This window comes from Onychomys torridus, chromosome 4, assembly GCF_903995425.1.
Source record: "Onychomys torridus chromosome 4, mOncTor1.1, whole genome shotgun sequence".
In the NCBI taxonomy this organism is placed as follows: Eukaryota; Metazoa; Chordata; class Mammalia; order Rodentia; family Cricetidae; genus Onychomys; species Onychomys torridus.
In genome coordinates, this window is record NC_050446.1 from 91,545,666 (window position 1) to 91,617,754 (window position 72,089).

Below are 72,089 nucleotides of genomic sequence, written 5' to 3' on the forward strand. Positions count from 1 at the left end.
AGCTACCTCACCTCACCAGTTCCTCAGCTGATCCTGTTTCCTCAGACTGGAAGCCTCTGAGTCCTCATCCTGAATGAATCTCAGCTGAACTGCTTCTCGAAAGCCTGAACGCTTAACCAGCTCTAGTTCCTGGTTTTCACGCCTTATATACCTTTCTGCTTTCTGTCATCACTTCCTGGGATTAAAGGCTCTCCTCTGGGATTAAAGGTGTGAGTCACCATGCCTGGCTGTTTCCAGTGTGACTTTGAACTCACAGAGATCCATGCCTCCAGAAGGCTAGGATTAAAGGTGTGGACCTTGGGCTCCATTTTCTAGCCTCTGTATCTAGTGGCTGTTCTGTTCTCTGACCCCAGATAAGTTTATTAGGGTGTACAATATTTTGGGGAACACAATACCACCACAGAAAAGCTAAGAGAGAAGTCTACAGTGTAATTTTTAAAAACATTTTTGAGAATTTCATATTTATTTCCACCTGACTTTTCCTCCCTCCAATTCCATGTCTTCCTACTGCTTCTAAAATTCGTGACTTCTTTAGTTTCTCTCTCTCTCTCTCTCTCTCTCTCTCTCTCTCTCTCTATCTCACACACACACAGAAAGACAGAGAGACACATAGAGAGAGAGAGAGACAGAGGGAGAGACAGACAGACAGATACACATACAGATATGTATAAATACCACCAGTTGAATCCATTTAGTGTTGCTCATATGTATATGTGTTTAGGGCTTACCACTTGGGACTAGATCCCTATCATAGGCATCATCCCTGAAGAAGACTGATTCTCCCTTTGAGCAGCCATTAGTTGTCTGAAGTTCTTCACCTAGGGGTGTGGCCTTGTGAGATTTCTGCCATCCATGTCGGGGCATGTCAGCTTGTGCTGTCATTGGGCAGCTCTTGTTTTAGGTGACCATATTGTTAAGAGAGTTCATGGGTGCAGGTCATATATAGAAAACACTATCCCACAGTGGACACATATATAGAAGACACTGTCTCCCAGTAGACATCCTGGTTCCCTAACTTACATCTTTCCACACCCTCTTCCACAATCTTCCCTGAGTCTGAAGTGTAGGGATTGTATTGTAGATGTTAGTTATTCTCTACATTTTGATCCACTGTGGATTTCTGTGATGGTCTCCGTTTGTTACAAAAAAAAGCTTCTTTGATGAGGGATGGGAGCTATACTTCTCTATGGGTATAAGAGCAAGTATTTATTTTTGCCTATGTAGCAGGATTCTTCCTCAAGGGAACCCAGTATCTTCTTCATTTCAGGGATTCTGAGTCTACAAACTGACCCAAATCTGATAATGTTATTACTTGGAGCTATGTTGATGCAAACTGGTGAAATGACTCATTGAGTGTTTACTGCACTTCCTCTTGAGTTATGATCTTTAATGGTCCTGGGGCTTCAATCTAGAGGAAGTTCAAATTTCTGGCAAGGCAAAATCCCTCAGAGAAGATGATCATGGTTCTTCAGACAACAAATTAACTTCCTAGACAGAAAAGAAGAACTGGTCTTATTGACAGAGGAGGCTTAGCAACTGAAGTTGCCCACTTTCATGGGGTTTACCCCCATGACTCCATCTGACTGCTCAGGGTCTCAACTCGTTGCCAATCAATATCCCAACTTTAACATGGGAACCACAATTGAGATAGATCATTGTTGTGTATTGCATTTTGGCCATTTGTGGAACAGATTTTAGATGTGGCCTTTGAAAATGATCCTGTGCTTACAGGAGATTGATATGTTATGGCCACCATGTATTTTAAGTCCATAATGAAGATCTAGAGCTAGAAAATTAATCCTTTGAGCTCACTACTTTCATTTTCTAACTCCCCAATCATAAAGAGTGAAGAAAACAAAACTTCCAATATTGACTTTGTATTAGTCAGAGTTCAATAAAAAATGTAAATCACCCCAAGTGACTCTGAATCATTTAATCATCAGTGACACATTTTAGGAATTTGATCTTATACAATTGTGGGAGTTCTTGAACAGTTTATGCACAGTTGTTGCAGTTATGTACTTAGGTATTTAAACATACACATGCATATACATACAAAATCTAGTTCCTGACAAAGGAGGGGCCTAAGATAACTTGTAACTCTCTGTATACAAATTCTGAGAAAAGCCAAATAAAATATTCAAACTTCTGTGAAATAGAGAGCTGAGCTTGCAAGAAAAAAGGGAAATGCTTCAATCCCAGAAATGAAAAGGGAACTGAAAGGCAGCCTGGCAGGCCTATGAAGCAGCGGGCCTCACAGGGGTTATTTGTATCTGTGGTGAAGGGTGTGGGCTCAGAGGACCACAGTGTATGAAACAAGGATATAGAACTTTCATGATGTGGGGAGTGAATCTGAGATTTATGAAGAAGCCAAATGATTATGAGGCTGAGGCTAGACTACCAGTCAACACAAGAGAAATAGAAGAAAAGGAGTCAGGGCGGGGGGGGGGGGCAGGATGGAAATGGGGCAACTGAGCAGTGGCAAGAGACACAAGGACATCTGTTTCTTCCTCATGAACTCAGGGGAAAAAAAGGAAGGAAAAGAAACTTAATATAAGAAGATGGCATCACACTCCTCAAGCTTTTACAGTCACGATATCCAAATGTCACTGTCGATGTGGTTCAGTAGTCTAGAATGTACAATGAGTATGTGAAACATAGTGATCAGTGAATAAACAGTGATGTCAACAGTGAAAACACCAATAGAATTTTGGAGGTATGATTTCATGGTAGACTTAACATAGAAGAAAATGATTATATGTAGTATAGGGATTTGTTGAATTTAAAAGGTTTTAATTTTCCTTCATTATTTATAAGGAAGCAAGAAAGGCTACTTGAAAAAAAATTTGTTGATTAATTATATATGTAGAATTTTCAGGGTTATTTCAATGAAAACATAGAAATAACTCTGAAACCAGAAGGCACCAGAGAAAGTAGAGTGTGTGATAAATCCAATAGATATTATGCAGAAAAGAAAATGGGAATAAAAAACAGGGCAGGGCTGGTGAGATGGCTCAGTTGGCCAAGTGATTGCCATCAATCCTTGACAACCAGAGTTCAGTCCCTTGAACCCACATAGTAGAAGGAAAGAATTGATTCCTGAAGGGGGGAATCCAAGATCCACATGCATGCTGTGCCTTCCTGCTCTAAATGACAATGAATAAAAATTAAAAGTAATCATTTAAAAATTAGGGAAAATAGGAAGCACAAAATGAAGTTATAGAAGCAGACACAAACAAATATAACAACAATCACTATACATGTAAATTGTCTAAATTCATGAGTCTAAATCTGGAGACTCGGATTGCATTAAGAAAAACCAACTTCATAGTGTCATTAATGTGATGATTTCAAGATATAAATAATAATGTGATACCAACCACACTCCAGGGCAAGTTTCACCAAGGAGTATTTGGCCAACCCAAACTGAAGTAGATTGATGTTTTGAAGATGGAGAGAAAGAACGAGAACACGAAGTTGAGCCAGTAGCAAGGTAGGGAGGATACTCTGGGAGGAGTTGGGAGAGGGGATAAATGTGGTTAAAATGCACTGCATGAGTTTTTCAAAGACTTAAAGAAAATATTATTTAAACAAAAGAATAACACAATGAATTTGAAAATAAAATGATGGTAAAAGAAGCATCATCAGCACAAAAAAGCTGGGCATCCACAAATGTATAGAATAAAAACAGATTTCAAATGAAGAAGCGTTGCTATGGATGAAGATGATTATTACATAAACATTTGAAGAAAAAGTTATATTCCCAAGTCAGCAAACTGTTAGAACATAACCTCATTTTTAATAAGCCCCAAACTGCAGAACTCCAAGGAAAACAAATCATCAGCTATAATGGGAAGTTTATATCTCGTCCTCTGCTCAAACACTGAGCAGTGAGGACCACAGAAGCAAATAATGGCATGGGCATTTTGGCTACTATAACCAATATGGTGGATATGAAGGATATTTGGAAAGACACACTGCTGTCAATTAAATATATATTTGTCTTAAGGGTAAAAACTCTAAGCACATAGTACATTTATTTTTAGAGATTCCCCACAGATTCCTATGGAGCTAGACTGAATTATATCCCCACCATTAGTGTGGAGCCCTCCCTTCTCCTGCAGTATTTGTTGTTGCTCTTTTCTCTGTGATACATTCCCTAGAGAATTCCTTTATGGATACATTCCCTAGAGGTGCCTTTATAGATACATTCACTAGAGATGCCTTTATGGATACATTCACTAGAGATGGCTTTGTGGATACATTCACTAGAGATGCCTTTATGGCTGTGTGTCTGGTTGTGCTTTTTCGTAATAGCCATGTTTGGAATCAGCTCAGTTGCTCATCAGGAAATGACTGGCTAAGGACAGCGTGATTATGGCATATATGTGCAATGGAGTATTATTCACTTTAGGAAAATGAGTGGAACTAGAGGTAATCATATTGGACAGAATAAATAAGACTTGGAAAAGCAGGAGAAAGATTATTAGGTTGTAGAAGAGGGATGAGTGAGAGTGGGGGAGGCTGACAAGAGAAGAGAAGGAGGGGTGAATATAACAAAGTAACTCATGCACATATATGAAAATGTTCCAGTGAAACCCATTACGGATTCCAATTAATATACACCAATACAAACTTACAAAATTAAAAAAATGGCTACATTTATTACCTTTTCCAGTGGTGGATCTTAAAGGGTCAATGTTCTGAAAATTTCCCAGGTCTGTCTCCTGTGCAGTCAGGATTGAGAGCCCTGGTAATATAGCAAGTAAAACGGATGAGCACATGTGCAGAAGACTGAAACCAGACCCCTGTCTCTAATCCTATGTAAAAATCAACTCAAAATGGACTATAAAAGTAAACTCAAGACCCAACCCTGAGATCCCTAGAGGAATAGATAGGAGAAACACTTTAGGACAGTGATATGTACGATTGGTTTAGGTAAGATCCCAAAGAAACAGGCTGCAGATTAGACATATGAGATTATATCAAATAAGAAACTTCAATCCACCAAAGGAATGATCAAGAGACAGAAGAGGCAGCATGCAGGATAGGGAGCACATTGCCAACATTTATCTGGCAAGCGATTAATATTTGGAACATATGAAGAACTTAGGAAATTCAACAGCAAACAAACAAATTAAAAAGGAGCTGGGTAGGATTCATCAAATGAAAATATAGAGAAAGCTAATAGATATGTGAAAAAAAGTTCAACATGGCTAACCACCAGGGAAATACAATTCGAAATCATGAGGAGAGAATGTCCACCCCCAGCTAGAATGGCTATAATGAAAAAAAGAAAAGGATGCTGCATCTGGAAATCAGCATGGAGATTCCTTGAAAATATAAAATGAGAATTACCCTATGGTCTATCAACTCCACTACTGGGTGTGTACATCCAATACGAAACAGTAGCTAAGACATAGAATCAGTATGGATGTCCACTGGAGAATGAATAAAGAAAATGTGGCATACATAAAATCTAATTCAGCCATAAAAGAATGAAATCCTATCATCTTCAATAAATGGATGAATCCAGAGGACATTACATTAAGTGAGATAAGACAGGCGCTGTGTGTTCTCATTCACACATAGAAGCTAAAGTGGTATTGATGTCTCTGAAGGAGGGAGTAGAGAGGTAGCCACTGGAGGAGAGGAAGAACAGAGGCATGAAGGGTGGACGCTGAGCACTAAAATGCAGTCAGACAGGAATCCTGAGCCCTAGTGTTCTAGACCACAGCAGGTAACTGTAGTCCACAAAATCTGGCCACATATTTTATGAAGAACCAGAAGAGAGGGAGTTGAAGCTTCCCAACACATGGGAATAGTGATTATGGAGAGAGACACACTAACTCCTCCGACTTGATCATCACACATTCTACGCACGTATCAAAGCATCACACTGTATCTCACAAATATGTCAGATTCTTATGCGTCAATCAATACAAGAACAAAGATTAGGAGGGAGTATATTTTTCATGTAACCATGTGCATATATCTCATCCAGAGAAACGAAAGCCAGTTACAGAAAGAACACATCCTATATGCCAAGCTTGAGAACCTAGGCCAACAGAATTTGTGACAGAGGTATATAAGTTATATATCACAAGACCACAAACATATGTAAGAGACGATAGATGCCTCTGAGGAAGAAGGAGAGGGGACAAGTCAGTGGAGAACACTAAATCATAACTGAATTACTGGATTTGTAAAAAGTCAACCAGCAGCATGGCATCCTGGTAAAATCCACCACACTTTCACAGGCAGGAGTCTGAAACATTGGCATTTTTGTGTATTTGACATATTTCCCACATTACAAAGGAGTAAAATTATTGCTGTGTAAATCTGGCCCCATGTCTCGTGGATAACTAAAGAATATATCTACTAGTCAGAGAAGGAGTCTGTAAGCAGTATTTTCTTATTGAGTTTCACAGAATGACACTATTTCGGTGATTCTGCTGTGTACCAGCATCTTTCAGGCATCTATGTCTGTGTGTGTGTCTATGGTTCCATGAACGGCACAAGGTATGAGGAAACCAGGGAACAGCTTGTAGGAGCTGCTTTCCTCCTTCAGCATTGTGTGTCCTGGGAATTTGAATTCTTGTTGTCAGGCTTGCCAACAAGTTGGTTTGCCTGCTGAGTCATCTCTCGGGCCCATAAAACAGGTTTCCAACATGTACTTCAACTGCGTGTGTGTCTCTGTGTGTGTGTGTGTGTGTGTGTGTGTGTGTGTGTGTGTGTGTATCAGTGTCTGTGGTAATAAAAATTACATTACTAAGTTAGAAATAATCACCAATTAAAAAGAAATACCCTTTAAAGTCAAAGACAAAAATTGACTAGGAGACACACATCTCAAAGGGAATATTTAGCATCTTAAACACACACACACACACACACACACACACACACACACACACACACACACCTTATTAAAAAGGAGGCAGCTTGTGCAGTCTTATCTAGGTCTCCGGTTCTGGCAGAAGAGTTCACTCTCTTTTAGCTCTTCACTGCCCTCTCCAGGTCCTATGGATCTTTCTGAGGTAGAGAAGGTCTCCACCATTGTCAGCAGTGGATGGGGAAGGAGGTGATCGGCGCGGAAGCACAGGAAATATGGACTTGTAATTGATTTTTTAATTGTGGCCACCACCTGCAATAGAATGGTGGCTGAAATAAGACTCCACAGCAACTGAGCTCCAAGAAAAGCTAATAAATAAGCTAGCAGTCACTAAATCATATTGGGCACGTGGCAGTAACAAGCTTTCCATGAGAAGCAGACTTCAGTTGGGCATGGTGGCACAAATCTGTGATCCCAGCTCACCAGAGGCTGAGACAGGAAGGTGGCTTGACTCCAGAAGTTTGAGACCAGCCTGGACAAAGTAATGAGACCCTGTCAAAAACAAACAAAAGAAGCAAAATAAAGCACCAATAAAGAGACACCTGGTAGATACACAAGCCAGTATATGTGGGCAAAGCCTGTGTATTGCAGCATGTCTGCATAGAAATAAGTCGGGTATTGCACAAATGTAAATGAAGTCTTTGTGTTTGTCAACAGTGAGAACATCCACACTGGGTGCATGTGCCTGCGGTCCTAGGACACTCTTGGCATTTGACTCATAAAGAAGTGGTTCTCAACCTTCCTAACACTGTCACTCTTTAATTCAGTTCCTTATGTTGCAGTGGCCCAGCATAAACTTATTTTCCTTACTACTCCATAAGTGTAATTTTGCTATGGTTATGAATCATAATGTAACTATTTTTGGAGACAGAGGTTTACCGAAGGGGTTTTGAGAACCTCTGCTCTAGAGGGTTGGCACTTGGTGCTCCCTTTGCTGAGAAACCCCCTCCCTCAGTCTTTACACTAGTGACTTCCTCCTTTCCTGAGGCCTTAGTTCTACCATCACCTCTCAGGGGACTTCTAAATGGAACATAATAAGAAAGTGCAGAACAAATGACCTTGCCAGAAGTGGATGCAAGGTGGCCTGTAGGTACTTCACAGCCATGGAAACCAAAGACATCAGACACTGATTGAGGTGACATTTCTGGAACTTCATCTGAGTGCAGACGTTCTGCTCTTCAGTGTGTGGCACAGAGTAAGGGGCTCTGGGGTGACGCTTGTGAGAGTGAGCCACAGCCTGGGCTCTGGAGGCACACCTCTGCTGATGAGCCTATATGTGCTCTCTATGTACTTCCCTGACAGGGTGTCACAGCCAGACTCTGGATGTCTATCTCTGATGAAGAGCCATGGTTGGGCTCTGGGAGTACATATACCAAAGAACCTCATCACATCTGTGCTTTGGTGGTCAATGAAATGTGTGCAGCCTTTTCCCCCAGCTCTGGGGGGTATTCTTAAATCTTCTGAGTGTTAATATTTTTTCATGTGAAGATATAAAAATACTTTAAAGTCCAGAAAAGGTGGAAAGGGATATTTACAAATTATATCACAGAGTTAATTACAATAATATATAAGAAGCCTCTAGAACACGGGGAAAGTGCCAACAATGGGCTGGAAATGGCATCTAGACACAGGACAGAAAATAAACAAAGGCATCTTGTGAATACCAAAGGTGTTCAGCTTCGTTTGCAGTATCAATTTTTTTTTTTCCAGAGCTGAGGACCGAACCCAGGGCCTTGCACTTGCTAGGCAAGTGCTCTACCACTGAGCTAATTCCCCAACCCCACAATATCAAAATTTTGTACTAAAAGTTCCCTGGGACACAACTTCCTCACCTATCAGGTTGACGGCATGCTTTTTTTTTTTTTTTTTGCATAGAATGTGGAGAAACAGTCACTCTATTATGTTGTTAGTGGGGATAAGAAATGTTTATAAATCTCAGTGGTGGGGATTTGACATATTTAATAAAATTGAATATCCATTTACCTTTTTACCTAGCATTTCAAATTTTAGGAATATTTCCTAGAATACGCAGTAATAGCATAAAAAGACTCTCGTGGGTAGCTATGTTGAAGAAACCTGCTCAAAAGGCTACGGAAGATGTAGCGGAATACTCTATAGCTTTAGATAAGATGGATATCACTATATACTCCCACCACAATAAGTTATGTATAAAAGGGAGTAAGATAGGAAAGTACAGCGTTCTAACATTTACCCAAGTAAGAGTAACAAAAACTATTTATGAACTTCACATAAATAAAAGAGTTACTTGAAGTAGTAAGAGGAAGGAGGTGTGGAGAAGCTAGACATAAAAATGAGAGATTTTAAAAAAATTTCACTTTGTAAATTTAACATTGGTACAATATAAACATCCTTATAATTACAAAAGTTAAATAAAAACCAAAGAAGCAATCCTAAAACAATTCAAAGTGACTTATAAAAAGGGTCATGGGTTCATATCCCTAGTGCGGTAAACCACTGGCAATAATCCAGCAGAGGCAGCAACAAAAACAAATCAACAAAAGCTTGTTGGCTGCTAGCACCTAGTCTTGCCCTTTGAAATGGCTCCAGATATCTACGTGTGAATCAAAGAGAATGGTCATGTCAGAACATCAGGAACCAAGGTTTTCCACGTTAAGCGGAAAAAGCACATGCTATCAGAGGTAAATCCCCACTCTGCTAAAGTTGAACTAAAATTATTAGTGAGAGCCTGGCTCTGCACATTCTACTATCTTGCAAATAGGTAATGATCTTTTATGCCTGCAGTATCATTAGCAGAGAGACAACAGTACACCCAGAGCCTCCTGATGGACAATGCCATCTATGGAATATTCATGTAAAGAAAGAGCAAGCTTGAATCAAACCCAGCTTCCAGGTCTACCAGTGATGGTGGAAACTGAGCAAGTAGAAACATACTAGGCAAAGTGGTTAGGATGCAGTCAGTCAAATCCAGAAGATGACAAACTGTACTATTGCACACAACAAACCACTCAATTTATTCATCAAAACTTCAAAGGAAAAAATAGAGTCGAAAGGGAGACTTAAGACCTCACCCCAAAGAAATGTTCCAGTTCTGATTTGAATAATCAAGTCGATAAAAATTATGTGCACACCCAACTAGTATGCAAACTCTCCTGGTTATCTTGTATGCATGAACATGGTCTGATGATTTTGAAGCATGATTATGAATTTTTTGAGATGTAAAACTGATGTTGTGGTTAGACTTAAAGGGGACTCATCTCCTTGTTGTAATGTTTAGTCTCTGGGCTTTGGGTTAGTTCCACCACCTGAGTCTTCCTTGCTGTGTGCTGACCATGGACCAAATCATCCTTCAACATCTCACACATAACAGAAGCATCGCTGCACAGTGAATGAACACACTGAGCTATAGCTCTGGCCTCTGGGTGATGTGATTCTTGCTCTTTGTATGTGTGTGTTTCTTTTTAAAAATTTAAAATGATCTCCACTGAATGAGCATTGGATATTTTATTTTATTTTAAATTTCCCCAGGAGCTAATGAGGCTGACAGTTTACTGAAAGTATTAACCCAGAAAGTTTCTCAATGAAGAGCTGTTGAATTCAACCCATTGCTACCTAAGAGTTGTGCTATGGAATGCTGGGCACACAGTGGGAAACACCCAGGCCAATCTGTACGTGTTTGTGTAGGGAAGACATAGGTCTGGATGGGAGAACCCTCTAGGGCTCCACATCCCTTGAAGATGTCTTTGACTTGGACTCCCTGTGTCAGGTTATTGAGCTGCCTGTGTATGGCTTCTAGCTGATGAGAATGGCAGCAGATATAGGCTTGCTGTTCCCATTATAGTGTTGAACTTCATTGGTTTAAAATTTGAAACTATGTTACTCTTTCTTTCCAAATAGATACTTCAAAATCACAAAAAGCACAAAGTAGAGGCAGTGAAACTCTTCTTTTCCCACCTCTTCTCCCCAGGTATCCTGTTTCTTCCTAGAAGCAACTGATCTGATGGGAGAACAAGAAGACACAGAGGAATGGAAAAGCAAGGGCCATGGTTAGCAGGGCTGCCGGGGATGAGTCACAAGGCAGCTGGGGAATGGAATAAATACACCTGTCATGGAGAACTTAAATGTATATGTGTATCGGTGTGTGTAAAACAGGGGAGATATTTTAATTAAGAAATGTAGCCTATCTACATCGTTCTATAGTTTGTTTCTTTTTCACTTTGTGTCTCTTGATAAGTGTATTGGTGTGTATAAAATGGAAGATATTTTAATTAAGAGGTATAGCCTATCTACATCATTCTATAGTTTGCATCTTGTCACTTTGGGTCTGTCGGTAATTCACTGGGGAGGTAGGTCAGTTGGTAGAGTGCCTGCCAGTATCTCCTGGTAATTGTTCCATACCAGTGCCCAGGAACTTCCTCATTCTTCTTGTAACTGTCCAGTTTTTATATACGGTTTATTGAACTCTCTCTACCAATATACATCCATCCAGTGTTATGTGACTCCATTTTGAACACATCATTTAATAACTTCTTCATATAGGACGCAGAAAGGGTTTTGTTTAGTACAAAAAGCTCCATGTCTCCGCGGCTCACTCAACTGTTTAGCCCCCAGCTCCCCCCTCACATTCCACATCAGACAGGCACATCCCACAACCTTCACACAATAACAACTAACTCAACTTATCTTTGAACAGACAGCTCAGGATAGACACACCTGTGGGGTGCGGGTTCAGGTTGGTTTGACTGGGGTGTGTGTTGGGTGGGTGGGGTAGGACTGAGGCAGCCTTGTTTGTTATGCTTGAGGTCTTTAGCTGGGGCCAGAGTCTTCGAGCTTCTCTCGGGGGATTCTAGAGTCTCTGAGTTGCTCAGAAATTGGCTAAACTGCTCTCAGTCCAGTGTCCTGACTTTGCCAGGAACTGCTGGAAATGGGGGCAAGCTGTTAAACAGAAAAGTACAGAAGCAGAAACAGGCCCAGGGTTATTTTTAAACCTCTTACAGATAGGAGCAAACCCAAATTTATCACCAGCAGTCTTTTTAATGTGGCTTTCTTTTTCTCCCACCTCTCTTTCAAAGAGACACTTTTATTTTATTCTCTCTCTTTCTCTGCTCAGATAGCAACAGCTCAGCTCTAACAAACAGTACAAGTTCACACTTGTGAGAGCTACAGGCTGTAAGCAGCAGTTCACATAAACCACACCTCCCTTCCCTTCAGGCTACAAAGGCAACCATATCTGTTTGCCATCTTGGTTCCAACAACAGGCAGACTGGAGTGAAGAGCAGCTGGGTGGGAAAGAGAAGAATGAACTTGAGCATGCTCACTTCTGTCCAATCCTCTTCTGCTCCATTCCCACATCCCTCCAGAGCTGGGTACAGAAAGTGTTGATTTCCTAATTTGAGGGGAACTCGTGACGCCATTTCCTTTCTCTAGCCCTTCTCCTCTGACAATTTAAGTGTCTTTATTCTCACAGAAATAACTATCAGAAGTGTCGTGAGGAAATGTATTCATACACAGGACAAAAGACATGACAGAATTATAATACTATAGAGAATGAATGAGTGCTAACTTAATTTCTCTTGTGGGGACATTCTTGATATCCAGCCAGCAAATGAAATGAATGAAATGAAATGGCAACGACCATTTCAGGTTCTACCAAGGCAGGGAAACCTATGAGTGGCTACCTTCTACACACACAAACATTTAGCACTCCACACCCCTGCACACATTGAGAATACAAATGAAACGCTCTCACTGTTAAACAAGAAGCATTCATACAACCCTCTGCAGAAAGGTGAGGGAATTTGGCCTGAGTGAGACTTGCAGTTATATGCAAGGATAAATGCTCAGTTAGCCATCAACCAGAAGCCCACTAGGCTAGTTCTAGCCCACAGGTCTATAGGTCTAAGGACGTATGAGGTTATATCACTGAGCAGAAGTTTGAAATTCAGTGCTGCTCACTTGGATCTGACGCTGCATCCAGCTCTGTTCTGGACCTCCCCAGTTTGGGTCAGAGACCAGGTAGGTTCCTCTCCTGCTGATCAACTTATGAAACACACAACTGCCTGCCTTTAATACCTAGGACAAATAGACTTCAGTGACTTGTATGGGACTGTACTGGAACTACAGATGGGTACAAAGAAGCACTGAGTGGACTGGAAGCCGGCAAGTAAACCTGTTCAGCTTCTTGTGCAGTCCGTCCTCTCTACTTTCATTTGGAAGCAACTATTTTTTGTGCCTGTGTTTCTGCAGCTGTCAAAACCCCAAGCTTAACATGGTTGTCTCCGTGATTAGACTCTGGGTTTTGGGGTCAGGAAGTTAGCTTGCGGAGGGGGTGGGGTTTTCTGTGGCTGTCTGAGCAACTGTAGAATTGTTTGATCTTTTCAGGCTTTAGCAATGATATCTTGCTACACCGTCAGTGGCCTTTGGAAGGCTACAGGCCAAAGGTGGGGAGGGTATTTTATTGGTCTTTTACAAATGAGAGACTGGGTCATCTACTTGACATTCAAGGGGACAGCCCCAAAGGGCAGATCCGTACACGATGCAATAAAGTATGATGAAGAGTCTAGGCCTTCCTCATGCTAGGTTCTTCTCTGGCCATGGAAAACCATACATGCTTTTCTGGTAGCTAGGCTTTCAACCATGCAAGATTCACCAAACTTCATGGCAAAGTGCAGGACAGTGCAAAAAGTTCAGGGGAAAAAAAAGTTGTGGACAAACACAGAGGAATGCCACACTGTTTAACTGAAGTCTTAGTCTCTAGACAGAAGTTTTAACAGGAAACCATGTTAGGAGTTACCATGCATTCTTAGTCTCTCACAAGAACTGTGAGCTCGTCGGTCATTTTCTTGGAGAGGATGAGAAGATGACAGAGTAACTCTCTAGGAAGGAGAGTTCGAGAAGGCCTGTCAACAGGACTGAGAGAGCTGGCTTCAGAGATGAACACAGCAGGCTTCCCAGGGGAGACTTCTCAGGACTCGGCAAAGAAAACGCCTTTCAACCTTAGCTAATTAGAGATTTCTAGAACCAGCTAGGAAACTTAATCCTCTAACAGCTAAAGAGAGTTGACAGCATGGTTCTATGTAACAACGGGAGATGGGAGCAGGTGCCTAGCAAAGAATTGCAGCTTAGAAGATTAGGGGCTGAACCAGCACCGGCGCTATTAAAGTAGAAATGGATAGGGAGCCACCCTTATACACACATGTAAATAAGTTTCTAGTAGCCACATGGAGAAATGAATGCCATTGCTTTTGATGAATATATTTTATTTCACCTAATGTGTCTAAAATATTCCTGTTTTAGATGTATGATCAGTGTTGTTAATGCAATCTATAATAGTAATTGTAAATCTGAATTAGTTAAAATTAGAAAAAATCGGGGACTGGAGAGATGGCTCAGAGGTTACGAGCACTTGCTGTCCTTGCAAAAGAGCTGGACTCAGTTCCCAGTACACACAGAGGCTTATAATTCCAATTCCAGGGATCTGATGCTGTCTCTTGGCCTTCACAGGCACCAGACAAGCATGTGGTGCATGTACACACACATACATGCAGGCAAAACACTTGTATACATCAAATAAAATAAGTAAATCTTTAACAAAATAATAAAATTAGACAAAATTAAAAAAAAAAAGCAGTCTCCCACTGCCCTAGCTACATTTCATGTGCTCACCAATGGATATGGTCAGTGGCTACCATGCTGAGAGAGTAGGGTCTAGAATAAAGAGCCGAATTACAGTTTTCCAGACGGGGTTCAGATGCTGAGTTTTGAGAATGTGTCTGTCTTATGTGAGAATTTGAGAGTCTATTCACACTTGTCAAACTAGTAGTGTGCTCTCAAACAGTCAAAGACAGGAGATTGTGTGTCCCAGGTAGATGACCACATTCATCAGGAGGCGGTAAGATTGTGGGAGAAGGGCAAAGTTCACAGAGCTGGTCTTCACCAATCAGGGTGTACTGAGTTTTGTTTAGTAGCATACAACCCCAAATGTCTGTGGCTTTACCTAACAAAACTTTCTTTCTCCCCATGATGCATGTCTTAGCTTAGTTGGGGGCACTTGGGGACTTGCAGGAACTCAGCTGTGTCCTCTGATCCATCCTGCTCAGACTCTCAGGGCTAGAGATAGGAACATTACCAATTACAAAGGTAATGTTTAGTTTTGAATCAAGATCTCTCTGTCTCTGTCTCTATCTCTCTCTGTCTCTGTCTCTTTCTCTCTCTGTCTCTGTCTGTCTGTTTGTCTGTCTGTCTGTCTGTCTGTCTCTCTCTTTTCCAGCAGAAAATCTTAACCTAATTTTATAGAGTAGAAGATGAAGAAAATTCAGACACATCGCTGATGACGAGTACATTCCAAGTCAGTGGTTGGCTTGGCACTGAGCTCTGCAATCCAAACTCTAGTTAGGGTTCATCCAAACCTAGTAAACATTTTCTCTATCAGTTGGGGCACAGGGCTTCTCATTATTGCCTATCTTTCTCTCTATTTTAATTTCAAGTAATAGTACATAGGGAGAGATGTGGTCTGCTCTCTGTCTTACTGTCTGTCTGTCTCTTTTAAGTTAGCACCTTTCTTTGGAGACAAAAAGCACAGCTAGGGACTGATTTGGACCAAATCATCTTCCTCATGCCAAACCTCATTGCAGGCATATTTGAAGACAGGGCCTTGGGGGAAGTAATTGAAGTAAGGTGAAGTCTCTGGTGGAAATGGTGTTCTTGTAAGAAGAAAAAAAAGATGTCTGTGAACCTTTCTGGACCCTTTACATATACAGGGATGTTGTCATGACAATCCAGACTTTCAGAGTCTGCACCTGCATCCAATGGGAATAGTACTTTGATCTTGGATCTCCAGCCTCCAAGATGTGAGAAAATTTTTTGTGTGGCCTAAGCCACCCACTCTGTAGCATTTTATTATGACAGTCTGGGAGGACGCATCAAGGACCTGTCCCATAGTCTGTCCTCTAGCCATACAAAATGTCTTCCTATGGCTTGGTGAGACTGATAAGTCATTTTGAAGTGGAATAAAAGAGAAATAATGAGACATCCAGCCAGTACCGAGAAAACTCAGCCTGCTTCCAAAGACACACCTGTGTGACTCACCTCCAAGGAGATAGCTGGGGTGATCAACCAACGGAATAGAGGGTGATCTCAGAGGAGACAAAAGGCTTCCTGTTTTCAGGAGGCACATAAACCCCAACTGAGCTGCCATGCCTTCATTCCTCACCAGGGCCAGCCCAGCTAGTCAGTTCTGCCATCTGTTTATTCTGTTTTTAATTTTAGTGTGTGTGTGTGTGTGTGTGTGTGTGTGTGTGTGTGTGTGTGAGAGAGAGAGAGAGAGAGAGAGAGAGAGAGAGAGAGAGAGAGAGAGAGAGAGAGAGAAATGTATGAATGTGGTGTGTATATGGATGCTGGTACAGGTGTTCCTCCATGTGTGTGAAGAGGCCTGGGGTTGATGTGGGGTATCTTCCTCAGTTATTTTACTTACTGCTTTTTTTTGTCATGGTCTCAAAAACCTGAAATTCAATGATTGGGCTGGACTGGATGGCCAGCAAGCCCCACGATCCTTCTGTCTCCACCTTACCGGTGTCTTAGTGCTGGGGCTACAGGCATGCACCCTGATGCCTCACATTTTATATGTGTTCTGGAGATGTGCTTTCAGGACCTCATGCAAGTATGTGACCCACTTATGCAGCAAGTGTGTGACCCACTGAGCCATCTCTGCAGACCTTAAAATGTCTTGAAAGTGTGTTATTTACTACATCTGGATGTCATTCTTGTGTCTCAGGAAAAGGTACTCATCGAGACATACAGCCCATTGTTAATATGAGCAGATACTACATTTCAAAAGTGTTTCCACTTTGAATAACGATGTCCTGCTGGGTCTGAGGAGATCCTCGGGTGCCAGCCTCTTACTGAAATGGGAGAGATGCTTGTTCCACTCCTGAGCTAGGAATGTCACTTTTGCCTGTTTTTTTTTTTTTTTTTTTTTTTGCAAGTTACTAATATTATTTTCAACATATGAATAATCAACAAGAACATTCCATGGTATTTGTGTCTTTTGTGAGCGCTATGCTGCCTGGTTCTGAATAATCAATGGGTTCACTTAGGTGGGAACAAATCAGCTGGCCTGTCAGAAGAACGGCCATCATCCTCTCTCCCTCCTTCACAGGATGCAATCCTCAGAAAACACAAGGCTGTGATTTGTGGCCCAGGTGGAGACACTGGTGCCCCTCCCCCCTCTTTCCCTTTGGACCCATTCATTTCCCAAAGCACTGGATCATTTATCAGGTTGGGCTGCTCGGGTACAGATGTCCTTTTATATTCTCGAATTTGTCTATGAGCCCTTCACAGGCAGGAAGACTCCAGTGTTTGTCTCTGTGGGCACCTGGTAACACACATTGGCACTTTTCTCCTTGATTCCTGCCTTTTTTCCTTCATGAAGTCTGAATCCAGGGGGAACAAGGTGCTATATTTGAGTGACTGGAATTTCTCTGTATGGTCAGGCGAATAAACCACATACCAGTATGTGTTTTTCCTTCCACTGAGCATAGTGGTCCCCCTTAGAATCCTAGCACTCAGGAAGTAGAGGCTAAAGAATCAGTGGTTCAAGGTCAGCCTCATCACCCATGACATAACGAGTTCAAGGCCAGCCTAGGCTACATTTGCATCTATAAGCTAGTATTTATATCTCTTAATAAGCAAGGCTAGTCTCTTCTAAAAGAGTTGGGAAGTTGTGTGGCATGTTCTATTCTCATACCATCAGATTTCCTCTTTCTCCCTCCCTACTTGTGTTTTATCCCTCCAGCTCCTTCTGGATATCTCACCCAATGAAGCTGACTCCCCCACCCCAAAAAATCCCCTCAAATGAGAAATTATATTTGTTTAATCAGCCTTCCTTGGTAGCCACTCAGAAGCCTCATTCTCTGCTACATCTATTTGTAAGCAACATTTCTGGGCTTGAGTTTGAGCATCAGTCCCAGCTAAGAGTTTTCTGATTTGTATTTTAATGTAGATAAAATCCTCAATCATTCTCCACAATAATTTAAAAATGTACTTTCTCTTTTTCTATCTCATGTGTGTGTGTGTGTGTGTGTGTGTGTGTGTGTGTGTGTGTACATAGATGGCTGTGTACAGAAGTCAGAGGATAACTTTCTGGAGTCAGTTCTCTCCTACCATAGGACCTTGGGAATCATACACAGGTCATTAAGTCTGTAATGTAAGCGTCTTTACAGTTCTAGTCATCAACCAGTCCTGACCTTGTTTTTTTCAGACAGGATCTTTGGCTAGGCTGGCAGGCCAGCAGGCCCCAGGGATTCCCCTGTCTTTGCTTCCCCAGTACAGGCATTGTAGATACACTCTGCACATCCAACTTTGGGTACTGGGGATCCATCTCAGGTCCTCATGCTTCCAGAACATGTAATTACCAACCAAGCCATCTCCCTGCCTGAGAGGGTTTGTTTCTTTGTTTCTTTTTTAATTTTCAGTTGTAAAGAAAGGGCCATAAATTCTAAATGCTTGGATGAACACTTGTAGCCCCATGGTTTGCTTAAATATATATGTGCACACACGCCCATCTGAACTATTCCTATCAAGAATAGAACTATTTTAAAATGCTCTCTCCATTGACATTCGAGTTGAAGAGCAATTTTATGGCATAATTATAATGCATCACATAAATTGGCTAAACCTTTGTCTCACTGTGATTGTGCTCAAGAGTTCCTTTTCACCTCCCCTTCCCACAATGACTGAATTAAGAATATCCCAACTTTAAGGCTGTTCTTTCTCCAGGGAATAAAAATGATGCTCTAAGATGAAGTGCCTAAGAAGTGATGGGTGGGAGAGAAGTTTTTGGCCCATGACTCACTCCTTTATTATGGGAGAAGGTATTTCTTAACTGTTCTTAAGAGCTCTGCACCAAGGAAAACACAGGAGAGAGCCAAGAGGAGAGAACTGTGGGTACCAGAAGCCCTGGACAGAGGACAGCTCTACCCCCCTTGTCCATATGACCTTAGGCACCTCCCAGAGCTCCAAGCCCCAGTATGCTCATCATCACAAGGGAGAAGGTAGACCAAATGAATTTTAAACTCAATTTGGATATATGCCCAAGAGTGGTATAGCTGGGTTTTGAGGTAGATTGATTCCAAGTTTTCTGAGAAACTGCCACACTAATTTCCAAAGTGGCTGTACAGGTTTGCACTCCCACCAGCAATGGGAGAGTATTCCCCTTGATCCACATCCTCTCCAGGAGGAGATCTTACCTTTTTCTTTTCTTTTCTTTTCTTTTTTCTATTTTTTTTAATCTTAGACATTCTGGGGAAATAATCTTGAACACATTAGCGCAGGAAACAACTTCCTGAACAAAACACCAATAGCACAGGCACTAAAACTGGTAATTAATAAATGGGACCTCATGAAATTGAAAAGTTTCAGTATGACAAAGGACATCATCAATAGGACAAAGCAGCAGCCTACAGAATGGGAAAAGAAATTCACCAACCCCACATCCGACAGAGGGCTGATTTTCAAAGCATATAAAGAACTCAAGAACTAGATATCAATGAACCAAATAATCCAATTAAAAAGTGGAGTACAGATCTAAACAGAATTCTCAACAGAAGAATCTCCAATGGCTGAGAAACACTTACAGAGATGTTCAACATTCTTAGCCATCAGGGAAATGAAAAATGACTCTGAGATTCCATCTTACACCTGTCAGTAAGAATTCTTAACCATTGAGCCATCTCTCTAGCCACCACCACCACCACCACCACCACCACCACCAACAACAACAACAACAACACATACCCCCCCCCACACGTGTATATGTATATATACACATAGATGTGTATGTATATTATACAGTGCATGTGTGTACATATAAGGAAGCAGAAGAGATAGAAGAGAGGAAGAGTGGAGAGAAGGAAGGGAGAGTTAATGGGGGAGTTGATGTGATCAAAGCACAGGATATACCCGTATGACCTATCTTTAGGAAACCCATTACTGTGTACACGAAATATGCCAAAGAGAATTGAAAAGACCAGCCAACCTGTCAAAAGAAGTCATCTGTTTAGTCACATTTATATCATATGTGTTGTGAAAAGGCTCTCGAGAGGCCTTGGCCAGTTTGATCCAAGGAGACATGCCATGTGGGCGGCGGCCAAGGGGGCATGGTGAAAAGTTACTCACACCATGTAGGCACCGCATCCATGTGGAAAGTTTTGTTATTAAAGGGGGAGAGGATAGGGAAGAGAAAGAAAGAGGAAGAGGCAGGAAGAGAAAGAGAGGAAAAGAGAAAAGTGGAGGTGCACACAGCCTCATGAAGTGAGAGAGGGAGAGAGAGAGAGAGGAAGAAGAGAAAGGGGAGGGGCTTCCTCTTGAAGGGAGATTTACATAGATGACATCAGAACACTTGGAGGGTCCTAACAATATGTACATAACACATAAGTTACACACAGCACCGGTTTACACTGACATGTGTTTATCTGTATCTTTTTGCATAATCTATATTGTCTAACATTTCTCTCTAGACTGACATCTTGAAGGCAGACACAATTACTAGTTAGCTTCTGAAAAAGCTTTTGCAGACAGAATTCTGTACCCAAGTGTGTTCAGTACACCCCACTGATTAAAATAACTAAGGAGTCACATTCTCATCCTCCAAATTACTGTTGATAATTTGAAGTGTCACCTCCAAGTCACAGTTTTGGAAAAAAATGGGCTTTTTTCCCCAACCCAGGAGAGCGCTTCTGTCCACCTCCAGGGAAGTGTTAATTACCTGCTGCCTTGCCTGTCTCCATCACCCCTTGAGAGATAACACCTCTCCTGGCAGGAAACCAAATAGATTGGCATTAAGCCTTGTTTAATTCTATAAAATTCAATAAAGGATAGGTGTTTTTGGATGTGAGTTTTGTCTTTGCATTATGTGGTACCAAGTTCTTGTTTTTTGATCTATCTTTCATCCCATTGGAGGACGTAAGGGGCACAGATTGGGGATGGGGGTGTATACTTGGGGGCGGGAAAACACTTGACTGTGTAGCCTGACTGTGTTTCTATGTGGTTTATTATCATTTCCTTGGGGTGGTGGGATAAAAGCAAGGTACCACCTAGGGCTTAGGAGGCGAGACCACAGCTATGAGCCATGTAGAAGCAAAGCAATTCCCTCTAGTAGAGTGAGGAATCAAAAAACTACCATTCCATTTTCCCCAGGAAGCAGAGCTGCCTGTTTAAAAGCTTCTTATGGTAAGTGCAGAGACAGTACACATGGGAAATGGCAGGCGTGAGACTATAGTGGCGTCTGGAAAGCCACCCAGGCCCCTGGATGAGGGAGAGGAAAAGGTCTTCCAGCACATACTCTCGCACACATGGAGTCACAGAATCTGAGATGAAAATGGGTCTTGACTGGCTTCTAATGCTCCGTCAGTCTGCTTTAATACTTCTTTGAAACATGAACACAACAAAGGAAGGACTCCTATTTGGAAAGGTTATGTGGCTTTCCATCTTGAACTTTTCTGGACCTCATGACAGCAGGAGGCCATTTCCCTCCCACTAGGCAATCTTGTCCTCCGACTGTGTCACTGGTGAAAGGGAGCACTGAGAGCTTGAGCGATCGATTGATCGGTCGATGCCTTTAGCAGTGCACTCTCTGTTCCCACAGTGGTGGCTCAGGACGCTGCACAAACAATCATCTTTTTCACATCGTGTGGATTTCCAGGTTTGGAGTCTGAAAAGCCAATTTTCATTTTTAAGCCTGTTTGAGCCCATCTCGTTAATCAGCCATGGCCTCCTTTTCACGCTTGCCTTGGGGCACTGAGAGAGATGGGTTATGAGCTGTTAATTAGCTATTAGAGACTAGGACCCTTCCAAAGGGTCATTACCCACACCGTTTGAGGGTAATGCTTATGTAATTGGAACCGTTCCTTTCCTCTCATAAATCCCTGGTTAAGATAAATCGAGCTCAAAATGTCTGCTCAGCTTAAAAGAGATGAGTGGTTAATTCAAATTCTGCTGTGTGTGTGTGTGTGTGTGTGTGTGTGTGTGTGTGTGTGTGTGTTACACCCTCATATCTGGAGAGCCTTTGGCAGACCTCAAAAGCTCTCTCCTTGGCCAGCCCCTCTCTCATACTTTAGTTTTCACGAAAGCTTTAAGAAGAATTCCTCTGCTTAACAGAGGCAGGGGCATTTGTGAGGGCCAGAGAAGAGCAACTTCATCCTTATAGACATTTAGATGCTGTCCATGAATGCTAGAACATGCTTATTTTAACTCAAACTAGGACCACGTGCCTGGTCTCTATACTACTCCTCTCTCTCTCTCTCTCTCTCTCTCTCTCTCTCTCTCTCTCTCTCTCACACACACACACACACACACACACACACACACACACACACCCATGATGATGATCTTGGACTTCCACACAGCACAGGGATCAGATCACACAGTGGGCAGACAACACCTCACATGGCAGTTAGGTCCCAAGAGGAAGCATTCCAAGCTCCATGTGGAATCTGAAAGTCTTTAAAGATCCTTCCTCAAAGCGAGTCAATGTTGTTTTCATTGCATTTGTTTTCCAAAATAGGCCCCAAAGCCAGCAGAGACTCAAGATATCTGCTCTAAGTTGGCTCCCAATGACAAACGTGCATTTTGTTTGCTGACTGAGTGTAGATGCCTCTAGACCATCATTCAAGATATAAAAAATGATTGTATAGGTCTGTGGACAAAGCAAACATGATTGATCCCAGCATAAGTTAAGGGCACCAAAACAAATCTGTTCGCATCATATGAAATTGATTTGCTTATGAGGCAGACTCTTCAGAGAAGTCCCTGCCCAAGGGCTGGTGCACTCAGTGCCTTGCTGACGTCATTAGGTAATGCTGTGTTCTTCTCGTCTTTCTTCTGAGGCATTTCCAGCACTGGCTTCATCTTATTTTTTTAAATGTATTTATTTTATATCCTGACTGCAGTCCTCCAGCCTCTTCTCCCAGTCTCTCCCCTCTACCTCTGCTTTGCCCCACCAATCCACTCCTCTTCTGTTTTTATTCAGAAAAGTGCAGGCCTCCCATGTATATCAACAAAACAAGGCATATCAAGTTGCAGTAAGACTAAGCACCTCCCCAGATATTAAGGCTGGGCAAGGCAGCTCAGTATGGGGAGTAGGGCCCCAAAAGCCAGCAAAAGAGTCAGTGACATCCTTTGTTAGGAGTCCCACAAGAAGACCAAGTTACAACTGTCACATATATGCAGAGTGCCTAGGTCAGTTCCATGCAGGCTCCCTGGCTGTTGGTTCAGTCTCTATGAGCCTTTATGAGCCCAGGTTAGTTGATTCTGTGGGTTTTCTTGTGAAGTCCTTGACCTCTCTGGCTCCTACAACTCTTCCTCTTTCTTCAACAGGATTCCCAAACTGCCTAATGTTTGGATGTGGGTCTCTGCATGTTCCCATCAGCTGCTGGGTGTCCATCTTTAAGTGTGACTCCTCTGCATGTTTCTATCAGCTGCTGGTGTTCATTGTAAGCATGGCTCCTCTTCTCAGACTGGAGGGCTGTCTGTTGTCCTGTGATCACTTTTTCCACATGTATGATCAACAAGGAGAGGCCTACCACCTGTGGTTCATTCTCTCTGTCTTTCTTTTTCTCTCTTTGTCTCTCTCTTTCCTCTTAGCATTTTGAGACAGGATCTTCTATGTATCCCAGGCTTCTTCAAGTGCTGAGATTACAGCCATGTATCACTATAACCGTCTGCCCAGCTTATGGCTCTGTCTTAAAAAAAAAAAAGATATTTTTAGAAGGTTTCATCACATCTCCCCTTTAGTCCTATTGGCCAGAATTGGCGCATATATTTATCTGAGTTATTGAACCAATAATTTCCAAGAATTCTCTGAGAGACATGGGAAATACAGAACACACACACACACACACACACACACACACACACACACACACACACATGATTCTGTGAGCAGGAAGATGGCAATACTTTAATACAGGCAACCAAGATTTACATTGTAATGCCTTATTCACACTTAGCATCTTTGGTAAATTAAGTCAATCATAAACTAGGAACTGGGGGTTCTTGCCCAGGCTCTGTCCCTCACAAGTAGCAAGTAATTGGATGAATGTCACTTCCTGTTGCTGGGTGAATGGGTGGGCTAAATGCAGCCTGAAGTGTGAATTCACTTCAGCTGCTCTGCACACCTTACCTGGTGCTCACTTAGCTTTCCCTTGATCATTAGTTCTACTGGAGGGACGCAGCTTAGGCAGAATCTCATGTAAATAGCATGGATGGAGGGAGAACCTTCTCAGACTTTACTTGAGTGGGAGGACCCCCATCTGCCCAACGTTCTTGGAAATAGCCATTGGAGGTGCCCTTTCTTACCAAGGAGGTCTTGTTGCATCCACCCTAAAGATCATGTGTGGAATACACATAGGTTAAAACAAAAACAAAAACAACAAAAAAAAAACAAGTGTGGTTTCTTTGGAATTGAGGTACTGTGAAGCATTGCATGATCCCAGGAACAACTTTGCCTTCTGCAAAAGGCAATATAGAAATGAAGTCACACTGCTACAATCTGGCTGTTGACAGTGTATGTGAGGTGGAATCCTGATGAGGCAAGTGACAGAGACTCACTGATGGGCTTCTCAGAGATGAGGTGTCTTGATTTTTTGTAAGGAAGGGAAGTTGTAAGCATGGCATAGATGTTTGAGTTTTTTTTTTTTAATGGATTGAAGTTCAAAGGTAGTTGGTGGTGGGGAAATGTGAAGGATAAACTAAACTGTGTAGACACAGAAGACACTTGTTACATTGGGGTTCATGATGCTTGTAAGAGGCCGACCTGAGGTCTGGTTTACAGTCGACTTACTTCTTGTGCCTTTGGTTTTCTTCTGAAGAAAGTTGCTTTGGGTGGGGCCTGAATTGAGGTATCTAAGTTCAATTGACATTTTCTTACTGATTGATGAAGAAGGGCCGTGCCACCCCTGGGCAGGTGCTTCTGGGTGGCATAAGAAAGCATACTGGGGAGACCAGGCCCCAGCTTCCATCCATCCCGGGACTCCCATCTGGACCAGAGGTGAGTGCCTGGGTTATAGTCAGACAGGCACCTGTGCCTGGGTCCCACCGCTGGACAAAGGCCACTCTGGGAGGACCTGACCAATTTGGTCCCAGTTTCCTGCCAATTGGCGGGCCCTGCGGGAAGGCTCCCCTTTTCAACGATTGCAGGCAGACACTGCAGTCTCCACACCCTGCCCCCACACCCATTTGCCCGAGACCCCAGCTACTTCCTGAGTCTCAGAGACTAGCCCCAAGCTTCCATCCTGCCCTGGAACCAGAGACCAGAGGAACTCCCATCTGGACAAGAGGAGCTCCCATCTGGACAAAATAAGGAGACCCCAGGGGCTTCCCGATACTCAGAGTCCAGCCCCCCAGCTCCTATCCAGCCAGCACTCTCATCTGGACCAGCGCTCCCATCTGTCCCAGAGCTTCCATCTGGACCAGAGAGAGGCTCCCTAAATCTGTCAGCTCTCTCTGGACCGAGTACACTGATAAGACCAAGAACGAACCCCAGAGGAGATGGGCAGACGTCAAGGCAGAAGTACATACAACAAAATAAAGAGCAATACAGCATCACCAGAACCTAGCCCTTCTCCAACAGCTAGACCTGAACATCACAGAATGGAAGAAGAAGAAGAAGAAGAAGAAGAAGAAGAAGAAGAAGAAGAAGAAGAAGAAGAAGAAAACAACCTTATAAGTAACATCATGAAGAGTCTAGAGCCTTAGATAGAAGAAATAAAAAATAAAGTAGAGTAACAGACAAACAAAAAATGGGAAGAATGCTATAAAAAACTAGAGGAAAGAACAATTAAAGCAGAAGAAACAATAAGTCTCTGAAAGAAAATCATGAAAAAGCAAGGGAGACAATCCAAGACCTGAAGAGGGAAATAGAAAAAATGAAGAAGACACTAGCAGAAGGAATGTTGGAAATAGAAAATCTGAGTAAACAAACAGGAACTTCAGAGGCAAGTATAACCAACAGAATGCAAGAGATGGAAGAGGGGATCTCTGGTGTTGAAGATAGGGTAGGAGAAATAGATTCATCAGTCAAAGAAAACACTAAAACCAACAAAGTCATGAGCCAAAATGTCCAAGAAATTTGGGACACTATGAAAAGACCAAACCTATGAATAATAGGGATAGAGGAAGGAGAAGAATACCAACTCAAAGGCACAGAAAATATATTTAACAAGATCATAGAAGAAAACTGTCCCAAATTAAAGAAGGAAATGCCTATGAAGATACAAGAAGCCTATAGAACACCAAACAGACTAGACCCCCCAAAAAAGTCCCCTTGACACATAATAATTAAACAACTAAACATACAGAATAAAGAAAGAATATTAAGGGCAGCAAAGTAAAAAGGCCAAGTGACTTATAAAGGTAAACCCATCAGAATAACACCCAATTTCTCAATGGAGACTTTGAAAGCCAGAAGGACCTGGACAGATATAATGCAGACACTAAGAGACCATGGATGCCAGCCTAGACTAATCTACCTAGCAAAACCATCATAGATGGAGTGAACAAGACCTTCCAAGACAAAACCAGATTTAAACAATACTTATCCATAAACCCAGCCCTACAGAAAGCACTAGAAGGAAAATTGCAACCTAAGGAAGGCAGATAGATACACCCTCCAAAACACAGGCAATAGATAACACCACAGCAGTAAACCCCAAAGAAGAGAAGTACACACACACTACCACCAAAAAATAAAAATAACAACAGGAACGAACAATCACTGGTCATTAATATCCCTTAATATCAATGGACTTAATTAACCTATAAAAAGACACAGACTAACAGAATGGATACAAAAACAGGACCCAAATTTCTGCTGCATACAAGAAACACACCTCAAATTCAAAGACAGACACCTCCTAAGAATAAAAGGCTGGGAAAAGACTTTCCAATCAAATGGTCTTAAGAAACAAGCTGGTGTAGCCACCCTAATATCCAGCAAAATGGACTTCAAACTAAAATCAATCAAAAGAGATGATGAAGGACATTACATACTCATTGCAGGAAAGATCCACCAAGATGAAGTCTCAATTCTGAACATTTATGCCCCAAACACAAGGGCACCCACATATGTAAAAGAAACATTACTAAAGCTTAAATCACATATAAAACCCCACACATTAATAGTGGGGCACTTCAACACCCCACTTTCACCTCTGGACAGATCGGCCAAATTGAAACTTAACAGAGACATAATGGACTTAACTGATGTTATGGCTCAAATGGACTGAATCGATATGTACAGAACATTCCACCCAAACGAAAAAAGAATATACCTTCTTCTCAGCACCCCATGGAACCTTCTCTAAAATCGAACACATACTTGGCCACAAAGCAAATCGCAACAGATACAAAACAATTGGAATAACCTTCTGTGTTCTATCATACCACCATGGTTTAAAGTTAGATTTCAACAACAGAAAAAACTATAGAAATCCTACAATCTCATGGAAATGGAATAATGCTCAACTGAATCACCAATGGGTTAAGGAAGAAATGAAAGAAATTAAAGACTTCTTAGACATCAATGAAAATGAATACACCACATACCCAAACTTATGGGATACTATGAAAGCAGTGATAAGAGGGAAATTCATAGCACTGAATGCCCACATCAAGAAGCTGGAGAAATCTCACACTAGTGACTTGACAGCACACCTGGAAGCCCTTGAACAGGAAGAAGCAAAGTATCCCAGGAGGAACAGACACCAGGAAATTATCAGATTGAGAGCTGAAATCAATAAAATAGAAATAAAGAGAACAATACAAAGGATTAATGAAACAAAGAGTTGGTTCTTTGAGAAGACCAACAAGATAGACAAACCCTTATCCCAACTAACCAAAAGACAGAGAGAGAGCATCCAAATTAACAAAATCAGAAATGAAAAGGGGGACATAACAACAGACAATGAGGAAATCCAGAGAATCATCAGGTCATACTTCAAAAACCTCTACTCCACAAAACTGGAAAATCTAAAAGAAATGGATAATTTTCTGGATAGGTACCACATACCTAAGTTAAATCAAGACCAGATAAAACATTTAAATAGTCCAATAACCCCTAAGGAAATAGAATAAGTCATTAAAAGTCTTCCAACCAAAAAAAAAAAAAAAAAAAAAAAAAAAAAGCCCTTGGCCTGATGGTTTCAATGCAGAATTCTACCAGATCTTCAAAGAAGACTTAATACCAGTACTCTTTAAATTGTTCCACACAATAGAAGCAGAAAGTATATTACCAAACTCCTTCTATGAGGCTACAATTACCCTGATTCCTAAACCAAACAAAGATGCAACAAAGAAAGAGAACTACAGACTGATCTCCCTCATGAACATTGATGCAAAAATACTCAATAAAATTCTGGCAAACAGACTTCAAGAACACATCAAAACGATTATCCACCATGATCAAGTAGGCTTCATCCCAGGGATGCAAGGGTGGTTCAACATACGAAAGTCCGTCAATGTAATACACCATATAAACAAACTCAAAGAAAAAAAACCACATGATCATCTCACTAGATGCAGAAAAGGCATTTGACAAAATCCAACACCCCTTCATGATAAAGGTCTTGGAGCGATCAGGAATACAGGGAACATACCTAAACATAGTAAAGGCAATCTACAGCAAGCCAAAAGCCAACATCAATTTAAATGGAGAGAAACTCAAAGAAATAACACTAAAATCAGGAACAAGGCAAGGCTGTCCCCTCTCCCCCTACTTATTCAATATAGTACTTGAAGTTCTAGCCAGAGCTATAAGACAACATAAAGAGATTAAGGGGACAGAAATTGGAAAGGAAGAAGTCAAGCTCTCCCTATTTGCAGATGACATGTTAGTACACATGAGTGACCCCAAAAATTCAACCAAGGAACTGATGCAGCTAATAAAAACCTTCAGCAACATTGCAGGATACAAGATCAACTCAAAAAAAATCAGTAGCCCTCCTATATACAGTAGACAAATAGGCTGAGAAGGAAATAAGAGATACATCACCCTTTACAATAGCCACAAATGATATAAAATACCTTGGAGTTATGCTAACTAAGCATGTGAAGGACCTACATGACAAGAACTTTAAGTCCCTGAAAAAAGAAATTGAAGAAGATGTCAGAAAATGGAAAGATCTCCCATGCTCATGGATACGCAGGATTAACATAGTAAAAATGGCGATCTTACCAAAAGCAATCTACAGATTCAACGCAATTCCCATCAAATTACCAATACAATTCTTCACAGATCTGGAAAGAATAATACTCAACTTCATATGGAAATACAAAAAACCCAGGATAGCCAAAAGAATCCTGTACAATAAAACAACCTCTGGAGGCATCACAATCCCCGACCTCAAGCTCTACTATAGAGCTACTGTAATAAAAACAGCTTGGTACTGGCATAAAAACCGACATGTGGACCAATGGCATCAAATTGAAGACCCTGACATTAACCCACACACCTATGAACATATAATTTTTGACAAAGAAGCCAAAAATGTACAATGGAAAAAAGAAAGCATCTTCAACAAATGGTGCTGGCATAACTGGATGTCAATGTGTAGAAGGCTGCAAATAGATCCATATCTGTCACCGTGCACAAAACTTAAATCCAAGTGGATCAAAGACCTCAACATAAATCCAGCTATTCTGAACCTGATAGTAGAGAAAGAAGGACGTACTCTTGAATGCATTGGCACCAGAGATCACTTTCTAAATATAACATCAGTAGTACAGACACTGAGAGAAACAATCAATCAATGGGACCTGATGAAACTGAGAAGCTTTTGTAGAGCAAAGGACATGGTCAACAAGACAAAGTGACAGCCTACAGAATGGGAAAAGGTCTTCACCAACTCCACATCTGACAGAGGGCTGATATCCAGAATATATAAAGAACTCAAGAAATTAGACATCAAAATGCCCAACAGTCCAATTAAGAAATGGGCTATAGAACTAAACAGAGAATTCTCAACAGAGGAAGTTCAAATGGCTGAAAGACATTTAAGGAATTGCTCAACATCCCTAAGTATCTGGGAAATGAAAATCAAAACGACTCTGAGATACCACCTTACACCTGTCATAATGGCTAAGATCAAAAGCACAGAAGACAGCTTATGCTGGAGAGGATGTGGAGCAAGGGGAACTCTCCTCCACTGCTGGTGGGAATGCAAGCTTGTACAGCCACTTTGGAAATCAACATGGCGCTTCCTTACAAAATTGGGAATCCATCTCCCCCAAGACCCAGCTATAGCACTCTTGGGCATATACCCAAGGAATGCTCAATGATACCACAAGGGCATTTGCTCAACTATGTTCGTATCAGCTTTTTTTGTAATAGCCAGAACCTGGAAACAACCTAGATGCCCTTCAACTGAGGAATGGATAAAGAAAATATGGTATATATACACAATGGAGTACTACTCAGCAGAGAAAAACAATGCCATCATGAGGTTTGCAGGCAAATGGATGGATCTAGAAAAAATCATCCTGAGTGAGGTAACCCAGACTCAGAAGGACAAACACGGTATGTACTCACTAATAGTAGGATACTAGATGTAAAACAAAGATGACTAGACTGATACACAACTCCAGGGAGACTACCTAGAAAACGGGACCCTAGGAAAGACCCAAGGATCACCCAATGACAGCGAAATGGATGAGATCTGCATGAATAACCTGGACGACAGTGGGAGTAATGAAGGGCAAGATTTGAGGGGAGCAGAAGATCCCAGCTGGATCAAGAACAGAAAGGGAGAACAAGGAATAACAGACCATGATAAATGAAGACCACATGAGAACAGGAATAGGCAGAGTGCTGGAGAGGTCCCCAAAAATCCACAATGATATATCCTCTATAGACTGCTGGCAATGGTCGAGAGAAAGCCTGATCTGTCCTAGTCCAGTGATCAGATGGCTAAACACCCTAACTGTCGTGCTGGAACTCTCATCCAATAACTGATGGAAGTGGATGCAGAGATCCTCAGCCAGGCCCCAGGTGGAGCTCCAGGTGTCCAACTGTTGAGAAAGAGGAGGGTCTGCAAGAGCATGAATTGTTGAATCCAAGATTGCAAAAAGCACAGGGACAAATAGCCAAACGAATGGAAGCACATGAATTATGAACCAAAGGCTGTGGAGCCCCCAGCTGGATCAGGCCCTCTGGATAAGTGAGACAATTGAATAGCTTGATCTGTTTGGGAGGCACCCAGTCTGTGGGTCCAAGATCTGTCCTTATTGCATGAGCTGGCTGTTTGAAACCTTGGGCTACACAGGGACACTTTGCTCAGTCTGGAAGGAGGTGACAGGACCTGCCTGTACTGAGTCCACCAGGTTTAAATGAATCCCCAGGGGTGCCTTGATCCTGGAGGACATGGGAATGGAGGGGAGGGGCTAGGGGGAAGGTGGGAGTGGGGGCGGGAGGGGGGAGGACAGGGGAACCCATGGCTGATGTATAAAATTTAAAACACATAATAATAAAGAAAAAATAAAAAATAAAATAAAAAATAAAAAAAGAAAGCAGACTAGGCAAACCATGAGGGACCAGCCAATAAGCAACATGCCTTCACGGTCTGCTTCTGTTATTGTCTTCAGGTTCCTGCCATGACTTTCCCTGGGCAGTGGACTGCAAATCATAAGATGAAATAAACCCTTTGTCCCCCCAGTTACTTTTGATCATAGTGTTTTAGCACAGTGATAGAAAAATCCAAGACACAAGCCATAGGATTTCACCTATGTCAATTAAAAACTGAGCAAAACAAATTTTTGACAACGGAAGTCAGAAAGTGGGTTGTCGGCAGAGGAGGAAGGAAGAAATGACTAGAAAATGTATGGGGGATTTCTGGAATGGTGGGAATGTTTGTTCTTTTGTTAGTGATTAGGGCACATGGGTGTATACTTCTCAAAGCTTACCAAGTTCATCACTAATTTGTGTATTTTACTGGATGTTAGTCATACATTAACATAAAGAAAAATCAGATGTTTTCCATATAGTAGATCACCTTTGTTTCTCCAAAACGTCATTCATTCATCCAGCTTGAGGCATTTATTAAAAACAAACAAAAGTGCTACAAGTATCCATTAAGAACACATGTCTATTTTCCATTGTTAGTTAACCAAGTGCATTAATTTGGTTCCTCCATCCTATACCTCTGCTTTTGCATTGGAAAAGAAAACCAAAGTCAAAATCTCAACCACAAGTTGATTTTAATGCCATTTTTTCATAAAATGAATTTCTCTCTAATAGTTCATTGAAGATCATCATTATAAAGTAATTAGAAAGATATTTTTTTCTGGGATGAACAAAGACCATGTGTCCACAGAACTGAAGAAACAGAACCTCTCCAGTTGATGTTAAATAGACAACCAGAATAGACACAGAAGCCTCACCAGAGTGCTTACTATAAATAGCAGGTGTTTACTGAGAAAAAATATTCCAAGACTTTCTTTTATATACATTTGACTCAGAACTTGAACACTGATTTTTACCACTAAAGCTTCAAGGGACTAATATTTTTGAAAGGATCAGGAAGAATTCTTTATAGTCAGTAATTGGAACTGTTTTCAAAGTTTAGCCTCTAAGTGACCCAGAAAAGTTTGTTTGTTTGTTTGTTTGTTTATTTTATTTTAAGTAGTACTTGGTAGGAACCTACACATACCAATTAGATCTGATGTAGACCCTAGGACACTAAAAGGGCACTCAAGGACATATCGGGATACTGTGATAAACCTGGGACACTGGACAATCAAAATAATGTATTGGTATCAATATTACTTCATTAATTACATCAAATGCATCATGCTGATATTACGTGTTCTGAATAAAGAAACTGGGTGAGCGATGTATGCGAACCTACATACTAGTTTCTCAATCTTTTGACAATTAAGCCTCAAAAAAAAAAAAAAAAGACAAAAGAGCTCACTAAACAATTGCATAGCACAAGGAAAAAAGACTATGTGTCTTTAGACTTTGATGAAAGGGCTTAAAAGTATGTTAATAAAAATCGGGTTGGAGAGATGGCTCAGAGGTTAAGAATACCGACTGCTCTTCCAGAGGTCCAGAAGTCCTGAGTTCAATTCCCAGCACCCACATGGTGGCTCACAACCATCTGCAATGAGATCTGGCACTCTCTTCTGTATACATAATAAATAAATAAATAAATAAATCTTTAAAAAAGAAGCCAGAGGTCTCTTCATGAGGCTATGAGACATTAAAAATAGATCTACCATATGACCCAGCTATACCACTCCTGGGTATGTACCCAAAGAACTCATAAGTCCTCCACAGGGATACTAGAGCATCTGTGCTCATTGCTACACTTTTTGTAAAAGGCATGAAATAGGTAGAACCAGCCTAAATGTCTATCCACAAATGAATGATAAACATATGGTATGTGTGTACATGACATTTTATTCAGCCATGAAGAGAAAATGAAATTAGGACAATTTCAAGAAAATGGTTGAAATAGGAAATTATAACTTTAAGCAACATATTCTAGCTTAAGAAAATACTATATTTTCTCTCATATGTAGATCTTAGATATTAATGTGTGTGTGTGTGTGTGTGTGCGCGCGCGTGCGCGCTCGAGTGAGCGCATGCATGAGTGAGTGAGAGAGAGAGAGAGAGAGAGAGAGAGAGAATTTGCATACTTGTACAAAGCCCTAAGCATAGAGCTGGGTCTTTGGGATTTTCATTTAATTATCTTGGAGGATGAATTTTTAGCCTCTTGTCAAATGTGCTTCTATTTCCAATTGGAACTTCAAACATTTGCTATTTTTCTAAAGAGTGTTGCTATTTGGTTACAAGTCTTAAATATAAATCTGACTTATGAAAGCTTCCTTGTTGAAGTTTGAAGTAGACATTGAAGCTGTGTTAGATAGGAAAGAACTCAGCTGGTTTGGTTAGAACCCCTTTAAAGTGGACTAGAAAATCAGGATGAAAGGTACATATGAAAATTCTTTCTGTTATTCTTTCAGAGTCCTGCCTTTCCCCAACCAGAACCCTTGTCTGCTGGACTGAGCAGACACTGGTCTGTTCTTGTGTACTTACTGTCCTAGAAATGATAAGAAGTGGGCTAGCCTCACTAGCCTTGATGCTTAGAGGGTCTTCCCTTATTCCCCTCCCGTCTCCCTCGGGTGGACCTGGCAGTACAACTTGCTTTTTCTTCAGCCCTCCTAAATTTGTTGATTTTTGGGCACAGCCTCTCACACAAGTCTCCTATCTATAGACTGTGTCCTGAGAGATGAAGTGATTGTCTGGAAAGCTGCCTATAATTGGATCTTTAAAAATCGATTTGAACTGGAAAATAAAATCTATTATTAATGTAAAGGTTTTTTTCAATTAATTTATTTACTGTGTATATGAAGACGCATGGTGTGTGTGTGTGTGTGTGTGTGTGTGTGTGTGTGTGTGTGTGTGAGTGTGTGTGTGTGAAGGTCAGAGGACAACTTCCAGGTGTCGATGCTCTCCTGCTACGTGGCTTCTGGAGATCAAATCCAGATTGTCAAGTTTGGTGGCAAATGAACTATCTTATGGGTCCTTTGTCATTAATTTTTAAGGCTGTTAACAATAAGCCATGTCTTGCTATTGCCATTTTGATACAATAAATCTTCCACTTTCCTTGTAAATCCTCTCTCTCCCCTACTCTTACATTCTTCATTTGTGACTAAGTGATCTCCCTCTCTCCCCATAGTGTCTTTAGAGTTTTCATTACTTTGGTGTATCTATTTTAGAGTTGTTTTATGACTACCATAAGACTTACAAAGAATCATGTTTTGATTATAATGAGCCAGTGATCATTAAGATTAGAAAAGAAACAAAGAGAAAGGTCAAGGCTCACCACCATTTGCTCTCCACATCTTGAATTTGAATTTCTTTTCTTGAGATAAGGTCTTATCAGGTTGCCCAGGCTGGCACAAAACTTATGACTCTTCTTCCTTAGCCTCCCAAGGAGCTAGGGACCATAGGCGTGCACTGCCACAACTGACTCCCACGCCTGCTTCATGGAAGCTGTTCCAGTGTTCCACGCATTTGCTCCATTCCTCTTTGCTCCTCTTCACCTTTGTGTTCTGACTGTGTGTTTTCCAATTACTCAGCCTCAAACTTTTCCTTCTTGTTTGATTTATTATGAATTTGATGCTATTTTGCTTTTACTTCTTAGTCTACTTTGCTTGAGTATTTCTGCTTTGCTTTGCAAGAGACTAATCTCTTCCTTCTGTTAAACTTGTGCAGAATTAGATTATTTCTGTAGATTTTTTAAAAAGACAAGATCTCATAGCACTAGCTGGCTTGGAATTTTCTATGCAGACCAGGCTGTCCTTGAACTCACAGAGGTCTACTGTCTTTGCCTCTCCAGTGCTGAGATTAGAGGTGTGGCCCTCCTCCTCCACTTCCCACCCACTCAGTTTTCGTTTCATAAAGCACCATAAGTTTCTTCAAAAACATCTGTTTTGAATTGTCCACCTGAGAGTTTACAAATACCCCTTTCTAACCATTTGGTTTTGGGTGCTTTCTTTTGCTGGACAGGTTAGGTCCTACTTCTTAAATTATTCTTGGTGTTTGTTGACATGTGACATCATCTGAAAGTTGATTGATTAGCTTTGCACTAGTCTTCACAATCTGGCTTTTCTTTTTCCCATCTTTCCAAAAATTCTAAGCAAGATGCCTGTTAGTCCTCGAACATCTGCACACTTCCACTACAGTACTGGGTACTGCAGGCAGGTTTGCCGCCAGCTCACTGTTGGTGAGTTGTTGCTGTTTTAGCACTAGAGGGCGCCCCAGTCATAGTCTGGAGAGATTCTGGAGCGCCATCTGCATGGGGCTCTAGACAAAGACCTGTGTCCACTTCAGTATCTACCTTTGTGTTCTTTATCTCAATGATTGGAGTCTTACTCTCACCATGTGCCCAGGCTTGGGTCAGGGGGTGTAGAGGCTGCCCAAGTGATGTGAAGCTGGAGTTGCTCCTGTTGTGTATCATCTCCAGAGAGCTATCAGCCGCAGAGAGCTAGCCTTAGGAACAGAGGCCTGTAGCCTCTCTAATCGGTACTGTCTGTTCAAACTTAGAGGAGGAAGGCGGAGGCAGTCCCTTGGCTACTTGGCCAAGGGGACCAGAGACCCATTCTGTATGTTCTGCCTGGAAACAGAGCTCCCATGTCCTGTCTGGCACTTGGTTGCAATGTGGCAAGCCTGGTAGAGGGTTTAAAGTCTAAAGGCTGGGTTTATTTCTCTTTCAGTTTGACATGCAGGCAGGCAACAACCCCCCACCCCCCCCACCCTGCACTGCTTGCTGTTGGGTGTTGGGGTTGGGTGAGGCTTCCTTCCTGCCTTCTTCAAGATGTCTTTTCTGATTTTCATACTGAAACCGAGGTGCTGCAGATGTTTGCATGGCTTCCTGGGTTGCCGTGAAAATGGTGTGAGATGTGGATGGCTGTCTGAATTGGTGTCTGTGTGGGGAGGAGACCCCTCAAGCAGACACTCAGCTGTCTTCCATCTTGTCCCATCCTCCACTTCTGGATTCTCTTTCTTTTACTAATGTTTTCCTTGAGAATTTCAAACACACACACACAGACATGCACACATACACACACATGCACACATGCACACACACTTGAGGGCATGCACATGTGCAGGAGAGCCTTTCTCATTAATGTCATCCTCATCCTCCCATCTCCTAGGAAGGTGTCTGGTGCCTGGTGACTTTTGATGCCCTCTGTTGGTGGTACACACATACTACAGGAATACTTTCTTCTAATAATGACAGTGGCCAAGAAGATTTTAATCCACCTTGGGGAGTGCGAGTGGGTATATGGAGAAAGGAGACAGACTGTTAGAGATGGAAAACGTGTTTTCAAGGTTCGGCAGATGAGCCCTCAGGAATGGTTGTCTGGGTGACACACAGTGGCTGCTCTTCTGGCTATAGACTTACAGGTCCGGGTGCGTCACAGCAGCTGCCCTGTGGGGTCAGGGTCCAAGCCTGTTAACTCCTTATCCAGTTTGTCTAATGAAAGAGCTGTTGAAGTGCCTTGGGGTCTCAGACTTGATAGACAATGAATTAAAATGACATACTGAGAGATTCTAAATCATTTGTACGATAAACCGGTCTACTTCTGGTGAGCCCTAGTTCTGACCCACTCACCCCCTCCACCACGTAACAGGAAACAGATGAAGCTAGTGCCCATCTTTTTTCTAACACAGCATTTCTTTAAGATCCAGGTTCAAATGGCTTTTGTCAAAGCTGAACACATTCAAGACAGAGAGCCATGTTGGCTGAAACATTATCTGAGGTTTCTGAGAAGTGCCTGGTTGAGTGCTGACTGTGTCAGATGGAAGCTAATGGCCCTTGGGGCAGATGAAAGATTGTAAAGTGCACTGCTTAACCGAAGGTAGCAGAGGGAGACAGGGGAAATTGGAGCAGGGTAATGGAGAGAGTGCATTAGTGAGGTTTCTGCACAGGCACCCTTTACCCAGAGATTCCTGTAAGTGGTCCCTTGCTGGGCAGAATCCATTATCTCCCTGGGATACCCCATTATGGCTTAGTGGGATGGAAACCATGGTGCTGTGTTCTTGGCACTGGGAAGGAGCAGCCTGAGGACAGCATTTCCCAGAAAACCAGGGGGAAAATAGAATTCAGTTTTGCAGTAGAAGTAAGTTCAGCCCGCAGAGCTTGCTTTGTTGATGAGGAACGATGATGGAATGGTATGGCATTGCTTGGTGGTGGAAAAATATGTACAAATATATGGACATTGCAAACAGCATTTCCAAAAATAATAGAAAAAAGTGAGATGAGAGACTTTTGGGAATTGGGAAGGGCTATCTTTATTTGTTTGTTTGTTTGTTAGTTTGAGGCAAGGTCTCAAGGTCTGTAGTGGAGGATGAACTTTAATTACTGATTCTCCTGTCTTCACTTCCTGAGAGCTGAGATCATAAGCATGTGCCATTAGGTCTGGCCTGAAGTTTTATCTATTTATAATTTTGATGTGTCACCTGTTACAACGGCACCCGAAATTGGCTAAGTACGTCTATGCAGCCTAACCTTCAGTTTTTGTGGGTACCACAAAAAGTATTGCTATGCTTCCCCATTAACAGGAGAAATGGGCCTGGGAATGTTCTAGAATGTACTCAAGTTCACAAAACCAGGAAGGGTGGGAACAGGTCTCCTCTGCAGAGTTCTGGCCATCACAGCAGGTGTGCATGAACCTTTTCTCACTCTTGCTTCCAATACTCTGTGTTGTTGGCCAGCATGACTTTGCTGCGAGTCCCCATTGCCCCACTTCTTTCTTGCCTCTCTGGTGACCTGTTTGAGCTACAGTGGGCATCATCAGAATGGACTCATTGTGCTGTGCCGAAGGAAGAACCCCCTCCTCAGGAGGGTTATATTAAATGACCAGCTTTTATGCAGCTTGTCTTCTTTCCCTTGATGCCCACCCCTCCTCCCGCCAGCCTTCCTCTCTCAACCTTCCTTTTTTGGTCCTATCCTACACACATCAAAACCTTGAGCTCAGAGGAGCCCAGAGAGGACAGCCAAGGGGCCCCAAGCCACTCTTTCCTGTGAGAAAGTTCTTAGAATTCTTCAAAGGGTTTACCCAGTGTCACAAGTATCATCGAGGTGTGTGAGCACAAAACTGGAGTGTGCCTCCTTCAGTGGAGTGCTTTAGATGTGTTTAAACTAGCTACTCTGTTGCTGAAGAGAATTATTTTTACTCTTACAGCAACAAGAAAAACACAATGGGCAAGTTAGAGGACCACAGTGGGGGAAGCCTACTGTAGCCTAATTAATTGTGCTGTATAAATAAATATCTACCCAGAATCATAGAAGAGGGTAGGGGTATACTTTGGCAAGGCAGCTCAGGTGGTCCCTGAATGTGGTGAGGTAGTAGAAACTGAGGCTCAGAGGTCTTTCTGTATCATAGCACAGGGAAAGTATGCCCTCAGTGGAGGCAAATACCGGATGAGAGTTCAGGGCCAGAATTTGGAAAATTAGGGTACAAGGTTTTGCTTTGTTACTAGCAAGCTACGCTCCTAAGCACATCACCTGGCTTCCAGTCTCAGTGTTTCTATTCATACATTGAGGTAACTGTGTTGGTAGCCTTTTCCATTGAGTTTTTTTAAATTCCTGAAACTGATCAAATGTAGAAATGAGAAATATTGTGGTCAAAGGTCTAAGTAAGAATTGGGATTCCTTCTCCTCCCCCTTCTCTCGTCCTAGCTTCTTACCTCCTTCCCCTCTCTTCCTCTCTTTTTCTGTTCCCAGACTGCCATGGAGTGAGTGAGCAACTCTGCCCTCTGGCACCCCTCTGTCTGGATGTGCCTCACTACAGGCACACAGCAGCTCACTGGAGGTGCACAGCAGTTCACTGCAGATGCACAGAAGCTCACTGGAGGTGCACAGCAGCTCACTGCAGGTTCACAGCAGTTCACTGCAGATGCACAGCAGCTCACTGCAGGTGCACAGCAGTTCACTGCAGATGCACAGCAGCTCACTGCAGGTGCACAGCAGTTCATTGCAGATGCACAGCAGCTCACTGCAGGTGCACAGCAGCTCACTGGAGGTGCACAGCAGCCCACTGCAGGTGCACAACATTCACTGCAGATGCACAGCAGCTCACTGCAGGTGCACAGCAGTTCACTGCAGATGCACAGCAGCTCACTGGAGGTGCACAGCAGTTCACTGCAGATGCACAGCAGTTCACTCTAGGTGCACAGCAGTTCCCTGGATGCACAGCAGCTCACTGCAGGTGCACAGCAGCACAGCAAGCAGTTCATGGACTGAAACCTCCAAACTGTGAGTTCAAATCAATCTCATCTTCTGTTAAGTTCTTTCTGTATTTGTAACAGTGATAAAAGTCTAGTTCAGAAAACTGGACCCCACCACAGCGGGATAGTTGCTGTGACAACTGACAATGTGGCTCACGGGCCTTTGGGCTGTTTGTGGGAGGAATCTCAGCGAGTGGATAAGCAGCTAGAGAAAGCCTGCGTGTCAGTAAGCACTTCCTATTGGGGTCCCTGGTGGGAGTGCAGAAGGCCAGAATGCCAACCAAATGGAGCTAGAAGAGTGTGCTGACGGGATTTCAGATGGGAATTGAACTCAGGTCCTGTTGACCACCGAGCCGTCTCTCTAGCCCTGTAGCTAGAGTTCTCATTCAAATAGACCCTTCACTTGTCTTCCCAGGCTCCTTTACTTGGGATACTTTAACTCTGCTTGCTTGTTCTGAAGCTGGACAGCGGACGTTTATTTCCTCCTACTCTCCACTATGACACTTGCCAAGGTTATTACAAATCATCTGCACTTTGGTTTCCTCAGCTCTAAATTGGAATAATACATTCCAGTGCCGTGGCTGGAGGTTTTGGGAAGGATACAGGAACAATTGTCACATGGACATGACCATTTGGGCTCAGATGGGAAGCTACTGGATGAAGGTGTGTGTGTGTGTGTGTGTGTGTGTGTGTGTGTGTGTGTGTGTGTACATGTACTGTAGAGAAGGTCAGGATAGAGCTCTTTAAATGTGTTCATTCTCCTGGTGGTAGGACCTGTGCATGTTTCTCATGTGATTTCCACATCAGCAGACAGGCGGTGAGAGAATCCAGAGCTTATGTACCATTTGGCATGGGGCTGCATGTACTGATTATAAACAGCACTGATAGCTCTTTTAATTGAGTTACTCTTTCACCAGGGTTACTGTGGTGCTTTATGCATAATTTCTTCTGTCCTTATGGACTGGGGACTCTTTACCCCTCAGTGCCATCATTCGTAAAATGGATATACTAATGGTGGGACCCCACGGCCCTCTGCCCAGAGCTAACAGGGAAAGTTTTGTGGAAAGCCACACCCAGAGGAACCAGTTGTTCTGGTTGGATCTTGTGTGAGTCCAACAAAGTCACAAAAGGGCTGGGTCTAGTAATACTGGGCAAATGTCCCAGCACTTGCCGAACAAGTGTGTTGAGTGTTGCTTGACTGAAGATCGACATGAGCTTCTAAAAGTTTTCCCACTCATGATCCATTTTTGCTAGAGAAAATTTTATATGACCCTGAGTACATAGGTATATAAAAAGGTTATGCAAATCAAACTTTTACTGGTAACACACAACATAAAGAAATGTCATTTTAAAATAAGTCTTTTGTAAATGTATCATGTGCATTTATTAAGGAGACAAGCAAATTTGCATACTAAGGAGATATGCTTGTTTGTTTTTGTATAAGTAATTAAATATTGGCTGACTATTTAGTACTGCAGGACATAGAATCTTCAAGGTTTTTCAGGGTTGATAGATAATTTGATTTTTTTAAACTGTTAATGTTGAGAATACCACTTTGTGTAAATACATAGCACTACACAGTAGAAGTATGTTTAAGGGCAATTTGGAAAGTTTTGAATAGTCTATCCTAATCTCAAGACAAAACCCACTTAATAATATTTTATGAAATCCAGATCAACCACGCAAACAGTAATTTTAAAAATCAAACATTTGAATAAAGTACAGTCCAAAGATACACTAACTTGATACAGACAATCTGAGGAATGATAGCAGGAAATACTGAATCTTTGCTTTCTGTCATTAACCCATTATGTTTTTATAAGAGCAGAGATCTCAGTATGAACAGTAAAGACACTGCAGGTGGTAATATAGAATAGTCTGAAATCTGAGCAAAGATGTTTCGGTGACATTTATTGGTGTTGCTTGGTGTGATGGCATGCACAAAGCAAAGCTTGTATGCTGTGTGTTCAGAATGAAGCCTGTAAAAAACCAGACAGTGTAACATGTCAAATCCATCACACGCACGACGTTGATATTGGTATTTGTTGCAGTTCTGAAACCTTTTCACTGTTGTCTTTTTTTTCTAAGCCATCCTTAGTCATTCAACCCCATGTGGGGTCACGGCCCACAGTTTAAGATGCTGTGCCTGTGCCCAGCAGCAGGAGAACTCCTTGAGTTTTGGTTCCTGCGTGGTTTCCTGACTTTGGGGGAGAAACAGGATTTTGAGTGAAAATAAGATGAAATCCTTTACATGTCCCATTCCCATTTTCTGCCTCAGATATGGTGTTCTGCCAGAATTACAGATATGTGAAATCACTTATAAAGAGGAAACCTGAGTCATAGCTGTTTTCAAGAAATATACCAAGTAAGAATCACAGCTCCTTGCATTAATGAAAACCTTTCAGTGACCTGTAGTTGGTCTGGAGCATGTGTACTAGCAAAAAGAAGTGAGATCTATAACTTAAAACATGCACAAGTGTGCATTTAGGAAATGAGCATGACTTCAGTTGGAAATCAACCAACGCCATGTTGATTCCTCAGTCTCTTTTAAGACTCATTACCTTTCCAGAAGTTCTCCCAGTTCTTACAGAACTGGGGCTGAACCTGAAACCTTGTGCATTCTTAGCCAGTGCACTACCACTGAGCTATACACCCAGCTCAAGTCTGCTTTTTAATTTTCCTCTTCTGGAGCTACTAATACTCCTTCTAGGGCAGTGGTTCTCAACCTTCCTAATGCTGTGACCCTTTAATACAGTTCCTCATGTTGTGGTGATCCTCAACCATAAAATTGTTTTCATTGCTTCTTCAGAACTATCATTTTGCTACTGTTACTAATCATAATGTAGATATCTGAATTTTTTGATGGTCAATGGTGATCCCTGTGAAAGGGTCACTTGACCCCAAAGGGGTCTTAACCCACAGCTTAAAACCACTGTTCTAGTAGCATCTCTGTGAAAGCAAACCTTCAAAGAAAGAAAATTAAAAGAGAAGGTGGTGGATAGCAGGGCCAGGCCATTAGGCCATGGAAGAGGAAGGGAGATAAAGGAAACCAGTCTTTCCTCCAGCAGGAGCAGCAGTCCTTGGAGCCACAGAAGGCATGAGGCAACCAGCCTTGACTTCAAGCACATTCTCATCTGCACATTTCCTGCGTTCACATGCACGACCAGCTGAAGGGCCTTGAAGGGAGAAAGTTTTGGGCAGAACTTAGCGTGTTTTTCCATGCAGCAAACCAAATCTCAGAATAACCCTGGCTATGGTCTGGGGCCTTCTACAAATGAAGGTTGGGTGCTGGGGAGCCCCATTTCAGGCTAGACTTAGCCAAGGATAGGGGGTAATGAGGCTTGGGGGAGTGATGACATGGACCTGGAGGGAAGATCAGTTGTCAGCAATGTAAGAGAAGGTTAAGCTTGTTCTCCAGGAAGCAGAGGGCTTCGAAGGAAGGGCACCACCAGGATATCTATGAAGACGCCAGCTGAAGAAGTAGGGCAGAAAATCTCAGGTTGCCAGTAGTGTGGAATGGTCTCGATAGGTAAGTGTTACACTTTGGTGCTTCGCAGACCCAGTACTGGGGAAGCTGTCACGTAGCTTTCCATCCCAAGGTGACCTTTGTACCCAGCGATGTGTAAAAGTGTATTTTCCTTATGTGAAACAGGAATAGGGAAAGGTGTGCTTGAAAAAAAAGTAGTAAGTGTCAACTTGATGTATGTTTATGTGAGGAACAGCAGACAGTCATTGCTGACCCTAAAGCATCCCCCCTCTCTCAGTCACCCTCAGCAGGCCACTATCCTTCACAGCAGGTGCCTTTATAGTGTTATGTCTTGGGTATGCCACTATTCTTTTTGAGCAATGAAGATTTTCATGGTACATTAACTTAAAGTAGTTATTTTATCAGAAAGAAAAGAGACTCCACTTTTCTCTTTGCAGACGCCTAAACTACCTGTTCAGATGTTGTGAGCAGCACCCTTGAGTGCCACCTTCAGGAAGATTCTGGATACTGCTCTAGTATCTAAGGGCCTCAGGACAGGATGCAAGCTAAAAACCGACAGCCAAATTCCTTAAACTGTCCTGTATGAGTTTTTGGCACAAGTACAAGAAAATAGAAGTATTTCTAGTAGTTTATTTTCATGGGAGACTTTATTATTTTGTTATGACCAAATAATAATTATTTTCCTCATGTTTAATTTGGAGACCTCAGGTGGAAAATTACTAGCCAGAAGGCTAAACTCAGTTGAAACAATGGTTTGAGTCATTAGTCACTGAGGTTACTACAAAGATGAGCAAAATTACTGCATGCTTTTTTTTTTTTAACTGAAATCTAAGACAATATGGAATTTGGATTCAACCTATTATTTTTAAAATTACCCAAACTTTTAAACTAGCCTTTCTCCCCAATTCTTTCTTTCTCTTTCTTTCTTTCTTTTTCTTTCTTTCTTTCTTTCTTTCTTTCTTTCTTTCTTTCTTTCTTTCTCTCCCTCCCTCCATCCCTCCCTCCCTCCCTCCTTCCTTTCTCTCTCTCTTTCTTCTTCTTCTTCTTCTTCTTCTTCTTCTTCTTCTTCTTCTTCTTCTTCTTCTCCCCTTCCTCCTCCTCCTCCTCCTCCTCCTCCTCCTCCTCCTCCTCCTCCTCCTCTTCCTTCTTTTTAACTTGGCAATTCCCTGTTTAGATGATGAGCTGCATTTTCAGGAGAGGATTTGGAGGACATAAACAAAAAACAACCAGTCTATAGCAGGCTTCACAAGCTTCTCTCCTTGCCTACTGGGTGCTGTGGATAGAGCCCAAGGACTGTACATGTGCTGGTGAGTGCTCTGCACTGAGTTATGCCACCAGTGCAAAGCACTCTGTTTAATAGAAGAAATGGAACTGGACCCTCGATGATAAGATCCAGTTCCCTTCCTGTGTGTGGCCTCCTCACTTCCGGCTCCTGCCCACTGCCCAGATTTGTCTTGGCTGGACTTCTAGGTGCACCAGGTTACTGAGTCACGCTTCCAGGTGGTGATGAAAATCCAAGTGAAGCTGGTCACATCAGCCTTCTGGGACTCCTTAACAGACAGTTCCAGAAGAAGGTGGGGCCAGGACTGGGGACTTCAGTTGCACAATAACATTGTAAGTAACCAGTAACCTCTTTGTCGTGTGTGTGTGTGTGTGTGTGTGTGTGTGTGTGTGTGTGTGTGTTCCAGAGGATTAAGTTAAGTGTCTTTCATGGATACCATCTTATTTCTTTGAGATAGGGTCTGTCAATGGCTTGAGGTTTCCCAATTATGTTAGGCTGCCTGGCCAGTGAACCCCAGGGAATCCATGTGCCACCACAACAAGCTTTTAAACTCAGTTTCAGAGACTGAACTAGGGTTCTCACACTCATGAGGCAAGCACTTTACCAAGTGAGCCATCTCCCCACTCCCCTGTGGCTTTGTCTCTCTGCCCACCTTAGTGTTTTTGTTTTGCTCCCAAGATGGAGGTCCATGTTTCTGGGCATCCCATCAGGATGAAGCACAGCCTGCTCCATCAACACCATTTTTCCATTTTTGAAAGAAATATCTTTTGCCTTCCCAGATGCTCTAGAACTTTCCCTCCATGTTGATGAGTTGATATTATTATGTGTCGTGTAGAGTGATGAGTTTTCATGCCAGCCATGCACATTAATTAGACTCTTCACATAACTTTGTAAAGCCACAGAGACCTATAATGACCCAGTAAGGTAGATCTAACTGAACTGAGATGGTCTGCTGGGAGCCAGTATCAAGGGATCACTGCCTTAATGTAGCTGAGATTCTATTACATGAGCCAGAGGAGGGGTTGCCTTGTCTCTCTTGAATATGGACCCCTTCATACCTTTAAACTCAGGCCCTTAATAAGTAACTTGAACGGAGATAGGAATGTGACAGCCAGATTTATCTATTGCTGATAAAATATACTTTCCAAAATTTATCACAGGGCCTGGAGAGATGGCTCAGCTATTGAGAGTACTTTTTGGTCTTCCAGAGAACTTGAGTTCTGTTCCCAGCATCCACTTTGGGTGGTTCACAATCCCCTGTAATTCTAGCTCTGGGAGATCTGAATGCCCTCTTCTGGCCTTTGCAGGTACCTGCACCCCTTCCTTCCCTCCCTCCTTCCCTCCCTCCCTCCCTCTCTCCCTCCTTTCTCCTCCCTCTCTCCCTCCCCCCTTCCCTCCCTTCCTCTCTCCCTCCCCTTCCTCTCTCCCCCTCCCTCCCTCCTCCTTCCTTTCTCCCTCTCTCCCTCCCCTTCCTCTCTCCCCCTCCCTCCCTCCCCTTTCCTCTCTCCCTCTCTGCCTCCCTCTCTCCCATCTCCTCCCTTCCCTTCCCTCCTCCTCCCTCCCGCTCCCTCCCCCTCCTTCCCCTCTGTCCCCCTCTTCTCTCTCATACACACCTTGTTTCTTCCTAGCTGCAAACTGCCACATGCAACTCACAGCCACGGTTGGTGACATATCTCTGAAGAGGAGGACAAGAAAGGTTGAAAAGTCACTCTTTACATGTCACCCTTGCCAACAAGCTGTAAATTGATGGAGGAGAAGTGACAATGGAAACAGCATTGGGGGTTTGTGGTGTAAATGGCGAGAACACTTCAACCTCAGGTGTGGGTCAGCCCTTCTGGTGGCTGCACCTGCTGCTAGAGGCTGGCTCTTCAGCCTGGGGTTTTGTGATGTGAACGGCATCTGGTCCCCAGGAGTCAGTCCCTGGATGTGTATCTTAGATACATATTCCTTTCCTCTCCTCACATTTAGATTTGGTCTGGAGCCAAGGGTCTGGGTTTCGTTCCTTTCTGCTGGCCACATGTTGGCTGGCTCAAGTCAGCCAGGGTTGATGACTTCTTTTCCAGCTGATTCTTCCCCTCTCATGCTTTGGTTTTGAGGGGCAGGGAACTTAGCAAGATGGCTTGTTCTGGGGTGTGTGGCCAGGATGCTAACCAATCTGGGAGGCTGTAGATGGTAAGGAACAGCAGGGCAGTCCCAAGGGCTGACTGTCTGCCCGGCAACTGCCCTACCTGGAACTCTGCTGAGGGCTGCAGCCTGCCATCTGAGAACTAACCACTGTGCTGACTCACCATCCTTGTGGTTGAGAGAACACCAGAGAGCAAGAGGCTCCCATGAGCCCTGGAGCTTCAAAATGTAGGCCAGAGAGCCTTCACCGGAAGGGGCTTCGGTTAGTGAGAAACCAACGCTTTTCTGTCCTTTTTCTGTCTCTTCATGCTGTATTGTCATAAGTGGCCAAGAAGACCTGGGCATTTTACTTTCAAATACCCAGGGTGGGCAGTGACACTGAGTCATGAGTCAGGGCAAGTGGCAGGTGTGGCATCTGCCTCTCAGGGACTCTCAGGTGCAGGACCTGTTGCTGCTGGGCTTCCCACTATGACTACCGCTGGACCTAGCACAGGCTCTGTTGGTGTGCAGGTAAAGCTCCATGCACGCTTCCTAGAGAAATGGTGTGATCAAAGCCAGAGGCCTCCAGAAGTTTCAGACCAGGGCTGCAGCTTGCATAAATGAAGGAGGAAGCTGGGGAAGGATGGGAGAGAAGGCAATGGGGGAGGTTCTGCCCCACCTTGAATTTTGTGTTATGTCACCTCTCGCACTAACCAGAAGGGACAGTGCATGGCACCCCTGACCCATCCCAGACCTCCTCCCCAACCCAGTCCCACTGATAATGACATCTTTAAAAATATTTTTGTTTATTATGTATACAGTATTCTGCCTGCATGACAGACAAGGGCACCAGATCTCATTACAGATGGCTGTGAGCCACCATGTGGTTGCTGGGGATTGAACTCAGGACCTCTGGAGGAGCAGCCAGTGTTCTTAACCTCTGAGCCATCTCTCCAGCTGATAATGACATCTTACATCAACATCCAGCACTTCACTTGTCATATTAAGGCACAACATAAAAACTTTCATATATAATGAGGTGGCAGATAGAACAAGATATTTATGTCCTAACACTCAGAAGCTAAATATATCGCTTTACGAGGCAAAGGGGACTTGTAAGTGGGATTAGCAGTATGGACTGGGAGCTGGGGAAGTTACCCTGGCTTATTTGGGTGAGCTCAGTCTACTGCTTAGAAGCGATTACCTTCCCTAGGTGGAGGCAGAGAAACGCTATCATGAAAAATGTTGAAAGAAGGAATAAGAAGAGGTTTAGATGCTCCAGGTCTCTTTCTCTGATGTTGGGACCTACATGTAAAGATCAGAGAGACTTCTAGGTGTTAAGGCTGGCTCTAGTTGGCCGCCAGTAAGAGAACAAGAGCCTCAGATCCCTAACTCTATGCAACTACCAACAGCCAAAGAAGCGGAGGCCTGGATTTTTCCTCTGGGGCATTCAAGAGGAACACATTCCCGCTGAATTAGTCTGTGGGACCACAGAACTAAGTGATGGTAAAGCTGTGTTTGCATCTGCTAAAGTTGAGTCAATTTGTTACATCACCCATTACGTACAAATACAGCAACAGGACAGAATATGTTTTATACCTGAACACATCCTCCCTCCCTGTTCTGCCCCTGGTTTCCTTGGTGGCTGCAAGCAGCTGAGGCATTGCATGGCTGACCAAGTGCTGCTACAAGGTGAGCATCTCTCTTTCCAGAGACACATGCTTCTTGGCACTATTGATGTTTGCTTCTTCACTGGTGTTTGCTTTTGGCATCTGTACTTAGCCAGACTCCTTCTTAGGAAGTACACAGGGACCTCAGATACTTCTGGATACTTCCCCTGATGTGTGGTCCACATTTCTTACCACTTGCTAATCTCCTACTCTGTGCCAGGATCTTGATAGAGTTTATTTACTTCTCACAGCAGCTTTATGAATTAACAATATCCTCACTATATAAACAAGAAACCCGAGACTCAAAGGCAATATGTGTTTCTATCTATCTAAGGACACAAGGCAAAGAATTAGGGTGAATCCAAGAGAAAATACCCTCCTCTCTGCCATGTTTCCTCTTGGGGTGAGCAAGTTGTCCAGAGGTCCAGTGAGTGGGTCTGATGACATCAGAGCCATAGGACTGACAGATTTGCAGGACACTGGCACCTCCTACCAGACCGTGCCCTGATCTGTGCCTGTTTTGTTTCTCTGCAGGAACTGTGGGCAGATGAGGGCACCATCACTTGGATGCTTAGGAAATTGTAGCATTCAGGAGAGCATGCTACCCTCTCTTCTCCAATCCTATGTATTCTCGCTAACCTTAAAGACCCATAGAGGAGGGTTGGCAGGTGTGAGTAGTGAGGGTACCCTGGGAGAAGCTGTCTCGTGTGCACTGTCCTTTATAACTTGCTTCTGGCTCCCCCTTTTTATAACCCAGGCTTTGTAGTGTGTGATGGAGATAAGGAAGCCAATCCATTCTCATGTGTTGTCATCTCTGTTCATTAGGAGCTTCAAACCCTGTGATGTCATCTCTTTCTAGGGGCTTGGTCTAGGGTCTTAGTAATGTTTGTGGGATTGCCAGTAGAAAAAGTAGAGTAATTGCTGAGATTCGTTGTATGTGAAAATTCAAGCACTCCTTCATGAGACTGAGGGGTGTTGTGTTGGAAGGATGTAGACACCAACAGGACAGCGTTTCCCAGGTTCTGGTCTCCTCAGGTCTGTCTGAGGACTCAGGGATCCTCAAACAGCAAGTGATAGCAAGAGAATGCAGGGTTCTAATCCTCCATCTCTTTGTCTACAGCCCTGGGAGACACGTTGGCTCATAGCTTCAAGCTTCTTAAGTGTAAAAGGCATCTGTGTGGCTTAATTCATAGACTTGTGAGGTTTACATTAAAAAAAAAAAATGGGCCAAGTTCTGTGCACCAAATACAGAAGCGTCAACTGTTCCTGTTTTCTCAATGCAGAGCAGCAGAGCAGCACCCCGGTCGTGGCCTGCAATCGTTTTGGAGCTGACAAGCATTTCAACTGAATTCAGTGGGAAGGAACGCGTTCAGTGTGGTGGAAAGCCTCCCCACTTCTCTCCTCACAGAAGAATCCAACCTGGAAGTTTCTAGGGGTTCAGTTTTCCTCCCCTACACGCTGCACCTTCTGCCTTCCTCCAGAAGAGCTGGGCTCCACTGTCGAGGTGGACAGACTGCTCAACTTCAGCTGGCCGGTTTCTGCTTCTCACACCTCCTCTTCCCCATATGGCTGTGCTTGGCTTTTCTTGAATTCTTCATTGGAATTACAATTAAAGAACTTTTCACCATTTTCCGCAGGATGCTTTCCCCACGACTCTGCGACTCTGCTTTCTTTAATGCTAATATTTAGTTCTCATTGTTTTTTCCACCAAGCTAAGCTGTGCAGCATGCCTTACCCAGACTTCCTGAGTGACGGGTCTTAATCACACCTATCATATTGAGAGGAAAGCTGCCACCTAGTGGTACAAAAAGGCATAGGGCTTCCCAGGAGCTCCAGTTGGCCGGAAACAAAACAAAACAAAACAAAACAAAACAAAACAAAACAAGAAAACAAACAAAAACTTTGCTTCTAAAACTGACAAACCACGTTGTAAACCGCAGACAACGCACGCGCTGTAAGTCCTGGTTGTAGACTGTTAGTGTAAGTGGGACATTTTCAAGTCAAATGAATAAAGAGACAAGAGTCAGTGTCTACGCACCACTTTGCGAAACCATAATACCAAATATCATTGAATAACCTTAAATTCAGTGATGTCCTATAGACAGAAACAAACCAATAAAGAAACCTAGACCGAATGGCACAGTTCAAAGTGGAACCGCCATACGCATTCACGAAGCACTCATCCACCATCTTACGGCGCATGGCATCTGAGCAGCTCATCACAATACAATGTGGGGGCTTGACGGCAAGCCACACTGTGGTGGGAGCACAGACGGGACTTGGTAAGAAAGATTAGCTATCGCCAGGCAGGAGGGATGGATGCCAGGAAGGTGTTCTGCCTACCTGAAGAGCCCAAGAAAATCCCCAGGAATGGAAAAGAGGAATGAGTTTGGGTGCCTGTGAGACTCATGTTGTGGCTGGAAACTATCATTCATGCTGAAGCCTTCACTAAGCGTTTATTTACAAGGATCGTCTAGTGATATATGCATCATCTACCTGTCTTACTCAAGTGTATGCCATATATTCCTTTATCTTCCATATATTCCTAGATATACAGGGGTAAGGGACACTGGCTTATAACTTACAAAGACACTGAGGCACGCTGTGCAGGCATCTGTCAGTTCTCCTTCAGAGTGGATTCAAAGCAAAGCCAGTAAAAATGAATCCAGCACATGTTTTCTCCTCTGGAAATCGACAAGGTGCTTCTCAAATTAAGTTAGAAGTATAAGAACCAGGGACTGTCAGGGCAATCTTGAGAAAGATCATCACCACTAACACACCCTGGGAGACATATACATGAGGTATTCAAACCTTTAATAAAGTGATGGGAGTTGTTGGGAATCTGGCAGCATCCACTAACCCCGCCCCCAGCAGTTCCACTTCTAGGCACAGGCTCAATGAAGACATACCTAGTAACAGAAACTTCAGCTAGACTGTTCTTATCAGCACTGTTTGGACTATACATGGGGTCTACCCAAAAGCCTGTCAATTTTGTAGCGTCTTCCCAGAATGGAATTCCACACACGGCAGTGAGGCTCATAATGAGAACTGTATACAGCACAGTGGGTGTTTTCCACAATGCAACGCTGAGAAAGTCCAGCCTCAAAGGAGTAGATGCCATACACTTCCATGTACACAACTGGAAAAGCGACTAAACATAATTGTGAGCTGATGGCTCAAACAGCTCTGATTCTGTCTGTCCTAAAACCCACCCTCTTCATCATGTGACTACAGCAATTTTGAATGAAGATACATAGTCCATTACTCCAGAAGGACCAGGACCACAAGGAGGCAGACACATAACATTCATGGGGTTCCAAAAACATAATGAAGCAATAAAAGTGGCATTATAATGTAATAGTTATTAAAATCAATTAATGCAAAAATCCACAATAAATAACAAAAACATTTTTATAAAGACAGAATCTGAGTCTAGCACAAATATCTTGCTACCTTAGTTTTAATTCTCACTGATGATATCTTATGAAAACAAGAGGTTTGCATATTTTGTTTGTTCTGTTAGCCTTTGCTCATAATCATTCCTATGTCCTGGTCAGCCTCCTAGAGAACAAATGTGCCCCACTTCTAGTCATAGGCAGGACTCAAGCAGGTTATGCAGCTCTGACTATCCAGACACCCATAAAACACTGATGTCTTATATTAGCTTGTTACACAGCAGTAGCCAGCTGACACATTGAACTATGCTGCAGAAAGTCAGCACAAAGGAAGTTCTTGGAAGGTAGTAGTTAAAGAAAGGAGTGCGTGTCCTTCTGAGGTGCCAAGAAGATTTAGTGGTTTTTGTTGTTGTTGTTTTTGTTTTTAATCTCAGTGCTAATTACAAAGTAGTATTGACATTGTGAAAATTCATCACCTCTGGAAAACTTCACAGATCTGAAACATACATTATTGCATTTGAATTAACAATTAGAAGAGTTGGGACATATCCCTGACCAGTTTTGTAAGGACAACTGAGCTAGAACCTCAAAGTTCTAAAGTTTATAATATGGAAATTGCAAAAACTAGGAACTGAAATAAAAGTCTAGGTAAATTGTGTTTGAAGAAAGTCAGACAATCTGTGAAGATGTTTATTTTGAACTCTTCTGTATTGTGACACAATACAGCATTTTTTTGGGGGGGGGCATCATTAGTTTTGAAATTCTATTAGGAGATAAAGTCACAATGTAAGTATATTTTCTAGTCGGGCACAGTGGCACAAATTTGTAATCCTAGCTACTTGGGATCTCAAATTCAAGGCTTGGCTGGCTTAGAAAATCAATTCAAGACCAGCGTAGGCCATGAGTGAGCTCAAGGTCAAATGAATAAGAGACTCTGAAGTTAGAAAGTAGAAGAGGCTGAGATGTAGATCAGTGGTAGACTGCCTGAACATAGTATTCATGAAACTCTGGACTCAAGCCTAAGTATTAAAATAAAACAAAGACAACAAAATAAAATAAAATTTGGAGTATTTCATTTAGGTAGGGGTTTTGATAAATTCATACCTACACCTGGCTTTACATTGGTGCCACTTTGATGAAAAGAATATCGTAAACAGTTTTCACCAATATGTGTGTGGCTGGTGTGGAGATCACTTATGTGTCCTGTTCAGTACAAGGAGATGAACAACTGGCGATCTAACTATCCATCTTCATTCTCAAGGCCAAGAAGCTCTGTGTCTAGTCAGCAGTGGGATGTGCTCTTTCTAGAAACTTCCTCCCTTTTCTAGCTGGTTGGGGTTGACTCTGAAGTGGGCAGGAAATCCTGCTGCTAATTTAATGCCCAAATGGAAACATCCCTGAATTCAGAGTGAAGTGAAAGGGAGAAAGAATGTTCCTAAACGACAAGGCTCATGATGCTTCCTCCATTTCCCACAGGTAAAACTTTTACTTGCTTCTCAAGGAGACATCAAGCATTAATGATGCTGTCTCTCTACCTAGACCAGATGTGCTACCAGTTCTGAGTGCTTCCTTCCCTCACCTAACCTAGACAGAAACATCCCTTTTCCACAGTGGGTGAGGGCTACCATTGTGCCACGTGAATACCAAACACAGTGGCTCATGTATTTTTGCAGCCCTACGAGCACGTGTGTGCTGTGTGTGTATGTGTGTGCTTAAATATAATTATATCCTTTTCATTGATAAAGACATGAAAGCACAGAGATGCTAAGTCACTTTTCTGAGTTCACACAGCTGGAAACCAGTGAAGCTAACGTAGAACCCAGCCATCAAGCTGGGGAGCCTATAGTCTTGATCACCAAAACATGCTTTCAACTCATCCACAAGTTCACAGTTTTAAAGAGCTCAGAAGGATCCTCTTTAAAGGGAAGATTTATATGCCAAAAGAGCTGTTTCTCCACAATTGAGCATTTGGGGTATATCCAAACTTTTATATTTTAGACATGAATTTAAAATAAGCAAACTAATTTGAAAAGAAATGACTTAACTTTATCTTTTAAGGTAAGTTCTCTGACAGTATGCCTTGTTTCATATGACTGTGTTTCCACAACACTGCACAGCAAACGGGTGGTGTTTTCCTCTGGCAGAAGCAGAACAGGAGAGGGTCTAGGGCCAGGCCAGTTGCATGCTCTGTTTATTTCAAGATGTGTGTGTGTGTGTGTGTGTGTGTGTGTGTGTGTGTGTGTGTGTGTGTGTGTGTGTGTGTTGCAAATTGTGGAGTGGGATTTGGGATGGCTGGTCTCAATCCCTTTAGAATATCTAAAATGATTTCTTGCAAGCATCAACTTAGGGACTGTTTATCTGTCGTCGTTAATCACACGGACAGCAGTCAGCCATCTTTAACGACTCTGTTCACTTTCCCACATTCCACTATTTTCCCATTTTTAAAAACACACTCCATGTTCTTCTCCTAGTACTATTCTAGTGGGAGTTTCTTTTTCATATTATTTTAGAGCTTTTTGTTTTTTCTTTCCAAAGTAAACCCTGCAGGTTCTTCCTAGTGCTTAGGTTTTATCATGCAGTGGGTTCTAATATTAAGCATCAATTATTTCTTGAGAGTTTCTCAAAGGACACACTGTATGTTCATATTTTAGGTATAATTTATGGAACTCTGACTTGTTTCGTGAAGATTGAAAGCCCCCCCCCACTTGTTCAATACTTGAATCTGACCAGACGATGGCGCTACAGGCCAACATTTCTCTTAACACAGCAGGGTAGGGCATTTTCAGAGAACTGAGAACTTGGATGATACTGTTGAAGACATCTGTTTATTTTATAAATAAAATTTGTTTTCTCTAAGTATTACACGCTATTAAGAATTTATCCATTATTAACAACTGGATATTTTTAAATTACATTTTAAAGATTAAACAACTGCTTAAAACATACCATTTTTAAACAATAGAATTAATTTGCTATCACACCTTTTTACAAATGAAATTTCTAAAATAAAAATTAACTCTTACTAGATGAAGGATGGTAATGGGCTGACTTCAAATGCTGAGTGTGTGCTAGCCCCTTCCTGTTCTGAGGACACCTGGAGAGAGCCTGACTTTCTTCCTGCACTCAGACCAACACATAGTGATTATAATACAAATGGGATTTTAAAATGCATATATTCTACATTGTATTTATATTCAACAATTTAAATGTCAGGCCAACATTTCTCTCTCTAAAATTAATGTAAATAAAACATTTGGTGCTAAGGATCATGGGATTTTGCCCACACCCTTTGTAATCACGCATGCAGTTGACTCCCTTTCTGGGGCACTCTTAGATGATGCTAACAGGCTGTCTGTCTCTTGTGTATTTGTAGGTTCTTCTTGTGTTTTTGCTTAGAATGTAGCCTTCTGGAATATATTTTCTTTTCCCATTTGCATGTAAATAATGTGAGCATGACCCTGTAAATTTCCCACAGGCTGTTTTTAGAAATAGGGTGTTGTTATCCCGGGGGGGTGAGGGCCTTTGCACCATGCCTAAAAGCATCTAAGCCAATTAAGTCAGTTGGACTGAGTGCGGTTGTAAGACATCCAAGGTCAATGTGACAGACTCTTTCAAGTTTGAAAAGAGAAAGAGCTTGTGTATTCCAGACACCGAAAGGAATGTGGTCCAAGACAGACATATGCTTGTCCCAACATGAATAGTTGTGGTAACATGGAAAAATATGAGGTAAGGCTTAGTGTCCTTCAGTTTGGCTGAGAAGCATGCAAGGAGGCCATTCTCAACAGCATGACCATCCATGTCTACAGAGAGAGCCATCTTCCTAAGAATAAAATGTTCTGCGTGACTCTTGCCATGGCATATCCACTTGCTCTTCACTTTTTCCTATGCTTTCCAGGGTATTTTCTTTCCTTCTCACTTTCCTCCATCAGGATAGACATTCAGAATGGTGAGGGGACAGCAGGACGTTTGCTCGCTGGTGGGGTTAGGGGAAGTGCCAGGGTTGTATGCGTGACTCTCCATGGAAGTCCCCCACAGGCTGTAACGCTGTAGGGCGAAACTGCAGAACCTTTCACCCTCTGTCTGATTTCTGTTGGGCTTTCCTCATATCCAGATGTGTACTTGAGATTTATAGTTGTTTACTGGGGAAAGAAAGTTTCATATAAAACAGGAAAAGAATTTTTCATATAAAGAATAAATATTTGTGCTGGAGATGGAGAAGCAAATGCCTTGGCCGGACCCAGTTTCTGTGGCTGGCTGAATGTCTGGTACATAATAATGACTCCTATTCATGACCTAACAGACAGGACGGGCTCTCTACAGAGTGTTGAAAGGCATCATTTTTAATTTTCACAAAACCTTGCAAAATAGACAGTTATCTGTGTCGGCAAGGAGGAAGAAACAGTCTCACTTCAATCTATTTTTCTCCCAAACTGAATCATATATTTGTAGTTTTGCAAATGGGTATTTGGGTTTCAGTTTTTGTGTTCAACTATGCCTCTGAGCTTCTCTTCAGAAGGTTGCAGGTACGCTGCACTTAGGACTGCCAAGGCAATGTTGTGTGTGGAAGCCGTATGTGTGGGAACAGCTCTTCTTGGAATGTGAGGCTACCTTTCCTTGGTTGTTACTGCCTTAGGACTATGTCAGAAACTCAAGACAATATGGAAATCATCATGAAATATTTTGTTACTTTAGCATATGCCTCTGACTTAGTCCTATGAAGGAGCCCTGAGAGAATGACTTTCTTACGGGGCATTTGGGGACACGTCTTTCCTATTTGAACTTGTTCTCTGCAGTTTTGTCCATTCAAGTATTCCTTTCACATCTTTTATTGTAATGGGAGATATAAAATTCAGAGTTTTGTGCATGATCCATAAGCAATCTCCCATTGAGCTGCAGTTCCTGAGGTATCCTCTCCATCTCTTGTAACACATACATTGTTTTCCAGATGAAAATTCTTGTATATTAATTGCTAAGTAAATAAGTTTTTGTCCCTGTCATTTATACATGTAAAGAACATAGCTAAGAAAGAACTGGTTGGAAATATTTGGTTTAGGATATGATTTTATTTATTTACATTTACATATTTTTCTGTTTTTATTAATAAATGTTTTTTTGACAATTTTATATGTTATATAATACATTCTGGGTAGTCTCCCTGTACCCTCTCTTATCTCCCTCCCACCCTCACCAGGCTTCTCTGTTCCCCCAAAATCTTTTTTATACATTCACAACTTTGGATTTTGTTCTGTATCCCCCAGTTGTTTGTGGGTGCTTGGTGCTTATGTGTGTCCGTGTACATATGTGTGAGTGAACGTTCACATGTGTGCATGTGGAGAATGGTGCTTGTGTGTGTTTGTGTGCATATGTGTGAGTGCACATTCATATGTGTGCATGTGGAGAATGGTGTATATGTGTTGTGTATGTGTGCATATGTGTGAGCGCACATTCTCATGTGAGCATGTGAGGATGGTGCATATGTGTGTATGTGTACAAATGCACATTCATGTGTGTGCATGTGGAGAATGGTGTATATGTGTGTATGTGTGCATATGTGTGAGTGCACATTCACGTGTAGGAGGTCATAGGCCAACGTCAGGTATCTTCCCTGACTACTTTCACTGACTGTGATATTTCACTGTGGCTAGAATAACCAGCCAGCAAGCTTCAGATCCACCCATTTCCTTCCTCCCTAGGGCTGGATTAGAGATGTGTGCCCCATTCTAGGCTCTTTACATGGGTGCTATAGAACTGAACTCAGGTGCTCATACTCACTCAGCAGCACTTTATTAACTGAACTTTTTCCTAGCTCCCATTTATTTACATTTTAGGCAGGACCATATGATATAACCCAGGCTGGCTTTGAGTTTGCAATCCTACCTGTGCCTCCACAGTACTTGGATTACAGCATCGTAGCACCGTACACCACAACACACAATTTTAAAGGTTGAGAACCTAGTACCATTCCCTTCTTTTCAAGATTTATTCTTCCTTCCCTGCATAGCTTTCCACTCTGAGAATGTCTGTCTTCAGGGTACCATGTGGTGCTTTGCTTTAGGGATCTTGATAATGGGATATCCAGCTAGATAGGTGACTGAGAGGGAGTTCTTGAAAGCGGGACTTGAGTCAGGCCTTGAAGGAAGAATTTGGGCTGCTAAAGAGACAGGGAAGACTGTATTAACTGAGAAAAAAGTAGCATGAGGCACGATCAGTGTCAGTTGCTGCCTGTGAGCCTATGGAGGGTGAAGGAAGAGGCCTGGTTGGAAGGGAACATAACTTGCCTGTCTAGGATGAAACAGATGCATGCTTTTAAGGCAAGAGAGATATGAAATGAATACAGAAGTCTGTGGAGTTGGCAGGGTACCAATTGCAATATTTTGGTTTGGATACGTTCTTGAAAAATATCCATGCAAAGCATCGAATTTTATAAATCAAATGAGGATACTGTGTGGTGATGTGACATTCCCAGGATCTCTCCGGCCAGCAGCAGCAAATGGACCACTCACTGTGTGCTCTTTGGTCATTGTGCCTCTCTGGTTGGTCTAAGCACAAACACAATATGCCACTGTAGGCTCAGATTTAGAATTCTGTACTTCGATGGTTACCAGGGTTCTGGGTATCTAATAGGGAGAGAATGCAAAGTCACAAGGAGAAATGTATCGGATTATCCACTGACATGTATGTGGTGGCTCTGAGACAAATGGACATTGAAGGAACTGATGCAGGGCTCAGAGAAAGAGAACACGAGCAACGTGGAAGTGGATTCCGTACACCCTCCTTTCAGTGGTTTCAATTTTCTCGTGGGTGTATATTGTCCAAAGTGATGGATTTCCTAACGGTGTTTTTACTCAGGCCTATCACCTATTTATTCACATTCAGCTCATTATCTTTTCACATTTCTTCCTCTCCCTCCCTTCCCCCTTCCTCCTCTCAAGCCACCCCCTTCTACTTCCATGTATTATCTAAGTGTATAATCCAAGTTCTTGTATGAGAGAATAGATGTCGTATTTGTCTTTCTGAGACACATTCATTTTGCTTAGTGTGATGATCTTTTCAGATCCATCCATTTTCTATGCAAATGATGCACATTTGTTTTTTCATGGCTGAATGAAACTCCATTGTGTTGTTCCAGAATAGTTCCAGGAAATTAGGGATAAATTCTGAGTCCAAGGGTAGACATGTTCACTGGACAGAGAGATTTCCTTCCTCCCTTCCTCCCTTCTTCCCTCCCTCCCTCCTTCCCTCCCTCCCTCCCTCTTTCCCTTTCTTAATTTCTTTCTTCTGTCTCTCTCTCTGTCTACATTTATTGAGAACAGACTATGAGAAGAGTGTTAGGTGCTGGGGGTCCACTAGTGATCATGTCAGATGCATCTGGAAGGAGATCTCCTTTCATTCTGATGTTTCCTTTCCTTGAGAAACCTACCTTGAAACCATAGTGTTTGGGGAGGGGATAGGAAGGTGAGCTCGCAAAGAAAGAAGTATAGAGTGCCCAGCAGAGGGCTGAGAACAAAGTCTGCAAATACTGATTATTGCAGGAAGCTGTGTAATCACTTACTAATACCTTGTGAGTTTTAGATAAAACTTCCTGAGGTTAAGATTCTATCGCATCTTAAAATTTGAATTGGTCCTTTGAGCTAACCTTCACCAGAGAACTCTCTGACATCCAACTGAAGAGAATAAATGATTAAACAGACTGTCAATGAGGCGAATATGTCCACTGACCCCAGTTAAAGGTGACAGATTCCAATTATGTTTAAAACATTCCCCTGGTGTACTGAGCCAACACTGGTATCTTTTGTTGCTACAAATGATCAGAATTCTTCAAGCTTGATCCTAGCTGGAATTAAATGTTAACCTTTTGTTTCTCTCTCATTTAAAAACGATTTATTTGTGTGTGTGTGTGTGTGTGTGTGTGTGTGTGTGTGTGTGTGTGTGTGTGTGTGTTCATGTGTGCCAGTGCCTATGAAGGCCAGAATCAGATCCCCTGGAGCTGGAGTGACAGGTGGTTGTGAGCCTCCCTCACATGGATGCTGAGAACCAAACTCCTGCAGCAGAGTCAAGCATCCGTTGACTCAAGATGGTGAAATCCATGAGAGGCAGGAAGGCACGATTCCCCTACCTTCGCCACCTCTGCCTGCTTTCTGTTCTCATCCCTGTGACTGCTGTGTACACAGCCTTCCTGTCCTCCTGCAGTACTGACTCCTCTTGTTTACCTGTGTGGCTCTCTATCTTTGCTGGCATGTCTCTTTGCTGGGGCACAGAGGGTCTCAGAATGTAGCTTGTATTTGCTCTGAGCCAGGTTGCTTGTACTCTTTGGATGACATTACTTCCTGTGTGCCTGTGTCATGGTGGGTTGGAGGAAAGTTTCCCACCATGTCTTCCATGTCTAGCTAACAGCAACATTTGTGCTGGGAACCTCTGGGAAGATAAGCTCTGGATGCTCTAGGTCTCAATTCACAGTAGCAGGTCTCGATCTCTCCGTAAGTATTCATGAATTGTATCCGGCTATTAACCATCTCAATGCCAAGTGACAACAACTCTTGAAGAGTAAAATCTTCTGGAATCTGAAGTTACCTTTCTCACCAGTAATCTGCACCTGCTTGCCTTCTGGAATGGAATAGAAGGCCAAGCACTTACATCATTTAATGAGACATGGGTATAATCCACAGTTGGTCTGAGTGCCTTTTAAGCCAATGTATTTCTGAGTGAATGTTAGGTGTTTTTTTTTTTTTTTTTTGTTTTTGTTTTTGTTTTTGTTTTTGTTTTTTTGTTTTGTTTTGTTTTTTCAGTAAGAGAGATGAAGATTACATCACGGCCTTACTTGGAAAAAGCCTTCGCATTTTATTTAATACTGAGCCAGACTGTGAGATCCACAGCCATGCTGCCTCAAGAATATTAGAGTTGTGTTGACTGACATAGAACTAGACACAGAACTGACATAGAACTGACATAGTAAAGGTGAGTATGTACCGACTGAACCTGATTTAATAATGAAATCTACAAACCTTACTCCATCACATAACCTTGCTATTCAGACACCTATCTGGTAAGTCCACCTTCGTCAAGATCACTTACTGCTTCCCTCTGCCTGGTATGTTTCTCTCTTCTTGATTTCTGGCTTACTACTTTCTTCCTTCCCTACCTCCCTTGCTCCCTCACCAGAATCCATATCTCTTCTCTCAACAAAAATTTGGCCTTCCTATGCTATGGCTTCATGCCAGAAATAATGGAAATGTGGAAAATGTCCTTTTGGTTAAAGATGAAATGAAACCAAGAGCAAAGGAAGCTTGTCCTCTACTCTCCTTCCACACCCATACCCCTGCCCCAGCTATGCACTTTGGCTCAGAGTGAGGAGTTCACAACTTGTGGTTAGAAGATCAGAGCAATTCTTGTTGGCTTTGCTGCCTAATGTGTGCTTCGATACAGCTAACTAGTTTTTGGGGGTCCTAGAGGATGTGGAGGGCACTGGGCAAACACATTTCTCCCTTGGAGACAGCTGTTGAATCCCAAAGAAGTGCCCCCAGAGGTCCACATACTTCACTTGTTTCTTTCCTGGTTCTCCAGTAAGTGTGAGAACTCAAATGGAGCAGAGGCTTACATACATCATGGGCCAATCTGGCCCTATTAAAATTATGCTCTGTGGGTTTGGATCTGTTCGTTAGAGAATTTCCAGGACTCCTGAAATGCTTGTGGGTAACCTGGCATTTCCTTAGTGACCTGGCTGTGGGGATCTCTAACTAGCTTTAGGGATCTGTGCCTCTTTGAGTGACAAAGACATCTGTGTGAAAATCAGTCACAGGAAACACATGGACATTCCTGAGCCTTGAATTTTCTATTATGCACAAAAATACCAACTATCAAATCTAGGGTAGGGTTTAGAGCTCAAATGTCAATCAAACTAGGGATGAGTTTGTAACTTTGATTGTTTCTGGTTCCTTCTTAAAACCAACTTTAGGTCTTTGTCTAGGGGTGGGACTCCATGTTAGCATGCCTATTGATATTGTTATTTTTCTGGTCTTGTTTAGGTAACTGTCTCTAGGAGAAAGAATCTTACAGTTGACTCTCTGGTTCTCTGGCTCTTATGCCCTACGCCTTAGGTTTAGGAGTTGAATGGAAGATGTATCTTTTGGGTCTGGGATCCACATGACCCATTGATCTCTGCAGTGTGTCTGGTTGTGATTTTTTTTTTTAAATGATCTCTGTTTGCTTACTAAAGAGAAAAATGAAGGGTTGAGAACTGCATTTATCTGTGGAGATAAGGAGAAGATTCAAAATGTCATTAGGAATTAGTCTGGCTGGGAAAATGGTGATGGTAGATTTTCTTCTAAGATCCATGGCTTGCTTCACTAATCCAGGTAGTTGGCTGGGTTTCTCGTACCAAGCCTGTCTTCCCTCCTGTTGAGTGGGCTTTAAGTTCACATAGACAGTTGGTTACCCACAACATTCGAGTACTATTATTACTCCTTTATCAATATATTGCCATGCTGGTCAGTGTTGTAATTCATAGGCATCACAGCCAGATAGAACTCTTCACTGACTCACTCCATGAGTCATTTGCATAATACTTTCTACTACTATGGAAGCTAGACAGCAGGAAGAAGGATTTCATGTTAGATCAAGCATGAATAATCCATGTCCTAAGTGTGCAGTGTCTTCAGCAATGAAGACTTACCTTCAGTCTCTGAGAGGCCGTCAAGGGCAGTAATAATAGCCTATATGATTTGGGGAGTCACTGGACTAAGGTATGTATTATACATACATGCATGTGTGTGTATTATATAATTTTAGATAACTATAGCATAATATGATCCCTCCAGGCTTTATCAAACAACCTTGGTGTTAATGTGTCTCTCCTTCCTCCTTCTGTATTGACTTTCCTCCTCTCTCTCCAATTGAACACCTCCCCTTTTCCCCCATTTCCTCTTTCATATCACCTGTATCCTGTGATCCCCTCCCCAAGTTCCCCTACCCACCCATGATCTGTTCATAGTTTCCAGGTTTCTGCAATTACTCCATGTTATATACTTGCATCTGAAGATTTAGAGCTAGAAAATGCAGAAGAGAGAGAACATATGGCATTTGTCTTTCAGAGTCACAGTTACCTTATTTAACATAATCCTTTCAATTTCCATCCACTTACTTGCAGAGAGAGAGAGAGAGAGAGAGAGAGAGAGAGAGAGAGAGAGAGAGTTAGTTAACCTCTCTCATGGACATGACTCGTAATTGATTATCTAACACAAAATATTCAGCCCTGAAGTCATATACACACAACAAAAAATAAACTCAGCCAGTTGTATTTATATATTTACAGTCTCTCTCTCTCTCTCTCTCTCTCTCTCTCTCTCTCTCTCTCTCTCTCCACACACACACACACACACACACACACACACACACACACACACACACACACTGTTTTTCCATAGCTATTTTAGGACACCATGTCCAAATTGACTTATAAAAGAAAGGGTGTATTGGGGCTTGTGGTCCAGAGGTTCAGAGTCTGTGATGATGGCGTGAAGGCATGAAAGCAGGAACAGCCAAGAGCCTCTTACATCTCAGACCCACAAACAGGAGGCAGAGGAAGAACATGGAGATGCTGAAACCTCATGAACTGACTCTAGTGGTACACCTCAAACAAGGCCACGTCTCCTAATACTTAGAAAACAGCCACCAACTGGGGACAAGTATTCAAATGTCCAATACTCATTCAGAAAAGAGGGCAAAAGATGTAATTGTATTTTAATTAAAATGAATTAAAAACCCTGACTTTTTGACTTTTTACTATTTGTTGGTGTAGGCCCATGACTGATGAGATCAACTATCAGTTTCTTTATTTTATTTGAAAGGTAAAGGCCTTTTGGGGCTCACAAGAATTCTCAAGATCTCTTGATAGGAAATATAGTTGAGTGGTTAATATTCTGAATGGAGACTTAATTACCCTTTCCCAAGTGGTGCTAAGCCTAAGTCCTACCAAGGAATTTTTTTTTTTTTTTTTAACAGGGGGGTGTAAATCAGTAAGATCAGTTTTGTGTTATCCACAACTAAATACACACTTTGGTACATGGAAGCATTCTTGAGGGCTAGAATCTTTCCTAACTTTCAGCAGAACAATCTATTCCTCAGTACAGATCCCAGCATTGTGGCTCTTTTGATTGGCTTAGAAAAGTTTACTGTGTGAAGAAACACGATACATAAGAAAGTCCAGGTTCTTTCCCCTTTCAAATGTACAGTCACCATGGACAAGAAGTGAGTTCTTTAAATACTATATCAGGGGCTCTGCCTCCAAAGCCTGGACAGAATTCACATTATTGTCTAGTAGTGACTACACCAGACCCATCCCTCCAGGACACTGTGAATTGACAAATCCTCCTGCAGCAAGTTGACCTGTTCAATGTCCTTTAATTATAAATTCTTCCAGGAGGTGCCTGGATATACCTGGCCATTGAGCACTCATCTAGGATAGAGTGGGCATGCCAAAAGTTAAGCATCTTATCTAAGGGCTCCATCTTATGGGTGGATCAGTTCCAGTGTGAACAACTCATTTTCTTGCCTTTCTGGCTCAGCAGAAATAGAGGCTCTTCTATTACTTATAGACAATGTGGATGTCCTTCCGCCTTAGGATTGTGCACACATTGAGCTTGCAAACCTAAATGACCTACATAAGCTCTGGAGCTGTCTCCTCCTTTGTCCTCTTCCTCTTTTCCCCTCCCTGTTCAGAGGGTATCTGGAACTAGAGTTACAGGGAGCTATGAGACACTATGTAGGTGTTAGGAACAAACTCTGGTTCTCTGCGAGAGAAGCAAGGGCTCTTAACATCTGAGCCATCGCTCCAGCTCTTTCTCTTCTTGTCTGAGGTGGTGAGGGACCAGTTTTGCAGCTGAAGTCTGTTCCCTGTTGGATGAATCATATTGTCAGTCTCATCTTGAAGTCTCCAGCTTGATACATTCCTCTCTGGCCATCATGGAAGCCAGCTTCCGGTTTTTTGTTTGTTTGTTTGTCGTTGTTGAAGTTTATTAAAACTATTGCTTTTTCTTTTGCTGTGTTTGCATCATATCTTTTCTTTAAAAATGAATAAAACATCTCAGATGATATAAATCCCTTTATTTGCTTCCCAGTCATAGTAACTAAGTTCAAAGTTGTATATATTCTGTCTAGATTTTCTTACCTTTAGATAAACATACTCTCAACATGTGGTATTTTTTAATGCACGTAAATAGTATATTATGTTAACGATGGCTTATTCCACCACTATTTCAGATTTGTCTGATGTCATCAATGGTACTGAGGCGATTTCTCCCTACTTGATCTAGTAACTAAAGCAGCCAGCTGTGTGAAAGGAAGTCTTCTCTTAAGCATCTATGAAAGTTCCTAGAGGAATTGCCTGAAGCAAAAAGGATTTGGTGCCAGCGTGTGTTCATTTTCAACTACTCCAGAGCGTGTGACATTGCTCTCCAGTGACACCCGAGATTCATGCTGTTCTCAGCCCTGAATGGCATGTGACATTGCTCTCCAGTGACGCCCGAGATTCATGCTGTTCTCAGCCCTGAATGGCATGTGACATTGCTCTCCAGTGACGCCCGAGATTCATGCTGTTCTCAGCCCTGAATGGCATCCTGTTTTCCCATGTCCGTGCCAGCACCTGTGTGGTAACACTAAAACTTTCTCAGTCTCCTTGGTATGAAGTCATATTTTATTGATGGTCTTGATGTGTCTGTTGGCTGTTTGTGTTTCTTTGTAAATTTCCTCCTTATGTCCTTTGCCTTTTTTAAAATGTGAATTATGCCTCTTAACTTCTTTCTTATCAATTATGACAAAGGATGAGACATATCAAATTACTCTTGAAGCCTTGGTGTGCTTTTACCTGCTAAGAAACATGTCTTCAGTCTGGTTATCAAATTTCAAATTTGTGTCTTAGACTAGTAAATAGTGAGGTGGAGGAGGTGGCTGTGAATTTTCTTCTCGAGAGTATGTTTCTGTTTTGTTTTTTTTTTTTCTTTTCCTGGGTGATGGAACTGTGGAAGAATGTGGCATGGGGCACAGAGCTCTGCTGTGTTCTGCAGGCCTGGATGTACCACTGGATGGGAGAAATAGGTGATTCTCATGTGGAGAGCATAGCCTGGTAGATGGTTATCCTCTTTTGGCCCAGCCAGGCTTCCAGACCTCAGTTGGTCTGGAGGGAAATTAGAATAGGTTCCATAGCATGATGTTTTCTTAGGACACAGACCTAAGAAACAAAATCTTATAAAAGGCCTAGCAACTTAGCAATAGAGCATGGGAAAGAAAGTTTCTTATTAAACGTATAGTTAATAGTTTTAAAATTACCAATTATTTATCAACTCCTTAATCTAACTTCCTGGCAGAAAATCCTTAGACTGGGGTTAGTGGTACAGAAAAATAATTTTCCACATTCATAAAAACCATGAAGAGGTTCAATTCAATAAGATGCAGAACCACAGAAGATAAAATGAGCTCATCTGGACCCCACTCTTTGGTGTTGACTCTGTGGACAGTCTATCAAGGACCTCTTAGTTGCAAGCATGGAATAAAGCGGAAGAAAGCTCGGACAGAGGAGCAGAAGCCTCCTGAGGGACTGACTGAGTTGTTGCACCATGCTGCTTTCTGGAAGGCAAGTGCTTTTATTATAGTGAGATTAGGCTGATGACCATGTCTGCTGGGAAGCCGTTTGTAAGAATAAAACAAGAGAATTGGGGATGAACAGCACTCTGAATAGCAGGGCTTATGAAGAGTCATTACCAACAGAATGCAAAGCACTGCTAATTTTGTATCAGGCACAACTCAATTCTCTGGGTCAAGGTCTTCTCTGTGTCATAGTCATCCCAATGACTGTGCAAGGACACTTTACTAAGTATAACTGCTGCTGGCCCTCTTTGTAGCTGGGATTTCCACATACGCTGGCTCATGGTTATCTGGTTTATACACTAACTATTTGTTAATAATGCATCTCTTCATTCTAAAAAATCCCTATTTTGTGCTATAAATTATGTGTCATTCCACCTTGAACTCTCCCTAGCTACTCTTGTATGTTCATAGATTTGACTCTCCTGGAAATGACAAACTCTTGAGGGTAGCGATTATGCCTTGTTTTAGTATTTGTGATCCCAATTTTTATTGCTCTGTATTCAGCAAGTACTCGAGACTTCAAAAACAGAAGACTAAAATTCCATCTGAAGAGAATTTCTGTCTTGAATATTTATTTTAAGATTATTATTTTTGAGAGGTGGCATTCTGTGAGCACCTGCATGAAGTGCTTAGGGATGGATGGGATAGACCCAAAGAGGAGCTCAGAGGAGTTGGGGCGATAGTGCATATATGAGTGGTGCTTTCCTGCGGCAGTTGTATGAAAACAGAGACAAATGCTGCCCTTTCTTTTTGGCAAGGGTTGACTTTGAGCCAGTCCTTATGATTCATGACAGAAATAAAGCAAATGGTAGGCCTGGCAATATATATGTGTGTGTGTGTTTTTCGAGACAGGGTTTCTCTGTGCAGCTTTGTGCCTTTCCTGGAACTCACTCTGTAGACCAGGCCAGCCTCAAACTCACAAAGATCCACCTGCCTCTGCCTCCAGAGTGCTGGGATTAAAGGTGTGCACCACTACCACCTGGCAGGCCCTGGCAATTTTAAAAGGCTCTACAGTTCTCATGGTCCCCACTTTTATTCCCCTCTGCAGTGAGAATATTCTGGGCAAGGAATACCTATGCTCTGTGCAATCCTTCCAATAGACTTTATATATTTATTTAGATAATGTATAGTTCAGATATCTCATTAAGATATCATTCAGATGCCTCCTTGAGAAAATTAGCTCAGGTACATTGAACATTCAAACCTGTCTATCTATTTAGCATCAGAAGCTAGATTAGGAAGAGTAGCTCTCAATTTGTTCTTTATCCTCCAATGTCATTTAGGCATCAAATTTGTACCTCTCTAGAGTATGCTGATTTCAGCTCCCTCCTGTCTTTCTAAGATCATCTTAATTTGGCATTGCCAGTCAGCAATGCTGTGCCTTGATCAGCAGAGCCCGTCTGCACCAAGTGAATACTCAGAAACTCAACAGGAATGGATAATATTGCAAACTGATTCCCTACTAAGTTTGAAAGACATAATTTTGAAAGGGCTGGTTCACTGAGGACTATCTTGGAGGGGAGATTGCTTGACTGTACCACACAGAAAGAATATGAAGGAGGTCAACTGAGGTTGTACAGTGAAATGTAATGCCCACAGGGTAGGGAAGTGGAGAATTGTATCAGTGTTGTATGCACTAAATTGACAATGCCCTGAGTGGCAAGCTCTTCTTTTTGCCTATCACCCAAGCACAAAAGCTGATAGGATGCTCCTCAAACATGGCACAAATGAACACAGCTTGTCTTGGCTACCCATCTTCTCATGTGACTGGAAGAAGTCTGAGTGGAAGTAAACACTCTTGAGAACTCTGGCTGGCTACAGGGGGATGGTCTCTGGAGCGGGTTGGGAAGCTGGGCTTTTTTTCCATTTGCCTTAGACCTGTTTTCATTAAGGACCATAGGGAGTGAAAAGGGGCTTGAAAATGAACTTCACAGATGACCCTGCATGGAGAAATGTGACACACACCAGCAGAAGAGAAGAAACCACCTAAGGAATTAGGGAAATGAGAAAGGCAGGGACAAGAGGGAAACTGTCATGGAAAAAGCAAATGGATATGCCTGGGGCCAAGTAATCCACAAACCAGATATTCGTCGGGCACAAACAGCTTGAAACGCATCAATATTTCAACAGTTTGCTATAAAACGGCTTCATTTGGATCATTAGGGGACCAAGCTGGGTGGACAAGTCAGGGAGAAGTGGGTGTATGAGACTTCTAGTGTGAGTCTTACTCATATGTGTGAAGTGACCTCATTGTGGGGGCTTGCTCCATCCTCCCCACCCACTGCTGCCTGATCTGTGGGGTTGGCTGGGGGGCAGCAGAACACTGGTTGACACTGTTAGATGCCTGTGTGGGAGAGCAGGTAGCACTCGGGCCACAAGGCATCTGCTTTAGAAAGAGTGCTCCAGTCTGCACTATTATTATTATTATTATTATTATTATTATTATTTTAAATTGTCCTTCCATGTGTTTACATGTGTGATGTATGTGCATGTGTGTTCACATATGAGTGCATGTGTACATGTTCATGCATGTGTGTGGAGACCAGAGGTTGACATAGGCTGTCTTCTTCAAATTGCTTTCCACATTGTTTTTAGAGGCTGGGTCACTTGTTGAACTGGGAAGTCATTGATTTAGCTAATCTGGCTATCCGGCTTGCCCCAGGACCCCCATCTCCACGTGACAAGCACTGGGATTACAAGCATGCTTCCACATCATCACTGCTTTGAGTGTGTGCTGGGGATCCAAACTCTGGTCCTCACACTTGAGTGGCAAGCACTTTTTCCACCAAGACATCTCTCCACCCTCTATTTTCTTATTATTTTGAAATGAATTTGAAATCTGAAAGAACAGCTATTCCCTTTGTTAAGAAGAAAAAGAAAAAGGATGAGAAAATTTCCAGCTGAAAGTGTGTCTCTTTTATACAAAATGACAAATTTGAAGTCATTCTGTCTTTGTTGTTTTGATCTGAGAAGTTTGTTACTAAAAACCTTTCCTTTTAACCTCACTTGTAAAGCTTTAACGATTATAAACTGATGATGACCAGAGACTGTCTCCATGTTTGTAAGACAGAACAGGACTGTTTGAGAAACATCTGGAGACTCTGCTGAGGAGCTCTGTTCAGATGAGACTTTGAGCCTAAAGGACTCTGAGGAAAGCCAGAGCTCTCCACCACTTCCTGTTGGGGGCAGAGGCTCCTGCCATAGGCTGCACCTCCCTGAAGGCTCATCCTCTGGCTTTGAGCCATTCTTGAGCCTGAACAGCTTCAATCTGTGAAACTGGGCTGGATTTCAAGGTCTTAAAACTGCTGACCAAGGTCACCCTGGGAAGTGTGAAGTGGTTGTAGGGACTCCTGGCAATTTCTTTTATCACACAAATTGATAATTGCAGGGAAATTCACTCAGGGATTTTCCTCATCCAGGATGGGGCTGAGGCGCACTATAGCCAGGATGACCCAGGATGTGATTGGTAAAGACACAAGAGAGAGGTGTGGCTACCATGTGCAGTCTGAGAGTCACCAGATCTCCTTTTCATGACATGATCAACAGGATGGAAGGGCTACTAGATATAATTACCAGCTGGCCAAGCTTGAGGGTGCAGCTGGAGACAGTCAGCATCCAGACTAGAAGAGCCACCCCTCTAAGTCATGACCTAGATGGGCCTGTGCTTTGGCTCAGGTATCCAAGGAAGAGACCAAGAGTTTTGTCTTCAGCTTGTGGTCTCCTCCGGTAAGGAGGACTCTTTCTTTGCTGTCTCTGGCAAGGACTCTATAGAGCCTTAGTTTGTCCTGTTCTAGGATGGGCCTCAAAGTACTGAAGCTGGGTTGGATTGTTTAAAGGGGAAAGTGAAGGAAATGAAGAGCAGGTCTCTAGTGTGCAAAAATCTGTTGTCAATTCCAAGGGCCCTCAAAGAAGATGTAAGAGACCGGCAGTGTCTGGATAAAGGTGGACACTGGGGCTACATGTGGGAATGAAGGAAGAGAAAAAGAGAATTGTACTAAGCATGGAAAAAAGCCTAGCACTCAGTCTGTGAATTTTGCAAGCATGTGTGTGGTAGCCAACTTCTGATACTGGGATGCCTGGATGTGCTTGTCTGATTTGGAAGTCCAGGGTGAAGGCAAGCCCATGTGACTACATCTCTTCACTGAAAGCCCAGTGCCATTCCCAAGGATGGTCTGCCTGATGGAATCCTTTCTGTCTCTTGGGGAAGATGTGAGATGTCCAATAGGGCCAGTCCCAGGAGACTCAGCATTAGTGAAATGACCCGTATTATGTCAGAGTCTATACCTTGGGCTCAGGTCAAGGTGTGTGTGTGTGTGTGTGTGTGTGTGTGTGTGTGTGTTGCCTGTGGTGTGTGTGTGTGTGTGTTGCCTGTGGTGTGTGTGTGTGTGTGTGTGGTGTATGTATGTGTGTGTGTGTGGTATATGTGGTCTGGTATGGGTGTGCGATGTGTGTGTGTGTCTGTGTGTGTCTGTGTGTGTTTGTATGTGCGTGTGTGTGTATGGTGTGGTGTGCACATGTGTGTTTGGTGTACGTGTGTGTGTGTGGTGTGGGAGGGGGTAAGTAGAACAAGCTACCTAGTCCTGGTTGAATGACTGGCTGGGTGGAATGCGGGAACCACCGAGATTCAGTAAATCTACCCTGAAGGCTGGTGGCCTCTTGGACTGAGGTGTGGTCAGAAGCAAGTTGATGGTGAATGGAAACAGCCAGAAAGAGGTGGACGCTGGAACTGGGAGACTTTAGTTACCTGGACACTTTCTTGGAATCGCCCTCCCTGCCAGCTGCTTTTCTCTCTGCAAATAGTTACTTGTAGACACTGTATCTCACAAAATCTGAAGTTTAGCTGGGCTTTTGATAGGTTCACACATGTTATCTCTGCTGCTAATCTCAGTCATCACCTTGTCTATTCTACACAGCACCCACAATGACCCTGCTCTTCAAATCTAGTTCCAGCCTCCCTCCCTCCCCTTATCTCTGTCTCTCTCAAAAGTTTTTTTTTTTTTAAACTTTTTAGTAAGATGTTCTGCAGGTAAAAGTAATTGTTGCACAAACCTGACAACCTGAGTTTGATCCCTAGGACCTATGGTAGGAGAGAACCAACTTCTACAAACTGTCTCTTGACTTTAAATCAGTGTTTACATGGGACAATGGCACATACAATACACTAAAGTATTTTTATTTAAGAAAAAAAAGGGTTCATTTTAATTTTATCCCTTTTAAGATCTCCATTGCTCTATTTCCAAGAAAAACATTCATTGGCAAGCTGTTCTAACCATACCCTCACTACTCAGGACCACTGGAGTATCCAACCCCCTGTACCTTTGTGCCTATTAGTCTTCCTACCCTGACCTACTGTTTCCTATTTTATCATGGTTACCTAAATCAAATCCATTTATGTAGCTTCAGATACTCACCCCTTACAACCTCAACTACCTACCATAGCTTCCAATACAAAGTCACATTAAGTGGGACATAATGGTGCATGTCTATAATCTAAGAATTAGCAAACAGAAGCAGAAGGATTGACACACAAAGTTGTGGCCAACTTGATTCACATAGAGAGTTTCAGGCCATCCAGGGCTGTGTAACAATACCCTGTCTCAAAGCACAAGGGGTGCTGTGGAATATTTTTCTGTATGCTGTGAATATGTGTTGCTCTGATTGGTTGATAAATAAAACTGTTTGGCTAATGGAAAGACAGAATAAGGTTAGGTGGTACATTCAAGCTGAAGACACAGAGGAAGAAAAGGGTCTGGAGAGAGGCTGTGAGCTGCCACCAGAAGAAGCAAGATATAAAAGTCCTGGTTAAGCCATGAAGCCATGTGGCAAGACATAAAATAAAAGGAATGGGTTGAATTA